Genomic DNA, 72,089 nt, shown 5'->3' with positions numbered 1-72,089 from the left:
GGTTGAACTTGCATGGTTGAATGCAGTACCTGTATTCAACCTGCAAGTGGAGCCAGAGTTCTCTAGAAGGTCTGGAGACCTTCTAGCAAACTTTTTCGTCTTTATTGTTTTTTTTCCCGGGCCGCCGCCATCTTGCTGATGGCGAAGATCACCGGCAGCTGCGGCTGTGACTGCTCTCCGGAGCGGTCACAGTCCATCCCAAGGTAAGTGTTTGGTGTCGCTGGATGCCTCCTGATCGAGGCATTCCAGCGACACCATTTAAGTTTAGGAGGCGATCGTTGATCGCCTCCTAAACGCTTTTAAAACGAGCGTCCGCCGCCGTACAAAATATGGCGGATGTTGACGCCCCGGGGAGGGGCCAGAGATGGCCCCTTTGTGCCGATCATGGCGTTGCTGAATGCCTCGAGGTCGAGGCATTACAGCAACGCCATTTCGGTGCAGAAAGCGAAAATTGATCGCTTTCTACACCCGTTTAAAGACGTGCCGGTCCTGGCACGTCAATTGTCGTTAACGACTTGAATTTCGGTGACGTGCCCGGACCGGCAATTGTCATCAAGGGGTTAAACAGCTTAATATAGGTAAGTAATATAGTGGCTACTGTATATTTTTCTTATTTATGGTTAATTGTCTTGTATGCACTTTGATTTGTAGTGTGTGCTTCTCTAAACCATAGAAATTTGTTTAGAACTGTTAAACATTTATGTCACAAAAATGTTATCCTGGGAATATAAATTCTTACCGTAAAATATACATTCCAGGAAAATACAATGGACAATCTATATAACTTTCAACATTTCCGATGTCCAAATCTATCTTTTGATCCATTGAATACAGAATATTGCCTGAAATGTTGGATCTGGAAAAGTGATTGATCTATTTAATTACTTGGTAATATTGTGGTGTGTGCACTAGAGTAAGGAAGAGGATAAGATCAAAAAGATTTCAAATCTAAAAAATGTAATACATTTAGATATACATATAAACATAGGAACGAAAAATAAGAGGAGAAAGTGGGAGAGGCAGAACATGAAAAGCAGGAAAAGAAAATTAAAAAACATCCCAAAAAACCTCAAAAATATAATGTCTAACTTTGTGATATAAATATATATATATTGTGACAAACCCTGTAGCATTAGGGCCATACATGTCACATTTAGGGGTCCTAAGCACAGTCCTCTATGGCAATCAGAGTCGGTAACACCAGCTTGTTGCAAAACAGCGCTTTATTTTAACTCAAAACCCAAAACCAAATCATAAAAAGAAAACCTAGCTCCCAATTGGAGCCCTCTCTTACTAACTATGCTGGTCCAGACTGACCAGCCTAATTACCCACTAACTCGACCTCCCCGTCAGACCCAGCTAAGCTAGGCTCTGGAAAACCTCCCCCAGACAGCACACCAAAGGTCCAGGCAGGTATTGCCCTCACTTGGCTTAGGGATGGTCTTCTTGAGGGCTTCTATTTGCCCTGGGAGCGCAGGGAACTTCCTCTTCCTCCAACAGTATCTCTGAATATCAGGCTTCCCATAGGAATCCCGGACCGGATCCTGCAGACGTCTAGCCTCCTGGAAAAGCCGGCATGGAATTTACACAGAATGGGGGAACGGAGCATTGGCCCACCCTGCTCTCCAATTGCTCCACCCCAGGGACCCATATGTATAATCTGCATAGCCGCTGTACACAGATGCCATGCCAATCAACTCCCTGGGGTTCACAGTCTCACAATATATATATATACCCCAAAAAGATTTCAACATTTGACACTTTTATGTACACATGCAGTCATTTCATTTGACTACTTTATATACACATATGATCATTTATTTAATAAAAATATAGATATACTACTTACAACCACTTTCTCGCGACACTGTATGGTGACCCACCTTCGTATAGACAACGTTGGCATTTAGACTTGAACAAAGACTATCCGACCGAGGCGTGGGACAAGGCGGCGTCCACCATACATAAACTTACAGCTTGAACGCTAGTGAAAGAAAGGCTCTACAAGGTCGTAGCGCATTGGTATCTCTCCCCGCTGCGCCTGTCCCATATCTTTCAGTCTGCTGATAAAACCTGCTTCAGAGGATGTGGCATGCCCGGTACTTACCTACATGCGTGGTGGTCCTGTGCACCTATCCAATCGCTCTGGCGGGACTCCTTCCACCAGCTTTCCCAACTTTCCACCAGCTGGGGCTTACGATCAATGGAACTCGGGAGGTCGCCTTGTTGGTGATGGACGCCGCAGAATCATCAATCCATAATCACAGTCTCATTCATCACATCTGCGCGATGATTAAGCTAACGATTGCAAGGAAATGGAAGGGGAATCCGCCTACCTCAGCCGAAGTGCGGTCTGCTGTATGGGACCTCATTGTTATGGAACAACTTACGGCCAAATTAAAAGACGAGATGCCCAAATTTACAGCAGTATGAGAACCATGGCTCGCTGTGCACACGGATATTACCGTCAAGTCGACCCTGCTCCATCTTTAAATAGCCACATCTCCCACTGGCGCTGCCATCTCCTTCCCTTTTCTTCCTTTCTCTTTTCGTCTCCCACTTACGGATCTCTCTCCCCTCTTTCTCTGGCTTACTTTTTTTTTTCCTTTCTCGCATAACATAAAACGAAAAACCTTTGTGAGGCTCGACACTCCTTATTCCATGAATGGATTGCTTTATTCACATTATCAATACTGTTAAAATGATGTTCGTACACCCACAACATTGTGGCGTTTTGCTATGTTTACTACTGTGTTCTTATACGCATTGCTGTGTTGCTACATTATTGTGATGTCCATTTGTAACTTGATTCTGTATCTATGTATGCTCTGACCCGCTTCACGGAGGCTAATAAAAACTGATTTAAAAAAAAAATATATATATAGATGTACTATGCCATTCATAATATATTATGTCCACTCTTTTGTTTGTTAGGTTGTAAGTATAAATATAATTTTGTAGTGGGAATGTTGTATGTGGTTATTAAGCACATATCGTTACAATTCAGTCTCTACAATTTATGTTTTAGTTGATGTGTATCCTACTCTGTCACTTTCTATTCCTCCACTTTCATGACCTGCTTAAACCAGAGCATTTTTTCCTGAAAAAATTCTGAAAATGAACATGGCCAGGCTTTACCTGTTAAACAATCACCATGGAATTATACAATACATTCTAGGGCCAAACAACTTAAACTCATCAATATCTGCAGAACACACATATCAAGACTACAAAGTCCTGTGATATTTGTAAATGCTGACCACTGCTTTTCAGTGAAGACCTGCCATTCTTGCTTTTAAATGGTTTAAATTAGGGAGCATATTTACTAGAATGTACTAGCACAAACTCAGTTTTTCATGATTGACATGCCTGGTCGTTCTCAATCAGCCCATTAATTCTGGTCTGACAACCAGTTGTGTAACGCAGTTACCCAATGGATATAATAGTTTAGTATGCATTTATTAATCTGATTAAAACACAATTTTACATCAGATGGGGCACTATAGAGCCTGCTTTTACAGCTCTGTATACATATAGATAATTGAATTAGGCGCTTACAATTTCTTAGTACTTTAGGCAAAATGCATTTTTTAAAGATAATGTCCCATATTACATAATTGGGAAAGTGGTGTTTTATCATCAAAATGGATACTTTATATCAGTTTAGCCCTAGGCATTATGTAAACTCTAACAGATAATGGTTATTGTTTTAGCTGAAACACTTGCACTGAAAATGAATGTAGATTTCTCATTTTCTAATTTCAATGCTTCTCATGGTAGCAAAAGGTGTCTTCAGTACAGTGATGCATTCTTGCCTAGACTGACTAGGCCAAGACCTAAAACGGCAGGTCCAAGGAGCGACAGTCCTCCTGCTGCCAAACAGGGGTCAGATAGCCCTCTTGGGCAATCAGGTCCCCAGTACTCCGCTGCTCAATGGGTCGGTTACAGGGGTGATCCTTGATCTCCTCTGAAAATTAATTAAATAAGTATCTTGCAAATTTTTGGCAATGTGACAATGCCAGGAGTTGCTGCAAATGGGGCAAAAGTGGTAGCACAATGTTTGCAGGCACTCAGGTATCAACCTGCCTGAGTGGACTGACAAGGCTTTCATTTGAGATAACAATGGAAGTGTCAGCTATGATTCTATATCCATAGCTCTCAGGGTGGCATCATCAGAAATTATCTTATTTTAGTATGACTTGATTAGTAAAGCACAAGGTAGAGGACTGCATTGGGAGGTGGGTCTTGCGGGCGCAGGCGTTCTTGCTGGTGTTGCGGGCAGGTGTGGGCGCTCAGGCACTGTACCTGCGGGTCCCGGTAATCCCGCGCCGTCCCGTAAGGCTGCCTTCGTGCTGCTCCCTTACAGTGTCTCCTCTCTTTCTCCGCCCAGGAACAAAACAGAGTCACGTGATGTGAAGTCACTTCCACAGATTGGTTTACGCAAAAACATTTTTTTTTTTGCATTCCTGGCTACATTCGATGCAGCTACACGGTTTTTTTTATGTAATTAATTATTGTTAACCTCCCTTGTTGGTGCAAAGTGAAGGCTCCCAATCAGCTGTGTCTGCCGCTATATACTCAGCCTGTTTCATCAATTAGTACAGCAGGTGAATGAGGCCATTGTTCAGTGGTAAGCCTGTACTGGAGTACGGTATCTGCAGCTGCCAAAAATATATGGAATGGAGCAAGAGGACCAACCCTTCTCTCCTAATGTTCCACCCCAAGCACTAACTAATAAATGAAAATGTACGTTTTCATACTCTAGGCCAATAATTCTGCAATATTCTTGGTGCTACATATTTGCCTTTCCATACATTTCCTGGGATTCATAATATCCATAGCATTTAATAATTGCCCCCCCCTACTTTTGTCCCTGTACATCATTGCTGATGATGCCACTGGAAATGAGCCTGCTAAGACAAAGTGCCAAGCACCATAAAAATATGCATGCGGGTTATTGCCATAATCTGATAATGCAGCTGAATATACTGTATTGGCTCGAATATAGGCTGCACTTTTCCCCCCCACTTTAAGTCTTTAAAGTGGGGGTGCGACCTATATTTGGGGTCTAGCGCCCGACGCCCGGGACATGCAGTTCCGGGCGCCGGGCAGGCAGCAGGGTTAGGATACAGATCCAGTTACAAGCAAAGAAGGACAGTATATTCATTACTATTGCAAGGGGGAGCACTGTGTTTGTTTGTGTTGTGTTCAGTGTAAAGTTTTGTTGAAAAAAACAAAAAAAAGGGGTAAGGGCTATTTCAGGTGTGTTGCTAATTAAGTAACCTTCTCTGTGAGTTCTGTTTGGCTTTTGCAGTTGCATTTAGCTTGGACACACAAGCGAATCCTGAGCTGGGGAGAATCTCCAAAGTGACATCTCTAAGTGAGGAGTTACAAGCAAAGAAGGAGTTATAAAGCAAGAAGGAGGGTAAAGTATAAATCCTTGTGATTCCATATATTTATATATATATATATATTTCACCTTACTGTCTGTTTTTGCCAGTTATTTGAGGTATCCCCATTGCCAAGATGTCCTCCATGTTTGACAATGTGGTCAAGTGTACATCTTGCTCAATGTATGCAATCCTTGATCAGTGCTTCGAGGGTGCATATTGCTGTGCGAGATGTGTGCGGGTTGCTCATTTGGAAGCACAAATCCTGAGTCTAGAGGAGCAACTGGCAACACTGAGATCTATTGACAATTTGGAGAGGAGTCTGCTGCTCACTGAGCAAGCTCTCTCGGGGGTAGAGGTGGGGGAGGATAGCGGGATGGAGGTACAGGACAGTCAGGCAGCTAGCTGGGTTACAGTTAGAAGGCGGGGTAGGGGGAAAAGCGCCAGGGAGGCTAGTCCTGATCTAGCACACCCCAACAAGTTTGCCCGGTTGGCAGATGAGGGGGATGTTAGTTCAGAGTTAGCAGTACTGCAGCAAGTCACTGCCTCTGACCACCAGAGGGGTGTCTGCTCCAGTAAGGAGGGAAGGAGGAGTGCAGTGGAGGCCAGGTGCTGGTAGTGGGGGACTCAATTATTAGGGGGACAGACAGGGCGATCTGTCACAAAGACCGGGATCGCCGAACAGTGCTTAAGGCAAGGACCTCCAAGGTAGTATTTTCTGAAATATTACCTGTACCACGTGCCACACCAGAGAGGCAGAGGGAGATTAGGGAGCTAAACAAGTGGCTCAGAAGCTGGTGTAGGAAGGAGGGGTTTGGGTTCATGGAAAACTGGGCCGACTTCTCTGTCGGATACAGGCTCTACGGTAGGGACGGGCTGCACCTCAATGGGGAGGGTGCAGCTGTGCTCGGGGAGAAGATGGCCAGAAGGGTGGAGGAGTGTTTAAACTAGGGAAAGGGGGGAGGGAAACTACAATATAGAAGGGGAAGATAGTGTAGATAGAGAGCTGGGGCTTATAAATGTACCTGGGGGTGGAGCGGAGGGAGGGGTTAGAATAGTCAATAGGGATAGGCTTCATAGGGAAAAAACCCATACACCTCTAAATTGTATGCTTACTAATGCCAGAAGTCTGACCAATAAAACTGACGAACTGGAGTTAATAATGTCTGAAGAAAATTATGACATAGTGGGTATAACAGAGACATGGTTGGATGATAGTTATGACTGGGCGGTTAACATACAGGGTTATAGTCTATTCAGGAAGGATCGAAAAAATTGAAAAGGGGGAGGAGTTTGCCTTTATGTAAAGTCAAGCCTAAAGGCCACACTGCGGGAGAATATATGTGAGGGAAATGATAATGTGGAGTCATTATGGGTAGAAATATATGGAAAGAAAAATAATAAAATACTGATCGGGGTTTGCTATAAGCCACCAAATATAATGGAAGCAGCAGAAGATCAATTATTAAAGCAAATAAACAAGGCAGCAAATCACAATGAGGTGGTTATTATGGGGGACTTTAACTATCCCGACATAAACTGGGAAACCAAGACCTGTGAATCTCATAAAGGAAACCGGTTTCTGACTATAAGTAAGGATAATTATCTGTCCCAAATGGTACAGGACCCGACCAGAGGGGGCACTCTACTGGACTTAATATTAACCAACAGACCTGACAGAGTAACTAATGTGCAGGTCAGGGGGCATCTAGGAAATAGTGATCACAATATAATACATTATAACTTGTCCTTCAATAAGGGAACTCTTAGAGGAGCCGCAAGAACTATGAACTTTAGGAAGGCAAAGTTTGATCAACTAAGAGAAGCCCTTAACACTGTAGATTTTTAAGAATATCTTAAATTCTCACTGTGAAAGGTACATACCGTATGGGAATAAAAGAGTCAGGAACAAGAGAAAACCAATGTGGATAAATAAAAATGTAAAGGGGGCAATAAGTGGCAAAAAAGGCATTTAAGCTACTAAAACAGGAAGGCAGTGAGGAAGCACTAAAAAGCTATCAGGAAAAAAATAAAATATGTAAAAATCAGATAAAAGCAGCAAATGTGGAGACAGAAAGACTCATTGCCAAATAGAGTAAAACAAACCCCAAAATGTTCTTTAACTATATAAATAGTAAAAAGGTTAAAAATGAAAGTGTTGGCCCCTTAAAAAGTAATGAGGGGGAAGTTATAGACAGGGATCAGGAAAAAGCTAATCTATTAAATATATTCTTCTCTGCTGTATTCACAGAGGAAAATGAAATGCCAGGTAATATACAGCAGGATGAGATAAATGCCCCAGTACATGTCGCCTGTCTAACCCAGGAAGAAGTGCAGTGCCGCCTAAAAAAAATCAAAATAGACAAATCACCAGGTCCAGATGGCATTCACCTCCGCGTTCTAAGGGAGTTAAGTAATGTAATAGACAGACCCCTATTTCTAATATTCAAGGACTCTATAGTGACAGGGTCTGTTCCCCAGGACTGTCGCATAGCAAATGTTGTGCCAATATTCAAAAAGGGGACAAAAAGTGACCCGGGGAATTATAGGCCTGTTAGTTTAACTTCTGTTGTATGTAAACTGTTTGAGGGTTTCCTAAGAGATGCTATTTTGGAGTATCTCAATGAAAATAAATGTATGACTCCATATCAGCATGGGTTTACAAGGGATCGGTCCTGTCAAACTAACCTGATCAGCTTTTATGAGGAGGTGAGCTCAAGACTGGATCGGGGTGAATCGCTGGATGTCGTATATCTTGATTTTTCCAAAGCATTTGATACGGTGCCACATAAAAGGCTGGTACATAAAATGAGAATGCTTGGCCTGGAGGAAAGAAGGTTTCTACACCAGCACAGACGGGGTTCTTTACAGTAAGAGCGGTGAGATTATGGAACTCTCTGCCAGAGGAAGTGGTAATGGTAAACTCAATAAAAGAGTTCAAAAGGAGCCTGGACGTGTTTCTTGAAAGCAATAATATTACAAGTTATGGATATTAGATTAATAGGGACAGAACGTTGATCCAGGGATTTATTCTGATTGCCATATTTGGAGTCGGGAAGGAATTTTCCCCCTGGTATGGGGCAATTGGCATCTGCTTCATAAGGGTTTTTTTGCCTTCCTCTGGATCAACACAGTAGGGACACAATATGTATATAGGTTGAACTTGATGGACTTTGGTCTTTTTTCAACCTTATGAACTATGTTACTATGTTACTATGGCAGCCCACGGATGACCCTGCTCTACAAAGAGAGAGGGGTCATCTAGGTTAATTATGAAAAAACACAAATTATTAATAAATAAAAAAATCATAATTATTACCTGATGAATTGTCGGTGACATTTTAAGTCGCTGATTATTGATCGGTCTCCCTGATTGATGTCAGTGGCCTAAACCTGTCACTTACAAGTAATCTGATCAAAAAATGCATGAACCATGCATGTGAGGCCTTGTTGGACTCATGGGATGTTGGTGAACAAAATGTGGTGTTTTCTTCCACTGTTGCACTTATGGTGTGCAAGAAATTCAGTGCAACATTGAAATGTATGCGTTAAAAACGCAATAAAATAATTTCCCTGTGAAGTTTAGCAGACATCAGTGAAGAAATGGCTGGCTGAAAACTGTCAAAACTACCCTAGTTAAACACCTTGACTCATCTACTGTTCATAAATATATACTTTTATGGGGTAATTTACAGTGGGGGGCTTCCAAAATGTCCCAAATGGGATATGGGCCCAGGAAACCAATTTCTGAAAATTCCAAATTTGAAAACTAAAATGCGCATGTTCCAGTTTTGCCCTCATAGCTTCCTCAAAAAATGCATGAACCATGCATGTGAGGCCTTGTTGGAACCGGGGGATGTTGGTGAACACAATTTGGCAGCAATTGGCGATAAAATCCCTGTTTGAAAAGTATCAAAATGACCCTAGTTGTACACCTTGACTTATCTACTGTTCATAAACATATAATTTTGGGGGGGTAATCAGTATCTGTGACAACTATTGCAGTTATTAGACTACCATGCCAAATTTGAAAAAAATTACATTTCAAAAACGTGATGCATGCCTTTCAATATTTGCCCTATACTGGTCAAAATAGATAAAAATCCTGGCCATGTTGGGTGGTTTCCAAATCAGGACAACTTAATGAATATATTTGGGATAATTTTTTCCCATTGGTTCAATGTGTGTACAATTTGTATGTATACAAAACTGTAAAAAAATGCATTTTTTTTCATTTTTTCCCCACTTTTTCCAGTTTATTTCAAACAAAACAATGTACTACCCAGCTTAATATGGTTTCAAATGAAAGCCCTACTTGTGCTGAAAAAAACAATATATGATTTGTGTGGGTGCACCAATTGATGAGAGAAATTACAGTTGAAGAAAGACATGGCAAAAACACAAAAACGGCTCCGGTCCTTTAGCGACACCCTAGTTCAGGGGCGTCCAACATGTGAGCTCGGCAGCCAGGATCACATCATCACAAGCCCTGCCGCTTACTTGTGGGAAGGTCTATTCTCTGCTCCAGTCCTGCCTCCTCTGTGGGGAGAACAAGGGAGGCCGCGCCCCCTGCTGAAGTCTGTGAGCGGCATGGAGAGCTGTAGTAGGTAAGGGGGTGGGGGAGGTTGTTTGAATGAGTATGCCTGTGAGGGAATGAATGAGTATATGAATGAATGAGTGTGTGTGTGATAGCATGGATGTGTAAGTGCTGGAACCTAGGCATGATGGGACTGTGATTGCATATAGCAATCACACTCCTATCATGCTAAGTCAGCCAGTACATGCTGAAACCTGGCTAGCTGCCCCCCTTGTGTATTGATGATGCCAGCAGTATGGGGTCTGCACTTACAGCCACTCTGTACCAGCATGTACTGGCTGACTTGGCATGATAGGAGTGTGATTGCTAACAGCAATCTGCTAACAGCAATCACAGTCCCATTATGCCTAGGTTCCAGCATTTACTGGTTGCCTGGGTATGAAAAGAGTCTGTTTGCTGTTACAATGCCCAACCAACCAGTACATGCTGGAATCTGGGTATGCCTGAGATTGCTGTTAACAATCATAATATATAGTTTTTTTGTACAATTTTGGTGTGCAACTTACTTTTATTAAAAGTATGTGGGGGGGGTGAACCCTGAATTTTCGGTTTTGGTCCAGAATTTTCATTTAGGTGCATCCCTAGGATAAATAGAACTATTTCATTTTAACTTATCCAGAATCCTGAATTTGTAGTCATAAAACTTTCTAGGCCCAGAAATCAGTGAGAGGAAAAGTAAAGGTTTTGTGTCATTTACTTTATTTTAAGCTGCATATCTTATTAAAGGCCATATTTTCACACAGTGAAAAATGAGTGCGGCCCGTGCACATATACAATTCTGATGAAGTGGCCCACTGCAGAAAAAACTTGGACACCCCTGCCCTAGTTTAAAAATCCCGGTCCTGAAGGGGTTAAAAAAGCACCTAACTTTTAGGGTGCAGCCTATATTCGGGTGCGGCCTATATTCGGGTGCGGCCTATATCCGAGCCAATACAGTATTTCATCTATATAGTGTTTAAAAAAATCAAGGCAAATATATATCGTGGGATATTTTGTGTCAGCTCGTTTCCTGGGTTATCATAGAAAAAACCATGTGTTTTTTCCCCTCATTTTTTAAATATATTATTCATTGTAAATGTTGGACTATACATCGAAAAGTGGTACTTGTTAAAAATAATGTATAGTTTAAAAGGTGACTTGTGTTATGATAAAAATGTCAAATATACTCCAGATTTGTGGGTACAAAATATCCTTAATATAGAAAAGTTTAATAATATATTAGTGTTTTTTCTAAAATCTCTTTAAAATCAGTTGTCAGTTGGTGAGGTAAAGTGTTTTATTTAGCCATATCAGACACAATGAAGTCCTAGTATAATTTATTTAAGTAATGGTATTATTATATGAAACCAATGCTGTGCCTGCAGCGCTTACATTTATGTGAACAAATGTAGCTTTAAATGCCTTTAATTTACTATAATCTTTGTAAAGTATTTTTGTTCAGTTCCCAGCAGACTAAACAAAGAAGCATTTTACCTCAACACATGCCTGATAACCATGAAAACATCAATGGATAGGTAAAGAAAGTCTGTTTAAAAGTCTACAATTGGGATTAAGGCGTATTTAAACCATATTAGTGGTAAAACGTGACGGTGAAAATTCTGTAAATCTGCAGTTAGCATTTGTTGTAAACCAAATGGTGGGCAAAATAATAAGTATTCTGAAATGCAAGCAGCAATAGTGAGGAGAGTGGGGGGAATTAAATGCTGCCATATTTATAAGCCTAATGTGACACTAACAGAAGAGCAACAAAAAACCACCAGTGCCATTTCAACGCATGGGCACACTGGGCAGTTGCCCAACAGTGTGATTCACAAAGAAGCCCTAGAACAGTAGCATATCTATAGGGGGGGGCAAGTGGTGAGGAAGCCACGAGCGGTGGGGGTGTCAGAGCCAGACCGGGATACCGGGAGATTTCCCGATAGGCTGTCTCCCCTGGGCCGGTCTTTAGGGCCAAGCTGAGGCAGGTGTGAGATTGTGAGCATTCATTGCTCAGGAGGCTTTCTGGGACACCAGAGTGTTGCTTTAAAGATGAACTTATTCATTCAACAAAATAGAGCAGGATCAGCATGTTGACACTGTAAACTCAGCAGTCAAGCAAAAGCAAAATAAAGAAGGTTATAGGAAACGCTAGCACAACTGTCCACAAACCAGCTCATCTGTTAACAAGTCTGCTGGATGTAAGTAGTGTAGCTGTACATACTCCATAGAAAGAACGATGTCCTGCATATGGAAAACTGTATAGATCATGGGATGGATTATGCATGTTAAGTCAAAATCACTCAGAAAGCAAGTTGCAAGTGGAGAAAAGTTCTGATCAAGGCGATGCAGACCTGCTTAGCACTAGCGCAATTTATTCAAAAAAATTAATTGGTTCTGTAAAATGTAAAAGCTTGAAATTGAATAATAACGATCAACCCTACTATTAAGGCTCTGAGCATTGAGTCTGAAAGACAGTATGAGGCTAGCTCACCTTGTCAGCCTATTTTTCCAAACAGAATGTGGCATATATGAGCATACACATAAACCTGAATTTGAGATTATTGAAGCCAATCTGAAACCACTGTTTCTGGGTCAAAATATGAGCACCTACGGCAGATAAAGTTCAAGGTTCCTAAGGAAGTACACAACATATGACCTCTTTATACAGCAGTTATACAACTGCAGATGATCAATGCGTATGATGGAGTATTCAATGGACCTATGGTATCAGGTTTTAGGACCAGTTTATTTTGAACAGGACCTAAGCATTCTATGAGTATAACGCATTCCACACAATGCGCCAGTAGCCATTAAGTCAGAGATCAAAGCACAGCTTAATAGGTATAAAGCAGATGGCCATTTTGCACCTGTAACAGGTTGAATTATTAATATTGTGCTTGTGAAGAATCCTGAAAAGCTAAGAATTTTCATTGATACAGTTTCTGGGTCAAGCCCTGAAAAGATTGCACTGCATCATGCCAACACTTGCAGATGTTAAGATACAGACATTTAATCTTGTTGATGCATGAGATGCATTTCTACAATTCAAACCAGACCACAAAATCAGTTACATGACCACATTCTGTAAACCATGGGGTAGCAAGAGATAGTTCAGACTGACTTTTGGAGTCTCTGTGACAACAAAAAATGTGACAAAAAAAGCAACATGAAGTTTTAGCTGGATCCCACAGTACTGAGCTAGTAGGTGATTATATTTTCATAATTGGCTGTGATAATACAGATTACTTAACAGAGATTCACAATTGTGTTTGCCTGCCATCCTTTCCATAAATATCACTGACTGGCAACAAATCCCCGTTTGCCGTGTTAAAAAAACTATTTTATGTGCAGTCAAGCGACTGCAGAGCATGATGCTTACATTGCAACATTACAACCTCAGTGTTGTTTACAAGCTGGGACCTGAGATAAGTGACAGACTAAGCAGAGCTGCACGAGCAGATGTGGTCATCCAGTGCAGACCACGCAGTCTGTTGGCTGCAGCAGGACTTATATGATATTGCACAGGTCAATCAAAAAGTGACAGACCAGTGCTTACATCAGCTCATACACATTCAGCACGTTCAGTACTACATTCATTCTCATTTCCTAGGTAAAGTCACCTCACTTCATCTAGGACATGGTAGGTTTATTAAGTCTACAATGAGAAAGCATCTAGTATTACAAAACCTGTAAAGAGCGTGTTTCTCCCTGTATTGCCATCCATTTTATGTAATTAAGTCTTTTTAGAATATGAAACTTTTGTCTTTAAACAACTACATTTGTGAGTTCATTAAAACACAACATGAATTATGAGAACTCTGGGGATAGAAAAAGGGATATTTTGGTCCAAAGAGGGAATATACAGTATATGTCCTAAAAAGAGACAATTGGAAGTTTATATATAGGCATATATAAATGTGAGACTAAATATGGCATGTGTATCATCTTCGCAGGTATGTCTCATTCAGATTTGCATGTGAACTAACACATAGTATATAAATACATTTTAAGGTTAAAAATGTATAGATCCATCAAGTAAAACCATATCCCTAATTACATTGATCCTGAAGATGTGAATTGATAAACAGATTAATCTATATACAAAACCTGCAATAACATAATGGATGACATATCCAATCAAATATAGAGATGTCAAGCATTTTGCTTATGTGCTTAGCTTAAGAATTTGGTATGGTACATTTTGTCCATGGAGTGAGGCAGATAACAGCTCTTTTATGTAAGAAGGTGTTACAAAGCAGCTGCGGGTAACTCCAGCAATCAGTGACTTTTGCATGGAAAACAAATCTTCACATTCAAGTATATATGACCTAGAAAGCCATTTCACAAGAACACTGTTGAAAATTAGGTAAGAAGTTATGCAGTCAAGTAGCCCTGTGAAAGTTAAAAGAAAAAAGTTGCCATGGTAACAGTAAAAAAACAAACGGATTAAGATTGCAAACTGATGGTGACATGTCCTAGGCAAGGCCTGCTAACTTCCAACACCAAGTGTAAAACCAAGTGGCCCCATCAGCCCATTGCCTCCCCCTGGTTACATAAACACTGGCACACATTTACATTTACACTTTCACACACTCACCCTAACACACAGTATTACACACACCCTTACACATGCACATTCATGCTCATACACATACACATTTATGATCACACACACCCATACTTGCACATTCATATTCACACACACTTACACATATATATTCGTGTTCACATACACATTGCTGCTCACACACACACATTTAAGCATACACATACATGCTCATACCCACACATTTACACATATAAATTCATGCCCCCCACAAATTAATGCTCACACATACATATTCATGCTCAAACACATATAAACATTCATAATCACACACACTTACACATACAAGTTCATGCTCATACACACCCACATACACACAGACATTTATGCTCACACACTTGTTTACTTTGTTAAATCCTTTTATACATTTCAATGATTCTATCCAAAAAAGGGGGGGGGTCTAATTTGGTTAATAGGGATGTTTAAGTTATGTGAACAACTTTTGCATGATAATAAATCTCACTTTTTAATTTGTGCGGGAAACATCAATAAATAACTGGAATATACAGTATGCCTCAATTGTTATTTACTCAACAAGGAAAGAGTGAAAGGAAATATTAATAGATCAGGTTCCTGGTATAATTCATGATTAAAACATGTTTAAATTCAGGTGACAGCCTTCCAAATGAAAAAAAAAAAAGAGAGAAAGCATTAACACTACAACAGGTTCAAACTCTATAACCATGGTTAGGTTTCTGTAAGTCATTTATCTTCAGTGGTATTTAAAGTCTCTAAAGCAGGCGGAGCATACACCTAAAATGATGCCTGCACTTAACCCTTATTTGAGCTATCACAATACAAACAGAAGGAAGATGTTTGATGCTTGTACCTTAAATGATATAGTGGTTTCATTCAGTACAGTATAAGAGCTAAAATAAAATGTACCAGGCTTTATCTAGAACACTTTTATTGACCTGAAATAACTGTATGTTGTGACTCAGTTTGTCTCTATTAAGGCTATATTTTGGCTTGTCCCTTTTGGAAGTAAATTTTATTGCATTTTCATAGTCTAGTTCAGGGGTGTCCAAGTTTTTTCTGCAGTCGGCCACTTCATCAGAATTGTATATGTGCGAGGGCCGCACTCATTTTTCACTGTGAGAAAATATGGCCTTTAATAAAATATGCAGATTAAAATAAAGTAAATGACACAAAACGTTTACTTTTCCTCTCACTGATTTCTGGGATTTCTGGGCCTACAAATTCAAGATTCTGGATAAGTAAAAATAAAATAGTTCTATTTATTTTAGGGATGCACTAAAATGAAAATTCTGGACCAAAACCAAAAATTCAGGGTTCACTTAGCCGAAACTGAAAGTGACCCCCTCACACACTTTTAATAAAAGTAAGTTACAAACCACAATTGTACAAAAAAATTATATATTATGATTGTTAACAGCAATCTCAGGCATACCCAGATTCCAGCATGTACTGGTTGGCTGGGCATTGTATTTTTTGTCCAATTTTAGTGTTTTTATTAAAAGTAACACAACAATATGACTTGGCATGATAGGAGTGTGATTGCTAACAGCAAACACACTCTTTTTATACCCAGGCAACCAACGAATGCTGGAACCTAGGCATGATGGGACTGTGGTTGCTGTTAGCAGATTGCTGTTAGCAATCACACTCCTATCATCCCAAGTCAGCCAATACATGCTGGTACAGGGTGGCTGTAAGTGCAGACCCCATTCTGCTGGCAGCATCAATACACAAGGGGGGCAGCTAGCCAGGTTTCAGCATGTACTGGTTGACTTGGCATGATAGGAGTGTGATTGCTAACAGCAAACACACTCTTTTTATACCCAGGCAACCAATAAATGCTGGAACCTAGGCATGATGGGACTGTGATTGCTGTTAGCAGATTGCTGTTAGCTGTTAGCAATCACAATCCTATCATCCCAAGTCAGCCAATACGTGCTGGTACAGGGTGGCTGTAAGTGCAGACCCCATACTGCTGGCAGCATCAATACACAAGGGGGGCAGCTAGCCAGGTTTCAGCATGTACTGGCTGACTTGGCATGATAGGAGTGTGATTGCTAACCGCAATCACAGTCCCATCATGCCTAGGTTCCAGCACTTACACATCCATGCTATCACACACACATAAATTCATTCATTCACAGATTCATTCCCTCAATCAGACATACTCATTCACACAACCTCCCCCACCCCCTTACCTGCTCTACAGCTCTCGATGCCGCTCACAGACTTCAGCAGGGGGCGCGGCCTCCCTCGTTCTCCCCACAGAGGAGGCAGGACTGGAGCAGAGAATGGACCCTCCCACAAGTAAGCAGCAGGGCTCTTGTGATCCTGGCTGCTGATCTCACCTCGAGGTTCAGCGGGCCACATTTGGCCCGCGGGCCGCATGTTGGACACCCCTGGTCTAGTTGTTTACAGACATATAGAACACAAGGCATATTCTCAATACTCAGATCAGCTGATTAGTAGCTTACCTATGCTGCCAATTTATGCAAAAAGTGTGTATGGACACAAACCAGATTTATATTCAATAGAGATGATCCATACTTCGCTCGTCACCATACCTGGGAACACTCCGGATTTCACGCAGAAACTCTAGAAGATGCGCTGCTTTTCCAGGTCGACACAAGACACACTCCGTTGCAGCATTCCGGCAGCATCCAGCAAGAGAGCCATGCTGCTAAGACCGCTTCTGACCGCGTGCACACACCTTGCCGCCCAGTGGCAGCAGTGCCTCAGCTCTTCGTCCCGTCCGTTTTAAGACATGACGTTCAAGGGGGCGGGCTCACAGAAGAGTTACTCCTGACAGGGAGAGGATCATCACATTGGAGGACAGCAGGGAAAAAAACCCACAAAAATGTAAGTATTACCGAAAAATAGTTAGAGGTTATAGGAAAGTGGACTCATATTCAAGGGAGAGGGGAAGAGGAGAAATTTCCTTGGGACAAAAATAAGTAATACAAAAGGGGGGTGGCTGGGTTGTGGTATTACAAAATCAATAGGGGGGCTGGGGGAAATAAACATGGCAGTGGGGCATCAATAGACAAGAGGATGGTTGGGCATCACATTAGCCAATACAAAAAGGGTGGAGGCATCAATACACAAGGGAGGGGGTTGGCTGGGGCATCATATAAATTAATATATAAGAGTGTGGGGGCATAAATGCACAACAGGGGCAATACACAAGGTTGGAGGGGCACATCAATACTAAAGGGGGTCTGGGGCATCAATACACAAGGGGCAAAAATACAAAAGGGGCAGTTAATGACAAAGCAGTGTAGAAAAAAATGTTCTATGCTTTAGTGTGGCAGAGCCTGTCCTGGTGTGTGTGTTTTGGTGTGGGTGTGGCAGAGCCTGTCCTGGTGTGTGTGTTTGGGTGTGGGTGTGAAAGAGCCTGTCCTGGTGTGGTGTTTGGGTGTTGTACGGAAAAGCCTGTCCTGGTGTGTGTGTGTGTGTGTGTGTGTGTGTGTTTGGGTGTCGGTGTGGCAGAGCCTGTCCTGGTGTGTGTGTTTGGGTGTCGGTGTGGCGGAGCCTGTCCTGTTGTGTGTGTTTTGGTGGCAGTGTGGCAGTGTGTCCTGGTGTGTATTTGGTCATCTGTTTCCTGGCACTTTACTTTCTGTAGGAATAAATAGAACTATTTGATTTTTACTAATCCAGAGATAAAACACCCTCCTGAATTTGTAGTCACTTCAGAGGACAAAACATTCTAGGCCCAGAACTCAGTGAGAGGAAAAGTGAAGGTTTTGTGTTTTTTACTCTATTTCTATCTGCATATTTTATTAAAAAGGATCAGCAACAGCAAATTGTGGCTTCGGGTGTATCATGACTTTTTTTTAACTGTACTGATTACTCCCAATCCCATCACATAAGTACCCATTGTACAGCGCTACGGAATTTGATGGCGCTATATAAAACAATAAAATAATAATAATTGTATCTACATCTGCCTAGCACTGATGTCATCTTTATCCAGTACACATTGATGCCGAGTAGTTAACATTCTGTCTATTCCCAGGTACTTATCTGGGCCTTTTAACACTTTTGATTCCTGGGATTTTGATAATAATGTGGTATTCTGTTGTCGTAAGGGAACAATTTAATATAGTTTTTGAAATAATGATTTTTAGCTATTTGGATGGTAAATAGTGTGGCTCAGATAGGCGAGTGTAAGGCGTGTGGCGTGTGGGTACAAAAGCTCAACCACGCAATACAATACATGGGGCTGGTGCCCAAATATTTCCAGGACTGCTTTTCATTCCCAGTCTGGCCCTGTTATAATGGTTTCATTCATAAAAAGTATGTACCAGTCTATAGCAAGTGTATTTCCCCATACCATAGCATTTGCCCTTTTCATCCCATCTATACACACATTTTTATTTATATATATATATATATTTTGCACCCCAATTTAGTGCTATTTAGTAGTAAAACTCTACATCTTTAACCTCCAGTCTATTTTCTAATCTCCCCAAGCATTATATCCCCTTTTGTCTTTGTCACACTGTATCATTCTATATTTTAAAGAACTGGCTAAAAATTGCCAGATTTTACTAATTTATGACGTAAAGTCATGATTTATAAAGACACGGAGGCGAGCATTATGCTTATCTCTTTTCTTTATTTCCCTCAGCAGCAAAGAAAGAGAAAAAATGTTAACAAATGACAAAATATAAACACACAAACACCAATCAGAAGTATACATATATATATCCAATGAGGGACTTCCATGGATACCCCTCCTCTTCCTATATATACTTCTGTATCCCAAGCCTCTTCCTCTTTTCTTTGAACGGAACCGAAGAGCAGGGAACCAGACAAACAAGAACTGGAAACTCCGAAGAATCGAAGAAAACCGTCACACCAACCACAGAATGGACGGAAAAAAGTAAACCAACCAGGAACCGGATAGCCAGAAGACCTCAAGCTGAAAGAGAACAGAAACCGAGAGAAGTGAATCACAGGCAACAAATAAAAGAACACACATCCATGGTCAGTGACGAAAAAAAAAAATATATATAAACATAAACAATACTAACACGACAGAACCATTGTGATAAATAATATAATACAGCGCACAATAAAAAACAAACAAATCAAGGTATGGGTGGGAAATACAAATACAACAGAAGGAAAAAACAGCGAATCAGGGCGGGAATAATGCTCGCCTCCGTGTCTTTATAAATCATGACTTTACGTCATAAATTAGTAAAATCTGGCAATTTATAAAGACACGGAGGCTCCCATTATGCTAGTTCAAAGCTGGTCGATGACTGCCGCAGAAAAATGAGTCAAAGGCTTGAAATAAAATTCCCGAAACGTAGACTCCCTGGACTAATCCGCCGACTTGAGGAGATCCTCCAACCGACAACCCAGAAAGGCAACCTTAGATGCCATGGCCCCCCTAACAGAATGAGGGCCAAAAATGGAAGTATCAACACCTGCAGCTTCCAACAACCATTTGACCCACCGTGCCAAAGTGGTAGTCGTCACCGGCAAATGAGGCCTACGAAAGGACAAAAATAGTTCGGGACGTGAACCGTCCCTAAAAAGAGCAGTCCTCTCCTCATATGCCTTAAGACATGCCACAGGGCACAACTGAGGCTGAAGAGGAAAAGAGGGATAAAAGACAGAAAGAAGAGACGTTTTGGTCCGTCTGGAAATGTCGAACTTAACACCCTCCGGGGTAAAGGACCGGGATGAAATCAGGAATCCCAGGAATTCCATAGATTGGGAGGGAAGAAGATCTGACTTCTCCCAATTGAGCAGAAAACCCAGGTTCTGCAGGAGGGACGTGGTCCATGACAGGTGAAGGTTCAGGGTACGAACGTCTTGCGACATAATGAGCAAATCGTCTAAATAAATAATTAGCCGCACGCCGTTTTTTCGCAACCTGCCCACCACCGGCTTCAGAAGCTTGGTGAAACACCAGGGTGCCGACGAGAGGCCGAATGGCAGGCTCGTGAACTTCCACTTCTGTGACTCCCAGCGAAACTGAAGGAAGTCCTGATGCTCCGCAGCTATGGGGACCGTCAGATAGGCGTCCTGGAGATCGAGCTTGACCATCCAATCGCCCACCTGCAACAAGTCTCTCAGACAGTGAATGCCCTCCATCTTGAAATGCTGGTAGGACACAAAGGCATTCAACGGGCGAAGGTTGATAACGGGACGAACACCGCCGCCCTTTTTGGCCACCAAAAACAGGTTGCTCAGGAACCCCGGCGAGGCGTCGGGGATAGGGCATATAGCCCCTTTTGTAAACAGAGCCTGAACTTCCTTGGAGACCAGAGATCTGTCTGTCTCCGAAAACCGAATCTCCCCGGGTACCACGTATTGGACCGGGGTCTGGATAAAGTCGATGTGATAGCCCCACACTGTATCCAGAACCCAGGGATCCGCTGTCAGGGATTTCCAGACCGCGAAGCAGAAGCGCAGTCTGCCGCCGACCTGAGACGTGGGAGGTAAAGAGGTTAGTTGTGTACTTACCATAAGGCCGCTTGCCTTGGTAGGATCCTCGAGCTCCTCTGTTTTGCCAGGGCCGTTGACGCTGGGGGAAGAATGGAGTAGGCGCCGGCTTGTGCTCCTGGAAGTGGGATCTTGAGAGACCGGGGCCTCGAGGACCGTGGTATGGCCCCCTGGAACTACGGCCCGGTAGACGGCCCCTCTGTCTACTGGCCCCGCCAAAAACCTTGCCCCGGAACACTTTGCGCATATTAGACTGCGCCTTGTCTAGAGCCGTAAACGTATGGACGAACGAACCCAGATCCTTGACAAAATTGTCACCAAAAAGTAGACCTTTTGCCTGTGGACCAGGCTCAGACACTGCCATATTGACTAGTTTCGGCTCAATCTTGAGCAAAATCGCCTTGCGCCTCTCCGAAGCCACCGCTGTATTGGCGTTGCCAACGAGGCAAATAATGCGCTGCAGCCATCCACGCAGCTCCATAAGATCCACCGGGGTATTGTCAGAGAGAGCAGACTCTACTACCTCAAAGGCCTTAGTAGCCGGGCCCAAGATATCCAGGATCTTATCCTGACAATTCCTAAGGGAAAATTCCAGACCCTTCTTAGACTTCCAGCCCGACTTGCTCAAAAATTGGGCGATCTTGGGATCAACCTCAGGAGTGGCACAGGCGTCATCTGGCACAGATGGCCTAGGGCATTCAGCCCGCAGCTTATTTCTAGCCGCTTTATCCAAAGGTTTTCGAACCCTGGAGGCCACATATTGGGCAACGTCGGGATCAGTTAGTCCCCCATCCTCAGGAGCAGCATCCTCACAAGAGGAGGCTTCGGCCTGGTCCGAACAAACAGATGCCTCCTCAGAAGTCGACTCAGAGTCTGACGAATCGGAAAAAGACTTTGCCTTTTTCCACTTACGCATCGATTTTGCCCGATGGTGGGCTCTCTTACGTGGTGCAACCACGTCCTCAGTGACAGGGCGTACCTTGTCCGTCTTGCTAATTTTGGAGGGCAAAGGCGCAATATGGCGAGATTTAGCGGAGGCCTTACGCCCGGATAGAACCTCTGAAGTGCCATGTCCAGCAAGGTCAGGATTAGGTAGCATGGCAGCACGGCTTTAAAAGCAGAGGCAATTGATTGAGTGATGTTGGAGGACATAATACCCATGGCAGATTGTAGTGCCTGATTGACTGATTTGGACATAGTAGCATCAAGCAAAGTGTGGAATTCCTCAGAGGTAAGGGCATCCCCCTGAGAATCATGTGGGCCTGAACCCTCAGCATGAGAGCCAGCAACATGCTGGCTAGAAACCATTGGCAGTTCAGCCGAGGACATGGACTTGTTGGGGAACATGACCCGAGGAAAACTAGCCCAGTAGGGTGAAAAACGGAGAAAACCCCGAGCAAATTACCGAAAAATGGCGAGGAAATAGAACAGCCGAGCACTGGAGACAACAACTGCGCGGCAGTGAGTGAGAAAATGGCCGCCGCAAACCTAAACGGCCGACGTAACGCCTGGTAAGGGAGGAAAAAGGGTACTTACCCAAAACAAAGATGGCCGCCGCGCGTCCGGCGAGAATCGCGCATGCGCGAAAACCTAAAAGAACAGGCCGCAGATGCCGAGGCAGAGCGGCAGACAAAGGAGAAACGCCGAGCGGTGACGGTAAAAGGTAAGAAAAACGCACACGGAAAACGGGGAAAAGCCATACAATAAGGCAGGACAGCCTCCCCGAACGGAGGGGAGAGGGGGGGGGGTGAACCGGAGAACACCACAGCAAACAAAGCGACCAAACACCACAAATAACACAAGTAAATGGGAGTACTTATCTCTGAGGGAGCAGCAAAGAAAAGAGGAAGAGGCTTGGGATACAGAAGTATATATAGGAAGAGGAGGGGTATCCATGGAAGTCCCTCATTTTTTTCGCCTACTTCCAAGGTAACCCCCACAAAAGCAGCTTCCACCTACAGATTTCACTATGCATTTAAATACACTACAACATCTGTATCACATACGTCAATGAAGGTTTTTCCTTGAAGATTTTTCACATATAGAAAGTGATCCTGTTTTCTACCAGCTCAAGGATTTCCGCCATGCCAGCGTTAACCTAGCTTGAGGTTTTGTAGGACAGTATTCTCAAATATTCAAATGTTCTCCTGTCGTTCTCATATATGCATTTGCTACCTGGTGGAGATGATATGGTCAATTGCAGAATGAGAGGGGCTAATTTGATTCTATAGGAATGTGATGTGAAGATTTCCTCTTTTGAACCTGGACTCCAACTAGTGCCCTATTCAAGGTGTGAAATGTTACAAATGAGTTGCTTTTAAGTCTAGCTTCAATGTAAAGTAATCCACCATATGCCTGGATCCCCTCATACATAGTGGATTCTTTTGATATGCTAAGTGACCATATGGCTAGCATAATTTATGCTGTTTGGAAGGGATTGTGAAGCCTGTGGTACTGAGTAATAAGAAGCTAGCATGGCAAATCTATGGACCTCAGAAAATGGACAAAAAATTATAAATGTGAAAATGATCTCTGTGGTGAGCACAGGAAAGAAAAGAAAATCTACATTCTCTGTTTGGACTGGTATTGTTAGACAACACACAGGGGGTAGGGCACTTATGGTTTCTATAGGTACACCATCCCTACTCTTCCCTATACCACCTCTGGGCCGGCATATACAGATGAACTGAGAAGGTATAAATCTAATGAAAAAAATGTCTAGTGTGCTTACTAGGGGCCAAAATCTAATTTTGAATAAGTTGCTATATTTCCTTGTCAGAGCCCTACAGACAGAAAAACTGTTACATTAACCTCCAAGTAAGTAGCTAGGTTTTCTGTTAATTTCCTTTTTATTGTCATCAGTTTGGTGTAAATAATCTGTTTATCATCTGTTTTTGTATGCACTGTAACTATTTTTTGTTTATAATAAATATTCCTTTAATAAGTTCTGCCTTTGTCTGGTAAAGACTCATGTTACCCGATTAGACTAATTTACTGGTAATTTAAAATTGCATTGATATCGTCGACTAGATTGTAAACTTGCTTCTCCTATGCACCAGTTTGTTAATGTATGTGTTAGGCTAGGTTTCCACTTGGGTTTTTGTCCTGCGTTTTTTTTCTTGATGAAAAACGCCAAGAAAACTGCCACTGCATTTTCCTGCGTTTTGGCGTTTTTTTCTGGAGTTTTTTCTGGCGTTTTAGCCTTTCTGTGGAAATTGCTTTTTTTGACCTTAGGCAGTTTTTCCAGCCTTTACACGTTAGACGTTTCACCCAGCTAAAAGGGTTTAGGATAAATGGCAAGTATCTGCCCCCTGATGTCATTTACTTGGTAGAGTTCTACTTAAACACCCCGGCGGACCCTTTTGTCACTTTTCTGTGGTTTGTAAGGAGTGCTTTATTCCGAATGTCTGCTCCTCTAGGAAGATTGGCCCCAAATGATGGTGCAAATTGTTTGCTGTTGCTTTTGGCACGCAGGATCCAGTTGATGCGTCGCGTATGTTTGTTTGTAATGGCATGTTTGTTCCAAATGGTGTAGAATTCAATATGAACTTTGTTTTGTGTGAAACTGTTTGTTTCCAGCCTATTTCTCGTAGGACACACAGATACTGGGTCCATCCTCTGCATTGTAACTGTGGAAAAAACGCCATAAAAAACGCCAAGGCAATAAACCCACATGGCTTTTTCATGGCGTTTTTTCTCTCCCATAGACTTCTATTGGAGAAAAACGCCAAGATTTCCTTGCAAAAAACGCCAGAGTGTCAACATGCTGCGATTTTGAAAAACTGCCACAGAGCCCAAAAAAAGCAGAAAAACGCCAAAGAGGACTGAAAAAACGCCGAACAAAAAACGCCAAGTGGATATGGCATTCTGCGATTTCCTATTGAAGAAGAGCTAACATCTGGCTGCAACGTTTTTTCACTAAAAAAACGCCAGGTGGCGCTATTGGCGTTTTTATGGGCGGTTTTAGCAAAAAAAAAAACAAGTGGAAACCTAGCCTTACTGTATCTAAATTGTTCTTCTGACTGTAACAGCACTGCGGAATCTGCCAGAGCTTTATAAATTAATGTAATGTAATGTGTTAAAGCATTTTGTGGATTTTAGTCTAATTTGTGGGACCAAGGCGCACCCCATTTTTAAAATTGTCTTGGTGGTAGCAGCCTTATGATATTAATTATATCAGTGCAATTAAGTGTGGATGGTATTAAGGGGCATTTATATAATTGTTTCTGGTCTATGCCAGGCAGAATTTGAACCCTTTCACCACCAGAGCCAAGTCATGTGCATGCTTGGAGTAGGGTGCCCAAGTGACAGTCTGAGTAGTAGAAATTGCTCCTCTTAAGTTTCTGTTTCTGTGTTTAGCATGCCAACATACACTCAGTTGATGTATTGGCAAGGTGTAGCAAAACATTTTTGTAATGTAAATATGGATTACATCATGCAAGTGAACAATGGGCCATACTGAATCCTATAGGATCCCAAACCCTTCTGCCTGCTGGCATGGGCGGAAGAGCCAATGGGTATATTAGACAAACATGTTGACACTAAGATGCTTATGTGGAAATTAATGGTATAATTATGAGTGTTTCAGGAAGAAATGTGTTTCTTGAACTTTTGAACCTAATATATTGAAGTAATTTCAAAATGAGCAACTACTGTCTTGACTGAGGTTGTCTGTTACTGAACCACAATTCTTTTAGAGAATTATTACCTTAGACATCCTTCACCAGCTTCTCCATGCCTCAAAAATCGAATGTCTCACATAACCACAACTCACACACCTAACACAGAGGTCTTTTCTCCCAACATTAAAGAAAATCTCCCATTAAATGTCCCAAATAAACAATAATAATAAACAATAATTATCCAAACTATGTTTCAAGGGAAGTTACTTGGGAAAACCACTGAACTTTCCAAACATAATTTATCTCTGCTGCTATAACCTTGGAATGCTTGCTTTTGTGTTCTGTCAGAATTTGTTTACACGCTCGCATTATATGTAGAAGATGTGAGCTTCCAAGGTATGCTGGCCTGAAGGTCTTAAAGACCATATAAATCATCAGACCTAGCAAACCTACAGCATGGTCCTGAGTGTTGGAAGAACATGGTACAAAGTGGGCAACAATTTCCACACTCACAGATCTAAAAGCTTTGAAAACAGATCCAAAGAGTTTTCAATTACACGGGTCTGATATTTGGCCATTATTAATCCAGTGGCAGATGGTTGAACAAAGTCTTAATTATCTCATTTTCTCTTTTGGGTTAGCAATTGTGCTTTATATAGATAGATAGATTAGCCCATCTGCCTAGCTTTAAGGTATTGTGTACATAATAAATGCAAACATTCTTATTCTACTTTTACTTTTAAATTGTGATAATTTAGTACTAAAACAAACCTTCATTCTATTGTATTTTCACCTTAAGAGAACAATTAGTAAACAAATTGTAAATAAACAAGAACACTTAAACTAACACAATCTTGGGTGGATGGCTGTGTTCTTTCTTTGGTCTTACTTTCACACTGTAAAGGTATGTTAATGTGGTTTTTTTCTTATGCAAAGAAAACTCAGATGGAATTTTAGTATTAGCATTACTAAAAAATAAACGTGAAATTCATGAATATGGCTAAAACTTTTCTCCAACATTTAATGGCTATAGTAGACGATTTGCAAAATAATAGCTACTTTTCTTGCCCAAATCAGACATCTGAATTTGAGAAACATGATCACCATGGAGTCTATTACTTGTTTGTTGGAGCTCTGTTCAATTTAGTTGGTAAAAATGTTTATGCGTACATGTTTAAACATTCAGCCTTTTACATATACTGTTTATACTTACAAACTCAGTTATATTAGTTACTGTATTTCTTATAACTGAACCTATTAAATATGGGCAGATGCTACAATCAGGGACTGGATCCACTAAGTGTTCTTTGGGTTTGAAAAAACATGTTTCCAAAATCTAACACTTAAAACCTCGCCTAAGATTTATGCCATACAGAAAGGGATCTTAACTTAATTTCTACTGAATATGCATGATTATTCCAGCACATTATGTTATCTCGTCTCCTTTGCTAAATTGCCGGTTTTTGTTGATCCAGGAAGCACGGGTGCAAATGAGGAGTAGGGAGTAAACCGCAGGACAGAAAATTGATAAATAATGTTGTTGTTTGTGAAATTACTTATACTAAAAGCTGTGTATTGTGCAATTGTACTGTATATGCATGTACTGTACATGTATATGTTTGAATGCATAAGGGAAATGTGCTTATATATATATATTCGTATGTATCAACATGGGTAAATGGACCTTTGGTAACAGATGGGGGGATGTATTCAAAAAACTGTGGCATGCTAAAGTTCTCTTTAAAGAAGTGCCTTGTCTCCGTTTGCTGATTGGAAAATCTGTCAGGTAGATCTACAAAGCAGAACAAGTAATATATAAATTACATTTAAATAATGGTATATTACTATAGTTGCTTTAATAAGCCACAACCAGTCAAATCATTCAGTTTGTTCATAAATATTGAGGGTTTATAGAGTCTTTATATATATAAACACACTATTGTTCATAGTACTTAATCTATGCTGGATTTCCCTGTCTTCAGACGAGATCCCCCTACCCTGATATCATATAATTCCTGTGTGTATTCCAGATTCCCAAAGTTTCCAAATTGCCCAGTAAAGGATTAGCCACGTTGTGTGGCCATCAATGACTAAGCTCCACGTAAACAGACCAAATGGGACATTACACCTAACTTCCAAGTTATAACAGCTGTCTTTGAAATGCGGGAAACACTGCTCTAATGGATAGAACACTCCATGTGTTATAGACCTTCCTAATGTCTCCTCTTTAGAGTCTTTATTTAAGTGCAAAGTCTATTATTATGAATGATTGTTTTATATAGTGCCATCATATTCCCCAGCACTGTAGAATGGCTGTATCACTCCAAAGAGTAGAACTCAACCTCATATGCTGTAGCAAACAGGGTTTAACATAAGACACTTATTTGCACGTTCTTCCTTGTATCATGGTCAGATCTTTACATGTAATGATTTATTCATTTATTTCAGTTGTGTAGTATATATGGTTTACTCTAATGAAAGTACCACAAACTCATTGAAGTGTTCGGCTTATTTCTGTATATGCTCGACCCGGGGAGACTTTACCAGTCTGGGGACCACACTCTTCTGCTACGAACGGGAAGCAAGTCCTAGACACAGTGTGTGAATAAATCTTACTTTGTTTATTATGCGTACGCGAGCTTCTTTTATAGTATATATGAGGAGGTGCACAGAAAGTGTGTACGTATACAGGTATATGTATACTGTATACAGGACAATCTTGACCTTTTCAAGGAGGGTTAGTGTAAAACATCACAAGGTATATGTCGCTAGACATTGGCTTTGTTTTTATACTACTTTTTTCAATAAATGTATTTTTATACCAACCGGCCTTCTGTGGGTTCATCAGTTGGAGTATGAATATGCATTAATTTTCTCACACTTTTCTCTTTATTATTGTGTTTTGTTCCTGAGGGCGCCACTTTTTTGCACCCTGCATCCAGTGCTCATGCCGCCATTATGGAACTTCGCTCAGGTGATGTGACCAATCATGCTGTGTTGTTACTTCCCATTTCCATGTTCAAGTTTATGTGGTTAGCTACAGACTTTTGCAAATTTAGCAAAACCTTTTCATTATGTTTAATTATTTTGGTGGAATTTCATATGCAAATTGCAACAAGGCTCATCGTTTTCTTAATGGCATCCAGTAATGAGAGTTAGACAAATGGCAAGGCCTAAAGCTATTTGCTCTTAGGTTAGAATTATTTTTCTTCTTACATGCTTGTCTCTTAAGCCTATTCCCATAGCAATATCTATCTCTCTCGTGCTCTCTCTCTCTCTCTCTCTCTATATATATAGAGAGAAAGAGAGACAGAGTTTCAGTATAACAATTTCAAGCATGCATAAACAAATGGTCTTACTTTGGTCTTAAATCATACAAATCATGTCAGGGTTGACATGCCACCGCTATGAGCAACGTCCAGGAACCTAAAGAATTTCAAAAGTAATAAATAAATACCATCAATACCAGGAGAGTAGAAAGCATGTAACCCAAACCCAAATGTTATTGTTTAGAACATTAGCTCATGTTAACAATGCATTTTCTATATATATTTTTATTGACATTTATTAGATAGAATGTGTTTTGGTGCTCAATGGCCAAAACATGTCCTTACTTTCAGGATTTCACAAAGTGAGAAAAATGAAACAATTAACTTCAAAATGAACATTGTGAGGTCCTACCCTCAACCTTATTCAATGCATAAGGGAAACATATGGTTGGAAGTACATACATAATAGAATATAGTCTGATTATAGGGCTTAATACAGCTTGCCATGTTGTTGCTTACGGGATATCAACATGTGGAACGTTAACTTTCATATATTTTCATATATGTACATATACATATATCTATACATATCATATTTCCCATGTCAGGAGGATTTCCCTCCTCTGCTGTGCATCCACCCGTTCCTGTGTATGTCTGGAGTTTTTTCATTATGCTCACTATTTTGCTCGCTCAAAGGGACTACAAAGGCTAATATTCTAGTAACCCTGGTCCAATTGGCACAATCATCCATCTATCATAGTTGCACTATTTTCCATCAACATTGCTCTTTATAGAAAATCACTTTTTTTATCATTTAGCATTGATGGGGCATTAACAGCCACCGCTACCCTGATATTTGGTAACAAACCTGTCTGCAAGCAGGTTACTACATTGTAGTTCAATGTATACCTTATCCCTGGATTTCTTCCCTTTTGTTTGATATACTACTTAGTGTGATTTTAGAAATAGTGGGAATTTAAATTGTGCCACTGGAATAGGGTAGCCTCTCCCTGATCCTGGATGTTTTTCTGTCTGGTTTTTTTTTTGGTACTGCCCTTTGTCCATTCTTTAGTGTCCTTCTTTTCATCTTTCTGTACACCTTGCTTTGAGGTCCTTTCTAGCTATGCTATGTGGTTTGGGGGGGTTAAAGTACCACTAAGAATCTCAATCTGAGTGCCTTGGAGCCACCAAATATGTGCACAGCATTACCGTGATAACAAAATAGGCATCGTTGCCCGAAATGCCACTTAAAAAATCAAATTCGTACTAAATAGCAAAATTAACTGAATTATTTCAGTCTGCATCACCTGAAAAAGCCAAAATGTAAACGTCAATGGAATAGTAACACAAATTGTTTTCTCTGTGCATTTCAGAATAAGCAGACTTCGGGAATTAAAAACAAGAACACATTTTTATCCAGCAGATACACAGCAAGAGCAGTTTTCTTAATGGGGGAGGGTTGCTTTAATATAATAGATACCAAGTCGTTGAATTCACTTTCCATTAAGATTCACCCATCATCCGTGATGACAGGTCTGCTTTTGATAAATGAAAAAGACCTTGCTGTATACATTAAGTTTGTGAAACGTCTAGCAAATATATAGATCATAGGATAAAAAAAGAAGTAATGTAATATGTACCAGCATGTACTCCAGAATACAGCACCATGACCTCACAGTGCAAGAATAGAGGACCCATTTACCGGTGTAGAAAGTGCCCTAGTTCTGCCCTCTCTGGATATAATCCAGTTTCTCAGCATATAGGTGATGGGAATGACATAATCTCAGAAAACAGTTATTGATACAAGGAAACTATATACCATCTGCATCAATGTTTTGTCAGCAGTGACAGGTATCCCTGTTGTGAGATGGCTTTACTGATTGGATTTTATGTATGCAGGTAAGCGAGAGACAATCCATTTATATGAACCAATATTGCAGGTTATTACTTTATATTATGGTGTGCTTGTACACTAGTATTTTATAGCAGTATAAAATATGTTAGTTTAAGTGCATACCAGTACTAGTGAATATTAGCAAAAAAATAATTATAGGAAACAAAACTAAAGCATATTTACCAATGTATCAAGACTTAACAAATGGTTTTGTGCATTAAATCTATCAATGTTCCTGTTCATTTTCTCTGCAGTGGAAAGACTACCTGAGACCCCCAAACTGACCTCATCCATAAATGGCAAGGGGCCGTACGTCATATCTGATCATCTCTGCATGGAGAAATTGGCTCAGTTGCCAAGGCAATAGACCGTGACTTAGGATTTCTTCCAGTAGCTCAATGACCTGCTTAGTATGACCTTGAAGAATTCATTATCTACCCAACCAAGAAATTCTGTTTTATGGTTGCCATACTAAGTGATGGAATATACTTGCGTATCTGTGAGATGTTTTAGATACACATAAATATTGTCACTGCTCATTAACTGGTGATCAAGCTTTCCTTCTTATACAAATACACAATGCTGGGGTCTTTATGGAAGGGCAAACAATGAAGATTGCATGCACGGCTGTCTCATTTCAGTGTGTTGATGTACTGTACATGTATTACATTTTCCCAGTATTCATTATTTAATAAACTGGTTCCCTGCACCCAGAGACATGGGAGAGTTTACTTATGAATTACACTATCTAACTTACAAAATGTAACGAAGGGATTTCAATAAATTGCAGTAAATATATGTCCTACAAAAACGACATTCTAGACATCTGTCTACTATCCTGTGTTACCTTCCCTTCCCCCTCCTCACTCTTTGAATGATTTGAACCATTTGGCAACTCAAGCAAATGTTAGCATCAGTTCATGTGTGGGCTTGCATTTTCGTCCATTTTGTGTTTTTTTTTTATTTCATTTTTGGTTTGCGTTTCTATAGTTTACAAATGTATGAATTGAGTCATATATTGTGCTTTTTAGTTAAATATATTTTTTTAATCCGCTGAAAATTTTCACATCACATAATAAAATAAGAGAATTCAAAAAAAAACAAATTTTACCTTTTTTTTCTTTCAATTTTTTTTTCTGCTGACCGATATTTTGGGTAGCAGATTATTTCTTTGCACGTACAGTGGCTTTAATATTTTTGTTTAGTGTAGGGACAGGAGAGGATATTCTTTTTATCTACTAATGATGGTAGTTTAGGAGATAGTTATATTTGGAATATATATCATGAATTATCTTGTTGAATCAACCCTTAGATGTTCTGGTGTTGATCCATATGAGAGTGTAGCTCTTACTAGTTCCTATCTAACCAGAAAATGGGTCAGTATCAAGGGATTAGAAAAATAATAACAAAATATTATGGCCATTTTCATATCTAACACAACTAGGGGTGAGTGGAATTAACTGCTGTTATCTCTTAGTGACTCCTCCACAGAGCACCTCTTCAGATGATGCAGAATAGCTGCAGACCCAGCATTTAGGATGCAGCGCAGGTAACAAGGAAAAGACAAGGAGGGAGAAGGGGGCAGGCACGCGTGACGTCACGAAAGAATGGGCGTTTCCAAAGGTTTAATCATAGCACTTTTCTTCAATTCTAATGTAGCCAGCTCTGCGCCTGCCTTCCCTGCTGCCTACATGTGAGCTGCAGTGTTCCTTTACTCCCCCCCCCCGCCACCTTCTACAGAAACCCTCCTCCCTCTTTTGTGAGGTCTGCAGATAAGAGACAGAAGGGACAGAGCTGGCAGGCGATCCTTACTATTCTACTGCATCAGGAGGAGGTGAAAGCAGAAGAAACAAGAGACATCAGGGGCACTGCAGACAAGGGAGGGAGAAAGAAACCCATCATCTGCATTGGGCCACCAGGAAGACCGAGCTCTAACATAATAAGCTGTTTGAGTGTGTGCGTGAGACAGAGAAGTATGCTTTGCTGATGATCACAAACAGGGAAGAGGTTTATACAAGATCAGGAAGGATGCCTCTTTAAAACACTGCATGTGGGATTAAGGCACTGTGAGCGATGCAACCTCCCAGTTACAACAGACTGGTCCACTTTCTCCAGCGTTTATGAATCAGCCACAGCGCGTTTACTACAATTTTTCTTTTATTGGGAGGAGCTGACTAACCTGTGATTTCATATCAAGGTATTTAATGTCATCAAGGAATTATGGATGGTCTGTGATGATGTGAATGGTGCTGCGATGCCAGTCGTGATCTAAGTTTGCGGAGCACATTGCACTATTGTGGACCGCATTGTTGACATTGCTGAGGTCTGGTGCATTCATCTCAAGCGCTACAGTTACAGAATACCCTGCCCTAGGTGTTACTGGAACAGCTTTTAATTGCCAGAGTCCCTGTGAAAATGGCCACTCTGCTGCGGAAAATAGGACTGATTCGTCTTCACGACAGGGATACGGAAGACCCCAAGCATCACCACCATCACCGCAGCCAACAAGGATCACTGAAAAACAGCAAGGGGAAGAACAGCAGCAACAAGCAGTTGGGGGGCTCAGCCGGAGGATGTGGCGGTGGTGGTGGTGGGAGCAGCGGAGGGGGCAGCAGCGGATGCTGCAGCAGTAACACCACAACCGGCGAGGTGAGCCTCGGCCAGGCTGAGGTCAAGGGCAAAAAAACTGAACAGTGTCACAAGGATAAACATGGAACGCCTGGAGGAAGGGAGAAAAACAATGCCAAAGAGACTAGCACCCCGTCCATTACCAAGGAGTCTAAACAGCAAGGTGGCGGTGGCAATGGAGGTGCAGGGAACAAACAAGGTGGGAGCTCCACCTTGCAGCCACTGGTTCCCCCAAATAGGCAGCACTGTACGCAGGTCAGGAGCAGACGACTGATGAAGGAGCTTCAAGACATCCGCAAGCTGAGCGACCAATTCATGTCTGTAGAGCTGGTGGATGACAGCCTTTTCGACTGGAATGTCAAGCTACACCAGGTGGACAAGGACTCCACCCTCTGGCAGGACATGAAAGAGACCAACACAGAGTACATCTTACTTAATCTCACCTTCCCGGACAACTTCCCATTCTCCCCACCTTTCATGAGAGTGCTGAGCCCCAGGTTGGAGAATGGCTATGTGCTGGACGGTGGGGCCATCTGCATGGAGCTTCTCACCCCTAGGGGATGGTCCAGTGCCTACACTGTAGAGGCCGTCATGAGGCAGTTTGCAGCCAGCTTGGTCAAAGGCCAGGTAAGAGTTTACATGCCGTCTGTGTGTTTTGTCATATTCGTATGAGATGTTCTACATGCCTGCACTAAACTTTGGCTTGAATCTCTATTGTATGCTATGTTTTTTTTTACAGGCTCAAAAGTGGTAGCACAGATTCATTAGTTTAGCTCTTTTGTTGTGACGATTAATAATATTAAAAAAAATAACTAAAATAAGAAACTTTGGAACATTGATATGGAAGGGTGGCCCTATTTTTTATATATATTTTATAACATTAGTAATAAATACACATATTTATGTTTAAAATAATTTGCATGTTATGTATCCCATGTTAATAAATATGGTGCATTATGTTAATGCAATGATTTTGATTGATAACCTGCTGTGGATTGGCCACCTTTCTAACAAAAACAACCTTTATTTGACAGATAATAAACATTCATGAGAATTGCTGGAGAATTTCTCTTACAGATTGTAAATAACAGTGTTTCATATATAAAAAAAAAAAAAAAGAAAAACATGCCAGACACAGGGAGAGGTGTATGTAGAAGAGTAATTCTGGAGCAAAATGTCAACATTGTAGCAATTAGCTTTAACATTCCATTGGTTACTATGGTGACTGCTTGGGATATACTTTTCTAGAGGTCTTCTTTATACATATATTACAATTATAATATTGTGAACTTTAACTAAGAATACTGAGAATATTTAATGACATCTTGTTGTGTCTCAAGAATTTTAGATGTTATTATTCATCGTCACAAGTCAATTCACTATCTATCTATCTATCTATCTATCTATCAATCCATCCATTCACCCACCCATATAGAAGCATAGATGAGAAGCATTAGGCCCATCTGGTCTGCCCATTCTTCTTGCTGTAAAGACTCAAACCTTAATCGGTCCTTCAGCTCTTCTTAGATTCATATGTCTATCCCATACATACTGTATTAACCTCTACCACTTTCACAGAGGGGTTGTTCCACTTACAAAAGATCTCTCGGTAAAATAAAACTACCTAACATTACATCTCATCATCCAACCCTTTAAAAATCTAAATAAACTTTGATTTTATGTATTTAAATGTTTCTGTTACATCTCATTATTCATTCACATTTTGAGATCCCTTAGAGTTCCCTTAGAGTTTCCTTTCTCTGAATGCCGCTTTCTATATCCTTCTGGAGATGGATAACAACACAGAATTTGACTGAAGATAATACATATATACATATTTACATGCATAGTGTTGACATGTTGTCAGTTGTATGTTGAGTGTATGTGAAATCACAGCTGTAGGTGTAAATGCTTTTACATACATAAGTAAGCAGATCTCCATTACGGAACAGACGTATTAATATTAATGTCATGTAAATCAGTTCCACAGGTGTTTATTTATTTATTTAAATTGCCCTGTTTGACTGTTGGCAATGCTTGGAGTCTTTCCATTTGCAGTAATTATCTATTTCATTTTGGCTGTGATCCTGGTCCTCTGTTACACACACTGGCTCATTTTATCCCTATATCACTCTCACTCTGAGATCACGTTAAACATCTGAGCTCCAGCAGGTGTACCTTTCATAATTGGTATCATTAGCTAAATGGGCCAGAATAACCAAAGTTTCCATTTCAAGGTATTACTAAATTTGTGTGTAACCTTGCTAAAACATTAATCCAAGATGGGTTAAAATTATTTATATAAATGGTTGGCTTTAGTTTTTATTGCAAATTTGTTGCAGTTTTCCATAAATAAATCAAAGGGACGATGTGCCATACTTCTGAAGGCTAGAATGGTTTGGAATATGGTGCTGAATTTGGAAGTCTAATCAAAGATATCAGACATAAAATGTCCTGTGCCAGATCTGTAGCTTGGTTGACATTACAAACGGGCCTCATAGTGTTAAACTATTTTCATTTGGATAACAATGATAACAGGTAGAAATGCATCCTACCAAGTCACCCAAAAAAGCATAAACAATTACTAAATATCTGGCATCTGGTATGGTATAATTTTCACATATTATATATTTTAAAAAAATATTTTCATATAGGACAATTCATTTTGTATAATTGATTGTTGTTTTCATTTAGATATTAATTTTGAACTGGTGTAGATTATTTTTTTTAAATGAATTATACAGATACCTCCCAACTGGTTTTTAAATTCTAAAAACATCTGTCACACCATAACCTATATGGAGAAATAATTTTTACTCATAGAAAATAGTGTCCACATCAGTGGGTTGCAATTACCGTGAATAAAATATTTGCTATTACTATTTTTTATTGTTTTACAGTTGCAGTATTCTTTTATGAGTAGCATATGTGGCAAACAACATAAGTGGGCAAAACAATGACTATTACCAGTCTATCTCTAGGTCTATGGAGGGGGGGTAACTTATTACCATTTTTGAATGTGTTTGTATATAAGACTTTTTTAGTCATAAAAAAGCTGATGGTACAATAGTGAATGTATTATATAAAGCTAATTAGAACTAACTTGTTTTGGAATATGTCTTTAATGAGTATGTAGCACACGCTGAGTAGCAACTCAGTCCTGAATATTTAAAATCATTGTGTACAAATATAAGTCAAAAGATATGCAAGATAAATACAATAGTATGATATATATATATATATATATATATATATGAACTTGCAAGCACCACAGGCTAGTCATAGTCAATGGAGCATAATAATAGGGCTTTATAGAGTGAGGTTTAGGTTAAGCATAGCCCTAGGCCTCACCACCTACCTCCAGGGCCACCATCTTCTCAAAGGCATATGATGTAATGAATATACTATGGAGGCTATATGCCAGCTAGGCCAGTTACAAGGGAGATCTCCAACAGGGCGAATTGCCCCTGCTTTGTGGCACAGGGCCTCCTGTCACCTCTAGACCTGCTGCCTTAGGCCTAGGCCAAAATATGCCACTGGGCATATGTTGTGTTACTATTTTCTAAAATAGGTCTACAATTTTGTGTATATTTTAGCAACAGAGTAGTCCTAACAGTATGGTGCTTGGAACATATCTTAACTTTTCTCTCTAACTACCTTATTTCTTTGGTATTTTTCTAACGGTGCTATTAAACAAAGCTACCTGTAATTTTATTTTTTATCTCAATATAGAAACTATTAAGAGTTTCAGGTTGTATGACAGCAGCCTATCAGTGCCAGTTTTCATGTCATTTGACAACTAAGTATTTCTGGCAAAAATTAGGATTTTTTTGCTGCTGTATTTGTTCCTAGGGAGACACACAGTGGTGTCAGCCCCTGGGCCACTATAAGAGGGGCACACCACCCTAGTCTCTAGAGTGACCCAAATCCCTCTGTCCCTCCTCCTCAGATCTCCCTCTTTTCTAGGAGCTCGGAATGTTGGCTGAATATGAGTGTATCACAGATAAAAGTCACAATGATGTTTAGGTAAAACAGCAGTAATTGTAAACCTATAGTGCAGATATTTACAGAGGGTTTTTTCTGTCAGTTTTGGGCCAGTTTATCTTTATTATTATTTGTATTATTATTATTATTATCTTTTATTTATATAGCGCCAACAATCTACGCAGCACTTAATACAATACATATATTCTTTCCTTTCATATGTGAAAAGCAACAATAAATATGTATTTTGGTATATTTTGACCAATGCTGCATGCATGTAGATGAGATTTGAGAATCAAAGAGGTTATATATAAGAATGAGTTGTGATGTCAGAAGTTATCACCACTCTTGCCGCAAGGCAATTCAATTCACTGCCTTTTTTGAAAAAAATAAAATTTTTTTAGTCAATGTTCCTCCATTCAATGTAATATTTTGGCCTCTTAATTAAAAAAGACCTACAGCATGGATTCCACCACATTGGGATAGTCCTCATTGGGCATCATTGACATATTAAAGTTGTTGACATTGTAAGCCCATAATTAAAGGCACAGTCATGGCAGCTTGGTCCCTTTAATGGATAGTAACTACATGCAGATTGAAGGAGTTGAATACATGTCATGTATTTCCGCGGGAGAAGGTGAAGTAAATCTGGCTTTGACTATAATAAGGACATAAAGCAATTCATTTTCGATAAAAAGCTATTTACTTTCAGTTCTTTTCAATCACTATGTAGTAATGGGTTCAGGAACATATACTCAAAACATATTCCCAGAAAAACAAAATAGATACGTAATTACAGTAATTATTTTAAATATATATATAAGCCTGTTGATGCAGGGTAAGCTCTGACATATTTTGGCATTAAGGAACTTTCTTGTTGTGAACCAAATTTATACCTCTTTGTTAATTGTTCCTTTACGAAATTATGGTAACGGTATTTCTTACTGGATTGTATATCTTGTTTTTTTAGTATCTAACAAATCATTATCAGCTCTAACATAATAAGGTGTTTGGAAAATTCCAAAACTATGACTTTTAGCCTGCTATCTAAATTATGTAATTTGATGCAGATCACATTAAGAAGAAAATAATATATTCCCAGAATTTTGATTACCATAACAATTGCAAAACAATTATATATACAATGCATTAAGAATATACTGTATATATATATATATTATATATTATATATATATATATATATATATATATATATATAGTGATCATGTAAGAGAAAATGTATAGCCTGGGTTCATAGAATAATATAATCCATTGTATGTACGTAAGAAGGGGGTCATTAGCTTGTACAGCAAATACCAATTAATAAAAGAGTATTAATGAATTGACACAAAACTTTACTTATTTTTCCGTTATCAGTAATAAAGCTAATAAAACATGGCCAGCAGCTAGAATAGAGAATCCCAGCTGTTTTCTTAAAAACAAAAAAAGACAAAAGACATTGAAAAGTAACATAGTGCTATGTTATTTAGGCGCTATATTTAGAACATGAGTCAGTAGTGGCACATGTATTTGTATATACCAGTTAAATGTTAACCTATTCCATAATCAAAACACTGTTTAATTGTCTCAGCGCACCTTTGTAATACAAATTGTTTCAGATTATACTATTGTTATGTGTAGCACCTATATATGTATATACACACAGTGGAATATTTATAGTGCCGCAGTCCTAGGCCTGACTCGCTGTGGGCATCTCCCACAGCCGCCTTCATGACCTGCCTTTTAGTAAGGAATCACATTGTGGGTCCTGTGAATGAAGTGCAGCCTACGTAAATATGTACGTATGTGTATATATACATATGTCATCAGTAACCCAGCTGGCAGAGGCATTGCTGGAGGCTGGTTTAGGGGCAGGGACCATGATCTTGCAGGTATATGGTTTTATTGTTATGCAAGGAGGCCATGTTGGAGTTGTGATTGAGGTCTGTGCTGCATATTCATCCTCAATTTATTTTACTGCTCTATTGTTTGGCCAGGGCCGGTCCATAATTTCCTGCAAGAGCGGTACAGTGAGGCAGCTCAATGGGACAATGGGAGGTGTCTGTACGTGTGTATATGTATTTATGTATGTATGTATATATATATATATATATATATATAATATCCCATGACATAACTCAACCGTTCATATGTGTATATATGGAGGGAAATTCATATTAATACAGTTAAATATATTTATTTCTTTTTGGTTTTTAAATAGTCTATAAGTCAATAGTAAGTTTTGACAAAATAAGCAGAATTGGAATAGGGAAAATAGGATGGTTTCCGTCCACAGTATTCAACAGAGACTGCACTGCCTAAGATTATTAATGACCTCTAGAACAGCTAAAACAAAATGCCAATTCTCACTGGTTATTCTCTTGGACCTCTCAGCAGCCTTCGACACAGTCGACCACCCCCTTCTCCTACAAACCCTCCATGCTCATGGCATCCGTGACATGGCTCTTTCATGGCTTAAATCCTACCTTTCTAACCGTACTTTTAGTGTCTCATTTACTGGAACCTGCTCCTCTCCCTTACCGCTATCTACTGGTGTTCCTCAAGGCTCAGTTCTTGGGCCTCTGCTATTCTCCATCTACACTTCTTCCCTCGGAAAACATATTTCTTCCTTTGGTATCCAGTACCACCTATATGCAGATGACACCCTACTCTACATTTCTGCTCCTGACCTTTCCCCCTCTCTTCTAACTCGCCTCACTGACTGTCTATCAGGAATTGCATCATGGATGGCATCCCGTTACATAAAGCTCAACATCCCGCCATCTGCTCTGTCCACTTTTCCTGATATCTCTATTACTGTTGACAACTTCACTATCCAACCAACAGATCAGGTTCCCTGCCTTGGTGTCACCCTCGACTCTGCTCTCTCCTTCATCCCTCACCAAATCCTGCCGTCTCCACCTGGAAAACATCAATACAATACAACATCCAGTGCTCAAATCCCCAAAATCATCTCTAATAACAGCTAACATGCACGTGCTAATGTGGCCACGAGAAAATGTTCGTGGCTGAAGTTTCGCCACCAGAACCTAGCTCTTGCTGCATTTGTCATTGTCTAGAGTCCATGATCACTGGTTTTGGCTAGGAGTTGAATTGCACATCATTCATTTTCAACAATTATTAACGCTTTACGCAGGTCATAAAATCAAACCCAGTGACCATCTAAAAGATGCCTGATAAATTGCTGATGGATTACTTAAAAAAGGTACTGTTCTTTTCCTGCATGTGTGTCTTACAAGGGTGATCTCAGGTGTTGCAGACCGGTCCATATGAAATGTTGTCCTGTAGATGAATTTACAGAAGGGATTCTAGTTGTCGTTTCTAAATCCCACACACTGTGGGGCAGGACTTACATTTGCTGGTGAAGAACATGTGAAACGCAACAGACGTCCTAGGATCTACCCTTTATCTCGTAATTTTTGTTGTCTTTTCATCATTACTGAATCTGAATCTGCTTCAGCTGTCTCATGTGTATTTAACAGATATGTAATCTGGGATTTATGAATGTGTGATCCACTTTACCACACTGGGATTGACCTGAACCTGGCATTCACCTCAGTGCTAAATATACCACAATATCCATACGACACAGACTATACTGATTCTTATTCCAGCTACAATTGTATTGAAAATCTCATTTGGCCTGAAAGGGATTTCCTTAATTGTGTTGCATTATTATGAGTATAGTATCCAAGAGTTAAGCCTTTTTTACATAACTGCTTATAGGTTTAATATTAAGTTTAACATATATATGTGTATATATTTTTTTGTAAAATGGGGGAACTCAAGCTGAGTCCCAGTGTATCAATTTTATTTTACACATTTTATACACAGATTTTATTTTTGAAGTGATCCTTTCCTAGCTTGAAAATTATACCCTATTCTGTTCTGGCTTCTAAAGAGCTGTTTCCACATATATTAAAGTACTGTCTCTACACAACTAAGCATTTTTTTTGCACTCTACAGCTCTTGAACCTGTGACCATTATCACCACTAGAAAGGCTTTCAAAAGCCTGTTTTTTGATGGATTATAGGGGAAAAAGCACCAAACTGTTCCCCAGAGGTTAAAGGCAGTTGCACGTTGAATACAAAATTAACTCAATGTCCTTGCATTTCCTTTGTAGAACACACATGCAATATCATTATTTTATAGTAATGTTTTTCTCTATTCATATAGTAATATATTACAATTATTAGTGGTCATAGTATTCCAATAAATGTATTTGATGTCGCTCACTTGTTTTGTCCACAAGAATTTGCTTTCAATACTATGCCCTCATATTTTAGAGGTTGTGTGTAGTATGTTTTATAGAAAAGTTGTAGCACATTAACAGAAAGTAGCAAAAATTACATAGGACTCTCCAACAGTGATGTGTTCTGGCCTAGGCCAACAAGGGTGACAGGACCAGTGGGAGACAGTCCCCCTGTGGGAAAACCAGGAAGAAGATTACATTAAATATGCTGCAAGCTTTGAAAGCATGCAGTGCTGGGAAATTACATAATGTTTCAGCGCTCTATGGTGAGGATGGACATCAAGGAGAGGGCGGTTGGCAGGGCTGCCTAGGGCAATGCCAAAGGTAAATATGCTTCTGCTTTCCAAACTGCAGTGTCTCCCTAACTAATTTTTATTGTTGTAGCATTGGAAGAATATAGTTGGCAAAGCTGTAAGATACAACAAATCAAGAATCCATCAAATACATATTGGGATTCCGTCACACTATATAGCCATATATTACATAACCTGCCACTACATCAACATTCCCCAAGTTTGACGAGTCCTATCTAATTTTTTATGGCTATATTACTTACCAAGGAGCTGAATCCAAAAGAGACTGCCAAGCAATTTAAAGCCTTCTCTGGACACCATTAAAGTGGCACCTGTGTGGCAGTAGGGGCTGCTCAACCCTAAGGTTTGGTGAGAACCTGCAAATATGCACACCTTCTTTGGAGCTATAACAGCTTCCACTCTTCTGGAAAATCTTTCCACAAGATAATTTTTGAGGTCAGGCACTGACGTTAGAGGAGAAAGCCTTGCTCGCAATTTCCATCCCAGTTCATCCCAAATGTTTTTCAGTGGGGTTGAAGTCAGGGCTCTGTGGGAGCCAGTAAAGTTCTTCCACACCAGACTCATATAAACATATCTTTATGGCCTTTGTTTTTTACACTGGGACACAGTCAATAGAATGGGACTTCCTTAAACTGTTCCCACAAAGTTGGAAGCATAGCATTGTCTAAAATGTAGAATAGTAGTCAGCAAAACAGAACTATCCTCTAGGTCAGGGGCGTCCAGGTGCGGCCCGCGTGAGATCGGCATCCAGGATCACAAGAGCCCTGTGGGAGGGTCTATTGTACTGCGCAGAGGAAACGGAACCAATCACATGACTCTGCTGCAGTCCTGGCTCCTCTGTGCAGTACAAGAGAAGGCAGAGGGAGGCCACGCCCCCTGCTGAAGTCTGTGAGCGGCATCGAGGGATGCAGTGCAGGCAAGGGGGTGGGGAGGGTGTTTGAATGAGTATGTGTGATTGAGGGAATGAATCTGAATGAATGAATTTGTGTGTGTGTGATAGCATGGATGTGTAAGTGCTGGAACCTAGGCATGATTGGACTGTGATTGCTGTTAGCAATCACACTCCTATCATGCCAAGTCAGCCAGTACATGCTGAAACCTGGCTAGCTGCCCCCTTGTGTATTGATGCTGCCAGCAGTATGTGGTCTGCACTTACAGCCACCCTGTACCAGCATGTACTAGCTGGCTTGGGATGATAGGAGTGTGATTGCTAACCGCAATCACAGTCCCATCATGCCTAGGTTCCAGCATTTATGGGTTGCCTGGGTATTATAGCAGTGTGATTGCTGTTAGCAATCACACTCCTATCATGCCTAGTCATATTGTTGATTTTTTTTGTCCAATTGTGGTGTGTTACTTTTAATAAAAGTGTGGTTAACACACCAAAATTGGACAAAAAATACAATAACAACATTATTACATTTTTTTGTACAATTTTGGTGTGTAATTTACTTTTATTAAAAGTGTGGGATTTTTTAATATTTATAAAGGTGGGGGGTCGTTTTCGGCTAAGTGAATTTTCGGTTTTGGTCCAGAATTTTCATTTTGGTGTATCCCTAGAATAAATAGAACTATTTTATTTTTACTTATCCAGAATTCTGAATTTGTAGTCACAAAACTTTCTAGGCCCAGAATTCAATTAGAGGAAAAGTAAAGGTTTTGTGTCATTTACTTTATTTTAATCTTCATAAATTATTAAAGGCCATATTTTCTCACAGTGAAAAATGAGTGCGGCCCTCGCACGTATACAATTCTGATGAAGCGGCCCACTGCAGAAAAAACTTGGACACCCCTGCTCTAGGTCAACACAGCCAACATGTAACATATAACTTCCAGATGTCAGTTCAAATAGAGGTGGCTCATAGCATCAAATAAAGCCCATTGTTTTCAAACCCTTTTAGGGTTTCTGCAAAAGGAATTGTATGTTACTCATTTTTGGAGCAGCCATAGTAGTAGACAACTAAACATAGGTGTTCCCCTGATTACCTGGATTGGTTTACAGATATCATATCAAGCTTGCCTTTTTCTGCTACAAAGCTGTTATTAAAAGCAAGAAACGTACTCTTTCTTGGCTAGACATTTCCGTTTGCCCAAGGCATTGGTGTTAGTTTCTTGTGACAAGATCCTTCAACATCTAAAAAGTGACTCACAATTTGCTCTTGAGGTTTAAATGCATCGCATGACACTTTGTATGCTACATCTCGTCTTACCATCTGTGGATTTGTTCTCTGACTAATATTTTAAAACCTTTTTATCTCAGGCAAGCCATTTCTTAAATGACATTGTCCTAGAGTTCCAGTCAACGTGCATTTTTAAATGTACCAGTTTTCATCATGCAAAGTATCCAGAATAATCGACAATAATTGCATACAATTACATATTTTAGATGGTTGGAAAAAAGGTTACAAAGCATTAATTTTCTTATCTGAAAGAAGCATGCCTTTGTGTACTGTACAGGACTATGGAAAATGAGAAAAAAAATCATTGTTAGTGTAGCTGTTAGTTATGATTTCACAGTAGGTGCATATATTTAGCATTATTTAGTTTATTACCAAAAGTTTAGTAAATGGAAATATCTTATTTTCAAATCTGTATTTTACAGTATATTTTCAGGCCTGATCGCATTTTTATTGGAATATCCTCCTTCTTATCTCCTTTTCCTTTCTTAGTTTCCGCAGAGCTGAATGCTTAAGTGTCACAAAACAATACTAAACCTAATAATCAGATGGTATGAGCCATCTCTGTGATATTTGCAATAAAAAATAATTGTCACAAAATCAATTATTTTGTCTCATTTGACATCTCTTTCTCAGTCGATTGCTTAATTGATTTTTATAAAACTTGGAGGCACTGGATCAAAAGTTCTTGTGTTTCTTACACCTGAGATAAAATGACAAATCTACTTTGAAAATTAGAATTAATTCTGTACCATGTAGATGTTTTGAGTGCATGTAAGCATCTAAATAAATAATATATAAAACTTGCTCTCCCATTATGTTGGTGGTGGATAAGCTCATGCTCCTCTACTTCTGACAGTCATAGCCATGTCCAGTTCTACCATTTTCCTAATGAAATTATAAATTATTTTGTATCTGCCATAAAGTTTTCACTTATCGACATATTCAGGCTGAATAAATACAAATCTCATTAGAGTATATTCACTAAAGTGGGAATGGACAAGAGAGTTTGCAGAGGAGTTGCAGTTTCAACTTGCCCAGTACAATATGCATTATGGTGGGCAAGTTTCTCCTGCAAGAAGAGTAAGATGATCCTGAAATGGATAGTTCAGTCCGTGACTTTCAAGAAATCGAACTGATTTAATTATACATTATACAGAGCCATCCCAGCTCTTATTGCAGTGGAAAGTCACTAGGGTTGCTACTTAACCCCTTAAGGACAATGGGCAGTCCCTAAACCCATTGAAAACAATGCATTTTGATTTGTCATTAAGGAGTTAAAACATATATAATGAAGTTGTTTTGTTGAATCTGCAGCCCTTCTGCAAACTTTCTTATCAAATATAGCCCCAAATTTCTGTCAACCATTTTGGGAAAAACCAACAAATAATTCTTACAAAGTCTTGCAATCTCATATGTCATATTTTGATATTTTTGATACTCCTGACAACTGGCAAGTATAATTATTGGGGTTTATTTATTAAAGTAAGTTGGACGGAGACTTAAAATTCAAACCATGTACCTCTGTAACAGTTAAAGCATAGGAAAAAAGCACAAACGGTGTTCTTTTAATAAATTCATTTAATTACGCTTATGTGTAAACTGACGTTTGGTATTTAATACAATAATGTATGTCCCAGGTCGATCTATATTTTTTGTGTGTTTTTTTGTGTTTAATTCTCTCTCCACCATACAGCTTTTTCTTTGTGAGCTATTATTTTGTATGCCTCTTATTCACAACGTGGAATATCTCAGTCGGCTGTCGGAGAATTAAAAGGATAATCCAGGCTTTGTTAAGGTTAATGTAGTTGTACTTTACTGTACTTGGGGAAGAAAATATATGAGAAAGGAGGATTCCTCCTGAGCAGTGAACTGAGTGGAATTTATCCTCTTGGTCAGAGGCCTTGGTATATAATTTTAACCTGAACATGCATTTTTCTCAAGAAGACATGCACAGTGTTAAAAATTAATAACATAAAATTTGACAGCAGAAAATAACCATTCAGCCCATCCAGTCTGCCCATTTTCTTGCTGCAAAAATCTAAAATCTTATATACCCTCTTATATATCTGTATGCTAATCAAATGCATGTCTAATATGTCCTCACTGTATTTACTTCTACAACATCTTCTGGAAGGCTGTTCCAGGTATATACCATCCTCACAATTACAGTTTTATTCATACATAGGAGCAACTCAGTAACACTAACATAGACTGTGTGATAATTAAATGTAATTTTTATGCAATGTGTAGATTTAAGTGCATTCATCATTTTGTTATGTATATAGGTGGTTATGATTTCAACAAAAATGTGATGTAAAAGGTGTCTTTTATATCCGTAATATAGTACAGTATACTCAAAGAATACAAACAACTGCAGCTCTAAACAAGACAAAAAAAAATAGAATATTTTTAAACCATTATTATAATAATTTAACTTTAGTGGATAGCTACATTAGGAGAACAAAGTATGCAGTGATGATTCTCCTTGTATTTGGCTTTAATTAATAATAATAATAATTTTCCCAGTAAAACATTTACTTTGCTTTAAGCATCTAGCGTCAAAGTACAGACACCATCAATTCATTAGGTGCTAATATATCCGTCACATTTATAAACTAGCAGTATATTTTTTTACTATCATTATTTATTTCTTGTCATTTGGTCCCATCACTTTTCTTTCATATACCTCATAGGATAGACCTGTAAGGATAGTGGAGGGGTTAAACATAGGAATAATGGTATGCTAAAACAAATTAAAAACCTGGATCAAAAAAGCAAGGAAATACTCAAGCTACTGGATAGTGCGAACAAAGCATGTCCAGTCCAGAAGCTGGGACATAGACAGTTTATGACATAAATAACAGTACAAGGAGAGTCGAATATTTTCGGGGCTTAGCCCAGGCTAACCAAAAAAAATGTAATTAATATATTTCTAGAAATGGAAGGGTAAACTCTAAGCTGACGGTGATCTACTAATTGTCCCATTAATGAAGCCTATGGATCTTGTATTAGGTAGCTTAACTAGCAGTGATTGCTGCGTCTTGGTGTGGCTTGGTGTGGCTCCCGGCTGATGCTTCTACATGCTGCCTAAGCAATTATTTATTATCACGCAGTTAGTGGTAGGAATTCTGCCATAGTCTCATGTTCAATCACTGATGACCTTTGTTAGAAAGGCCAGTGCTTCACAAGTAGGACTAAAAAGCTGCAGATGAGAGAAAGCATGCGGAGCTGAGGGAATAAATTGCAATGGGTGATGGGTAAGTCCAAGTGTTGTTTTTTTCTTAGTGTTTTACCAAGATCCTGATTTTTCCAGTTTTGTGATACATTTTTAAGTAGCAACAAAAATAACTTAAGGTAACTGACAAATTGGAAACCATCATGTGCAATTTACTTAAATGTGTTTCAAGTGCCACTAGTCTGATTATTATGAAACAGGTTGACAAATAAATCATTCAGGATATTTATGTTTAACTAAATAAACTAAACTGTTCTACTTTTCGTGTGAAATACACTATACAGCACAGGTATTTCAGATTTGCTGTCTGGAACATTCAAATAGGTATCCTCTTAATGCTGCATTATCTCAGAATTGATGGAAAGGGAAGACTTCACCTGGAAAAGAATTCACCTGGCATTTATCTGGCATTTTTAGTTTAATTAGATGGAGTACGTAATTTTTAATGAAATTAAAAAAAATTATAAAAACCACACGTTCACTGCAGAAAATAAAGATGTAATAGAATATTTTCAAGGAAGACCATGTTTCAAAGAAAACCTTCAGATTGTACGTTGGTGGTTAATTTTAAAGAACAATTCTGGTGCTGGTTAAAAGCAACAACCCACTGAATGTTAAAACTTTGCAACAAAATTGCTCTTTACAAATGTGTCTGTCTAGAACATGATTCTTTCCGAACAGAAACACGCACGTAAAGCTTCTGTAACACAACTGAATGCATCACACTTTTGCCCACAATGATTACGTTTCCAATTGTTTCTAGATGTCAGCTGCTCAGAAAATACAAATATATCATAATTACTTACGACTTATCGTTCTATTAATTCTTGAATGAGAGAGCGGTTAGTAATCACGTAACAGATCACGTAAGCTACACTGATTGACGTACATTCTTTATTTTATCCTGAGCATTGCACTAGATATGTAACACTGTCAGTTTATTGCTAATGTTTTTTTTAACTGTTCCTACCTGAATATTTTTTTTACACAGTATGCTATTTTCTAGAAAGCAGGATGACATAAGGCTTCATACCCTCCTACATCCCTTGCCATCTGGATAGTTCAGTAAGAAAGAACAGTAACATTGATCTTGCATGAAAATGTGAAATGCAAGGTTACATAGCATTTAAGAGAAGACACATGCTGCTAGAAAGCGGTGTTCTATTTTACTTTACATAAAATACTTTTAAAGGTACAATGATTTTCAGTAGAAGTAGTATATTAATATTTTTTTGGTTCCAAATGGTGTTTGCCTCTTCCTAACGGGCAGTGGCCTCTGCTGCCCTTAAGCTTAAATATATTTTAGATGTCTCAGCATAGTCTGTCTTGTGTTTGTTAGCTGAAAGATGCACCAGGATACTTTAAACCGTTTGGAAATTTTGTGCAAGTTCCTGAACAAAAAATACAAAAATTATATCATGTTGAGTTTTTGTATAATTATGTAACTTTAAATTTTATGAGCGGGTGAGCCATTTTACTTTTTGTTTATTCTGTTTGGCTGGATGATGCACCCAGATCATTCAGTTTTGGGGTTGTGTGCACACTCCCTTATTGTTTATCTGGCTTCAACCAAGTGTGGGCCTGTTTTTTTTTTTTTTTTGGAAGGAATCTGATTTCTCATGGGTGGGGGGGGTTGCTTGAAAGCCCTTTGGGCCATCCAACCCCTGAATTCTGGTACATGATCAATTTTAAAACTCCAAAACACCAAAACTGCTTTTAATAAACCCCACTTTAAGCAGAGTGTATCTAGCAGATGAATCGCTGGTGGAAACATGCCAGTGGGAACCTTTGAGTATACCCAAAGGACACCTGCTGCGGGCCTGTTAGGTATGCCTGCAAATACTACATCTACTGCATCTGAGCAACATCTAGAAATCTGTGAGGAACTTAGTGATTGAATGGCCTGATGACTCACAGCCTACCCATCAGTAATATCATGTATAAACTGTGACCTAATTTTTACCAACAACACTACAAAAACATTCATTATGGTTTTAAAAAAAAAATAAAATGGTGGCACATAAGAATTATTGACAGAGAAGAATCACCATGACCTATTTTACTTGCAAACTGAGGAGAGCTATTAAAAATGTGTTGTTTTTCTAGGGCATCTGCTCATTCTGCTAGACAAAGAAAGTGAGATCTAAATCTGATTTATGTTCTTTTTTCTGCCTGTGTTCTAGCTTTTTGCTAAACCCTTCCTCTGCCTATGATTTCCCATGTGTGCAAGATTTATATTACCAGTGGCCATATGTACAAAGCTGCTTCTAGTTTCCTTTTTTTAACTGCTGCACCATTCTGTTATAAATGTTCTGCTGAATTTGCACAGTAGTGGTCTATTAAAGGCAACACTAAATTGCAAGTTTCGCTTTTATGTGCAATTCAGAAAATGTATGTTTTTTTACTAATATTGTATATAATATTATATTATATTTAAAAAAAAATATTTTTAAAATTTTACTTTACTTTAGGACAGATAAAGAACTCTTAAGGTTTGAAATTCCAGAAACCAAGAGCAGGTGACCAATGTAATAGAACATGTATCCATTTTTATTGCCTCGGCTGGTCCCAGCGGGCAGCAGCCCCTGTATAGCATAAACTGGGACAAATTGCCCATATGAGCAGTCAGGCTTTCAGTTGTGCAGAAAAGACCAGTTGGGGTGATCAGAGATATTTCTTGTAACTGGCCCATGCTCGGTACAAATACAGTGTATAGATGTCAACCAAAGACAGTCCCATTAGTATCTCTGTCCTCACAATAAGCTTGCCGCTGAGGCTGAACTGTGGGATGTGATGTTATGCACCAGCACAGATTGTGTTTGGTAACAGTAGGAGTAGACCCATTTTGAGGTAGGTACTAGGAGATGACCCTTTGTGTACCAAATACATATAGCATATGAGGTGGCACTCCCTATCACCCCCAAAGCCTGCTGCTTAATGTAGCTGCTGGTTACCATGGCAAAAAATCACTACAGGCTGTCTGATTGACCAATGGATCTATTGGTCAATCGGCTTTCCAGCATGCAGAAACAATTGCCTAATCCCTGCATACCAGCAAGATCTAGACACAGCAAGCCAGACAGAGACGGTGGTACAGCATGACTCCTATCATCATATACTGAGCTAGACACAGACACGGGTACAGCATAACTCCCATCATAATTTACTGAGCCAATTACTGATGGTGGTACACCATAACTCCCATCATTATACAGTGACACAGACAGTGGTACAGCATGACTCTTATCACATATACTGAGGTGGTATACGGTGGTACAATAATTCCCATAACTGTTTACTATATACTAAGCCAGACATTGAAAATAGTACAGGATAACTATAAAATGAACCAGGCAAATAGTTGTGCAGCATAGCTTAAAATATATACAGCAGCTGAGAACTATCCTACCTAAGCATATTGCTTAGCAAGTATCACAAAAGACTTTTGGCTGGCTGGGCCTCATGTGGTCTCACTCACACTCTCTCTCTCACTCTCTCTTCTGTCTTTTTTTCTTCATCCGCTTCTCCATGGTAACAGCTCTGTTGACCACACCGCAAAAGGGCAGACCCACTTTGCCGATTCTAGGCTGTCTACATGTTGTGCGCCATGGCTCTACAATTTTGCCAAAGTACTCAGAGAAGCCAGAGTATTGCAGATAGATTCACAGAGAAAGAGAAGAGTTTCTGCACCTCTATTTCTCTGTGAATTTGGCTTTTTGGGAGTACTAAAAAAACCCACCAACAGTGTTTCAGTTGGGGCACATCTGGGCCATGATATTGCTTGTTTGACAGCACTTTTAAGACTTGACATAGCGTCTCTGTACATTTTGCTGCATGAACTATAATTTTACAATTATGCTAAGTATTTCTCCTTACATTACTTCAGGGATGCATAATGTGTTTCTTTAGCTGTTGTTGAACAAGCAACACTCTTCTGGTATTTTATGAGATTATGTTTTATTGTGTTTTTACATCTTTACCATGTATGTAAAGAGAATTATTAGATTTTTTCCTTTTGTTTTCTGTTTTGCTTTTTTAATCCATCAAAATTACATCTTCCAGTACGGTGCATTTAATTTGGTTGTAAGCCTAGATACACAATGTAAACATTCATATGTTATAGCTATGTCTTTAAATGTGTGGTAGTGTGAGGTAGAATGCCCATGACATGTATCTACACATTTATCTTCTTTGTTTTTGGAAACTTTAGTAGATGAGAGCCCGTGTGCGAAATTGCTCATTAGTAATGCAAATGCATGGGATCAATAAAGTTATTAGTGAATTGTAAATTGTCTATAATAAGGCTCCCAAGAACCTAATACCCCATGAATAAACTAGGCATGCTACTATAGAGGCACATGATGTCCAGTATATAACTGCCCAGTTAAAGGATTGTATGTCGTCAGAAGCAACAACAAAAATAAATCAGCATAACAGAGGAAAGAACACAATATTATTAAAACAATAAATAGTCATAGAAATATTTTTTAATGTACAATACGTAGCCGAGTCAGGCTTACAGGATTTTTGTTTTAATTTGAATAGCGGCATGTTGGTGCCTGCTTCCAATGCTTGTGTAGCACAATGCACATGAACACTTAGATATTTTTCTTATCAAGTCTGTTTATTGAGCCTAATGCATAAAATGGTTAAGAAAAAATGCTAAACGTTTTAAATGAAGCAAATTATTACCTTCTTCAACTCTAAATGTAAAACATGACAAAGTTTCCCCATAACAAAGTTATAATTTATGAGCCTAGTCCCAGGCTCAAATAATACAAATGTGTAAAATGAGGCCTACCAAACAGTGTGAGCATGCTGCAAATACAGTTATAATTTATGTCAATGTAATGGCACTTTAATGCATATAATAACTGTATTCTCTTTAAATTGACATTTCCCGCCTTGCAAATACATGGAGGGAGTCAGAATACCCCCGTTCATTTGCCTCTTTCCCTGCCCCCCCAGCACCAAGTCACTATACTCCCCGCAAGAGGTCCAAGATGTCTAAAAGGCCGCACAAGCACATGTGCACTCCCATTGATTGCATGGAGAGCTTTCTCTCCATGAAATTGCCTAACTCTGGTGCAAAATGTCATATTGCAGAGGGTCGTGCATGTACATACAATGCATTCTTCGTTGTTGGCACTGTATAGGGAAGCTAGACTGTCCCTTAAAGGGTGTTTAGTGAGCTGCAAGTTACTTTAATGCTTGCATCAGCAAAAGGTTTCTAAACTCAGGGGTTGAATTGTGACCTTCAGTTTATTCTTAGCCCTTGTTTAATGACTTTTTCTGTGTATAGGTATTTTAATCCCAGTAAAGGAAAGACGCGTGGAATGTTCATTTTAGTTGTTTTTTGTGTAACATATTAGGAATGCCAGTATAATCTCGTGAAACATGTTGGTTATTAATCTCTGCAACATCATTTTACAGGATCTATAGTTAAAAAAAGTAGGCTTTAGTAGGAATAGGGGAGATGATACATATATAGAACTTTTGCTGGTAAACAAAAAAAAAGTTCATTACTTGGAGGTAAAAACAGAATGCAAATTAAAAATGATTTTTTTTTTGAGGGGAGGTTGATAAATTTCATATTTCAACATGAAAGCACCGCAGAATATGTTTGCTTGCAGACAGCGACGCTGTTGCCAGTACTTAATAGTGAGTGACCCAGACTAGCAAACGGAACCATATGTTGGCTATCAATTTGGTTCAGAAATGAGCATATCTGTATGTGCAGGGAAAGAAACCCGTTTGCCTGGCTTGCTGTCTCAGCTGATTAGTTATGAGGTAGCCGTAGCAAAAAATCTGCTGTTTCTTAGTAGACACATCTTCTGAAAATCCCAGTGGCATGTTAAAGTGCCTTTGGCCTTTGGCAGAGAAGCCAGTTATTTTTAAACTTGAATGGATTTGTTACTGAAGGAAGCATAGCTGACAGTAGGCCATTTGGTTTACACAACAGGTGTGTTATGGGAAATGTGAGTGAGGATCCGGAGTGTAGATCATATCTGACATTATGGAGAAGTTCCAAACCACTGCCCTCCATTTGGAGAATACTATACCATAAGAAGAGGTTTATTTGGGAATCTGACATATTCTTTTTAAATGGATACTTATTGTATAAAGTAAAGTCATTTATGCATGTACTTTATAATTATTTCTTGATTTATATAGAACCATCATATTTCACAGAGCTCTGCAAAGGGGCATGTAGTGCATTAAAGTGTTAATCCACATAAATATGTAACCTATTCTGGTAGTTTAACTTGTAATTCTCTCATTTTACTTTCTCATTTCTAAGAGCAGGACTGTTACGGCAACAATTTTTTTGAATACAGGTCTTCTCCCCTATTTTATGGTGGGGTGATGTTTTGCAAAAGGAGGATTCGACTTTCTGTTGGATCTTATAGCACCATAGCTTAGATGCTGTTGAGCCATTAGGAACATAATTGTTTCACAGAAGTAAATGTTTAGTTAGTTAGTATCACTTTAAGGTTGTGCTTATTAAAACATTTCATGCTTACGTCCCTTTATGCTGTGGGAAACCTTTCATTGCCTTCCATTATTTCCAAGAATCCTGCTGTGTGCATTACTCAAAGCTTTGCTACAAACAATGATTACATTTACATAAAATAATTTTGTTTTGTCTGATATCGAATAAGGAGATGCAGAAAATATGATTTAATTTGAACAACCCCTGTGCAGAAGAATAAAAAAAATTTGCTTTATTTCTGTATGTTAATAATACCGACAAAAAATCAATTGAGACTCAAAGGAAAACAATATAATCACTTTTAACTTTAGTTTTTAACTGTCAAATGAAGTTCAATAATTCCCACTGATTAAGTCATCGCCCACTCATATGGCACCTATATGTACAACTTGTAGAACATTTCACAGTGGTGTGTAGAAAAGGTTTTTATTTATTCATTTATTTTTTAAATAAATAGGATTGCATTTTTATTACAAAGATAAGGCTAAAAATAAGCTGGTGTGAGTTGGAAAAATGATGGGCCAAATGGACAGAGGTAATTTATCTGCCTCTCTGTTGTTGTTGGGTGCTACAGTGGCATTTTAATGATTCTCAACAATTTTCTTTCCATAGGGCCGCATATGCAGGAAAGCGGGCAAGTCTAAAAAGGCCTTCAGCCGCAGGGAGGCAGAAGCAACATTTAAGAGCTTGGTGAAGACTCATGAGAAGTATGGCTGGGTGACCCCACCAGTATCTGATGGCTGATGCAAGGAACCCCATCTAAAATAGACTTATAGGAAGGGGGATGGAAAATGTCACCAAGAAAAAAGAATAAATATGAATATATTAAAAAAAAAGATCACTATTCCATCTTCTTAGTGCTGTACTTCATCCATCCATCCGTCCTTTTCTACTTCAGCTTCAGTTTAAGAATGTGATTGACAAGAAGACTTAATTTATTTATGCCCAGATGTGTTTACAAAAAAATGAGACATGGACTGAAAACTGATTATGGAATGTCGTGTTACAATCATGTTTCCAGACTGATGAGCGATCATCTTCAGGTCACCGTAGAGCGGAGATTGAGATTGCTTCATTGTCCATTCTTGACGCATGGTTTTTCAGCTTCTTTCCATATCAGCAACGCCAAATGGCAGCACTTGAATTTCCATCTGCAGCCACTGTTTATTTAAATGTAATTGAAGCCGTTAATATTTAATAGGCAAGCAATGCATTGCAGGTACATGTTTGCTGTGCTGTTTATCTTTGTCTGTTTTCCTGGCAGGTCAACACAACTTTGTCTTTATGTGGAGCTGTGGTCCGCTGTGACTCAAAACCTAGACCTCATTTGTGTTTGATGTGATCTGTGTTGGAATATTGACGAAATATAACAGTGAAAAAAAATAACGAAGAGTAATAGTGTGGAGCTATTGTAAAATAAAAGTTCACTTAATGCTGGGTGAAGTTGGTTTTCATGCGTGGTGTAATGAGATGTCACTAAAACAATTTAGAGATCATTAAACACATTCTATGTAAGATACCTTATTTATTTATTTGGTCCATCGGCATGGTCGGGATAAAGCTGTCTCCAATTCTGGTTGAGACAGCTGTATGAAGAATGTTAATGTATTAATATATACGCAAATGACTTAATAAGCAAAGTAACTGAACTGACATGACCTTTGACATGACCTCATAGCCTCACAGCTCTACTAGAAAGCAGTTCATTTACATAACAGCTTTGGTTAATGGTATTGATAATAGGTTAGGGGTAAATCATCATTTAGAATATCCCTTTAAATCACCAACTGTAAAGATCATGAAACATTTTCATTTTTGGTGACACAACTCCGTTAAACCAACTCAATATGTAATGCCATTAGGGATTAGACAAAAAAACGTATTTTTAAGACATACAGTAACATTTCGCTTACTGATGTACATCATTATATATTTATTACATGTTAATTGCATAAAGACTACAGCTGTGGTAGAATCTAGCACCACAACTGCTTTCTATGGATCTGTTTTCTTCAATTAATATAGTGGAATGATTCCAGCTATAAGTCAATGAAGTGACCGTGGAGTTAACATTCCTGCCTGTATTCCCACCACACCCATGACTTCTAAATTTTATATCAGAATTGCATGCCCCCAAGAACAACATGAGTCACTGTACTTCAGTGAGTAAGTGCTGTTGTCAGAGGGGTCTTGTTGGGCTAAAAACGTAACATAATGGTTTGTGGTCAGTGAGCTGTAGTACATATATACCTGCTTATACCAGAGCCTTCACACTGTTGGGACCATCCAAATCCCTGTCCACTTATACTTGGGTTCAACCCCTCACAAAGTGATTCAGGGTGCCAACAGTAAACTTTAATTAAGACTACGTCTATTTTCTCTATATATCTTTCTCGTTGCCCAATCCAATCCCACCTAGAGGTAGAACCTACCCTGTCATTACCTGAATCCTTTGCTCTTGAAGCTCCAATGGGAGCGGGCTTCTTCTTTATTTCCAAACAAGATGGACCATTAAGACATTGTATCGATTACAGTGGACTTATCCAAATCACTGTCAAAAATAAATATCCTCCACCCCTCATACCAGAGTTGTTGGGTCGACTTTGTGATATTGCCTTGCAATTTGTGATTGTCTACTTGGACAATCTTTTGATTTAATCTTCTGATTGACATCGGGAGACACGTTTGTACCGTCCTTCAACACTCTCGCCAGATTCGCCTATATGCCAAGCTGGAAAAAAAAAACAGCTTTGAAGTTCCTTGTGTTTCTTTCCTGGGATTTACTATTTCAGCCTCTGGCTTTGAAATGGACCCAAAGAAATTATCTGCCATTTTGGAATGGCCTCAAAACCAAGCTCTAAAACCCCTTCAACACTATATAGGTTTCACCAATTACCATTGAATGTCCATTAAGAACTTTTCCAAGGTTATGTCTTTTGCCACAGCAGTCTTGATTCCACCTGATGTCTCTAGTGTGATTGTCACTCCAATTATTGTAGACTGCAACTACCTACCTGTCCCACCACAATCTGCCACCTAATGGCTCCTAGATAATGATGAGAGATGGAGTTGACAGCAGCTAGAAGAAAGGCAAAACAAAAAGCGCATTAGTCATGACCAAGGCATAAATTATATCTTTCACACAATACACTTTAGAATATTTAGTGTTCTATTTACACATGTAGTTTAATGTGGATCTAGAAAAACACCTTTTTTGTTGTATAAAGTAAGGCTGTGAGCTGAAGAATTTGTGTGTGTTAGAATTTAAATACTACCTGTAAAGAATTCCATGCAAGATGTACTATGCTGTTACAAGCTTCACGTAGAAAATGTTCCACAATGTGTGACAGCCTTTAAGTAAGGGTCAGCAATCTAATTTTTATGAAGATTCCTATTAAGGCAAATAACACTAAAATGTTTATTGTACGTGATGAGATAAAGCACTACACATGCAATAAGATTTTTTCAAATATACATTTACTGACATTGACATTTGAAGAGCATTGATTATCAAATCAATTAAGAGTTAGTTGATTGATCTGTGGTATGCATCACAGTTGGATGTGAAATTAGATGACACAGTAAAGAAGAAAATTGTACAAAAGAAGAAAATATTTGGCAACAGACAACAGGGGTTTGCGCCATATATAAATACAGTAAAGGACTTATATGTCAAAAGAAATAATAACACTCAAGCCATCCCGCTATTCATTAGTGATATGTATTCCATAAGCAGGATAGATACAACCATTAGAAAGCTATATAATGTGAAACAAAAATAGAGGGCTATAAGGAGGAAACATAAGAACATCACTTATTGGTGATTGATATATTCAAGAAATTCTTCAGGGAATAGCCTTCATTGTTTTATTATATGTGTTTGGCAACATCAATGATGACATTTTGAGAGGTTGGGGCTTAATATATGCATAGGACACAAAAGGGTTTGTTCATCTGCAAGATTCATTGTGAAAGGTGCTACACCAGTACCAAGATGCATCGCAACTAGTAACTTTTTTGTCTGTTAGGGGCACCTGGAATCATTCACCCATTAACTCTATATTTTTAGCGCTCACTGAACTGTTCTCAAGCAGCTGAACAGTAAATGTGCTTGTGTAGGGAAATAACTTCTTACATCCCTGATTAATGGACAGTCTCTAAAACGTATGATACATCCTGTGTTCTGCTTTCTCCTTGGGCCAAGAAGAATGCTGGAATGGACTTAATGAAATGCAGTTTGTGCCCCCAGAGTGCCAAAGGGTGGACAAGCATCGCATATAAAAGTTAACGTTTTTGGAATCCCACACAAAAAACATGCTGACATGATATGATGTGATGCACCTACACTTTTACAGACAAGGCACAATGTAATACCCTGGTGCAAACAATATATTAAATCCCCCACAGAGTGACTGACAGTATTTAAATTGATTTGGTAGCAGCTGCAACGTAAAATAAGCCTCTGATTTATTTTGTGGGCCCAAGTGTTTTGCACCTGCTATACCAATGATCATCTCTTGAAATTTGCATACCAGAGCTAGGTTTACAGATGATGTGCCCCAGTCACTGGACTGTGAAGACAACACTGAAAGTGTAATGTCACTTTTTTCTCCATGGTCTGCAGATACACAGAATTGCTATTGATGGGAAACAATATTTTGCAAACACACAACAAACAAAATATTTACATTCAATATCCAGTTTATGCACACGTTAACTTAAGCAGGTGAATTCCAGATTGGTTTTACATGTTTTATCGTAACAAACTGGCCCCTTTCATTTATGAATAAGTTAGTTATTTAATATACAGTATAAAATGTGTAACACAGCAGCGCTGTTTTAAACACTTATTATATGTTTTCCAAATTCAGTAAAGTAAATCAAATTTACTTCCATTGTCCATGGGAACCAAAGATATGACAAACTGCTTGCTTGGCTGCCTGCTGACACAATGAACGCCCGGCATGCACAGTTTTAAATACTGATGAAACGTTACACACTCATTATTGGTCTTCAATGATACCTTGACTGTAAGCCATATCTTCTCATCTGTCGTCCCCCAATTCACACATAAGTCATCATCAGTGACTGAAGTCCTCGCCTTGGGAGCTGCTGACTCCATGGCAAAGACAAAATTGTGTGCCATGCTGTATTATAATTCACTAGGCCCACTATATTGTAGCTATTTGTCAATATTCATATTTGCCACAGTTAATTTGCTTAACATTTCCCGTAAATTATCTAAATGTTAGTACACTGACTTCATCACTCAATACACCCAAGTAAAAAAGTCTCATTTTATAAAAATCCAGTAAACGGGCATTTTTTTGCTTTTCTGTGATATCACTCTCACTCCTTCCTCCGCCTCCTCTGTTCTCCTTGACTGATACTATACTATTTCTTTGTACTGTAACCAATTTTGTTTCTTGGCTTTCTTTCTTTAACTGCTTAATTTAAAAATTGTAAAAACTTACAGGACCGCTAACGTCCTGGTGCCAGATACCACAGCACACCTTAAGAGGTCTAGTGGAGTTCTTACCTCGATGAGTCGTTTTGGCTGCAAACGGGTGACCCACACAATATTAGGCAGGTGGTCATAATGTTATATTTCTGTTAGCGTTACTGAATTATCTACCTTTGTAGCTTTTTTAATCTTATTTGATTCATGGAGCCCATGGCAATATCACCTTAGGTCAAGCATAGTCTACTGTTAATTTCCCAAAGGAAATAAAATGACTTTCAAATGTGTCACCGCTATACATCAAATGGATAAATGGGTAAGAAGTGTCATATTTCTCATTGTCTGCCATCAAAGTTGACCTCTTTTGGTTTTCCTTCTTCAATAGAAATGAAGATCGTCTAACGCAGGAACAATTCATTTTTTAAGGATAAGACAATCAGAGCACAGGTGGATCAATCAAAATGATTCAACTAGGGATTGACCTATCGGGACAAAACAAAGATCTGTTTAACCTACAAAATGCCACAGGGCTGGATAACTAATCACCTCTGATGTATAATATTATCGATTGTAGTATATAGCTCACATCAGATGCATATGCTGAACATTTTATTGCTTTTGCAACTATTAAACATAAAAGATCCTCGGGAAAAAATGAATACAAATGCCAATATAGCGAATACACCTGTTTGTCAAATCACCATTCTCTTATTGTTAAGAAAATGCATCTCAGTGGGGAAAAGAAGGGTATTCTTTGGAGACCTTGAAGAAATATATTACAAAGCTAAAGGCCTAAAATGTATTGGATAATAATTTTTGCACGTAAAGGCAGGAGATTACACTGCTTCAGAGGGAGCAATTGCTAAAAATCAACAGTATCATGTATTTCTCATTAGGCTCTTGAATGAAAGCAAAAAACACTAGGAGTTTTCCACTTTGAGGTAATATTATTTGCTTTTGGCAAACTGTATGAATAACTGACTAAAACTTTCAACACATTAAAGTTATTATATGACATGTTATGCCAATACCTGGTTGGACTACCAGGAACTACCCCTCTTCTAGGGGGATGGAATTTGTGAAAGGTTGGGACTAACTGCACATAGGGGCCATGTTATCCCCAGACAATCTTTAGCACACCATACTCTAACACCCACTCACACACATACTAACATAATACACTAAAACACACTAACACCATACACTAACAGCATATGCTCACACACACACATGCTAAACCATACACTCAACGACTAGATTGAGTCGCACCAGTCTGTTATTGTATGTGTTATCTAAATTGTTCTTCTGACTGTAACTGCGCTGCGGAATCTGCTGGCGCTATTAAATAAATGTAATGTACACTTACACATTTGCTAACATACATTTATTCACATGCACACACGCTCTTCCACTATCATCTCTCTCACTCTCTCTACTCTCCTTACTTATCTCTGTCACCCCCTCTCCTATCTACAGCGCAGCTCATACAGCTCCCACTCTTACCTTGTGCTTCACTGCAGCTTGCATGCCTTACATGACTGAGCTAGAAACATCAGTTACTAGGGCACCTGGGTGCTGTGCACCCGCTTTAGCACTTCCCTGCATTACTGTGTTAACATACGTTAAATGAAAACCAAACGTTTTATGAGATACATTAACTAAAACAATAACCTAGAATACATTTAATCTAAGCCTTCAGATCATTGCTTTATACATTTTTGTTAATTTGTAGGACAAGAGTGGATAGGGAGTACATGCCAGATGTACTTGATTTTTTATTGGGCTTCACAAATATTGCCCTTTACAATGATGATTGCTACTAGCTCCCTACTGGATAAAGAAGCCTATTATTGTTTTTAACCATAGCATACTAAGCCCCAGGGCCGACCCAAGGCAAAATGCCGCCTGGGGCGAATTTTAAAATGCCGCCCCCCCCCCCTTTATCTACCCTTCCTCTCCCTCCGTCCCTGCCACCCCCCCCCTTGTACTTACCTTTCAGCAGTCCTGCGGCGAGTCTCCCTGTTCGGTCTCAGTGTCGGCTTGTAATGCTGAGCGCCGGAAATCTTCCGGCACTCAGCATTACAAGCCGGCACCGAGACCGAGCAGGGAGACTCGCCGCAGAGGAGAGAGAGAGGGGCGCTGAGCGGGTACTGACAGCTTGGTAAACGAAAACCACTCGGAGCCCCTTTCTCTCTCTTTCGCTTTAAAAAAAAAAGGGCTTGGGGCGGCAAAGTGCCGCCCCTTCAAAAGTGCCGTCTGGAGCGGTTGCCCCACTCGGCTCCATTGTCGGGCCAGCCCTGCTAAGCCCACATAACACAGTTATTTTAAGAACAGAGTAGTAAAATGCATAAATCTTTATGAAGCAATCATTAGGACTAATTTGGGTCTATTCACTAAAAAAGTGTGTTTTTCCTTTTGCATCAGGCTTAATTTTTTTTTCATTATCTTTTGCATGGCCCCTTTCCTTTGGTCCAAAAAGAGGATGATGGCTTTGTGGATCATCACTGGATGAGCCATGAAAAGGTAAGGAATCTTTACCACCACCCCTCAGGTTTGTACCCTCTGAGTGACGATCACTGGTTGTACAGTGTTTCAGTGTCCACCCTCATGCCCCCCAAAGGGAGCTTTGATGGACCTCAATGGAGTTTTATTACTTTTTAACCACCCTCATCCCAGTGAGCAGGTGCGAAAGAGGCATGGCCTGGAGTCAGTGCCTCTCCTAGGGTAATTTTAGATACCTGTCTCTGAGCATGGAAATTAGGGGGTATTTGGGCACTATACATACCAGGTTGATTCATTAACCCTGCCTCCACTGTACACAGAGTAGAAAAACAAGCCCTGCATCAATTTGCTTGCAGTAAAAGTCCAATAAAAATAAAAATTTTGTGACCAAACTGTTCTTTAATATTAATTAATTGATGTTTTGACCACACATTAAAAAATGAGACCATTATACATCTTTTTTAATTAATTTCATGGCTAAGAGCATTTAAAATAAAGGATCTGTATCTCATTCAATGAGCTATTTCCTTGTTCAGGAGTCTCAGCAGGTTTTTCTGGTATCAAATTACCAACTCATAGTAAGAGCTAATCTGCATGACAGCTTTGCGGCTTTCCTGGAGCAGTAGGAACTAGGCAGTCCTCACAAGAGAATATCGTACTCTGTGGACAAAGGATGTATGAAGTACAATACAAGCATAACACAATCATGCAATATGTTAGACTTTCATGGGTTTAATTGTAATCCAAAAATTAAACGCAGTTGTATTGTCTGAACATATATTTATACCTATTAAGCATGTGAAATTGACTTTTTAATCACATTACCATCGCCTACTTTTTATTAAAACAGAATATATATAATTAATGAAAAGCAAATTCATCCTTTATATATTTTATGACTATAAATAGAATTCCAAAGTCTCTAATACCACTGTTATATAACTAAGTAATGTCATATTGCTTTAGAATATGCCCCTTACAACTTACAAGGTTAATTTTTTTTTTATCATCAGAAAATCTGATTATATAGAAGCAAACATTTCAAATATCCCCTAATGCAGGGGCGTCCAACATGCGGCCCGTGGGACCTCGAGGTGCGGCCCCCGTGAGATCGGCAGCCAGGATCACAAGAGCCCTGCTGCTTACTTGTGGGAGGGTCTATTCTCTGCTCCAGTCCTGCCTCCTCTGTGGGGAGAACGAGGGAGGCCGCGCCCCCTGCTGAAGTCTGTGATCGGCATTGAGAGAGCTGTAGTGCAGGTAAGGGGGTGGGGTAGGGTGTTTGAATGAGTATGCCTGATTGAGGGAATGAATCTGTGAATGAATGAATTTGTGTGTGGTTATAGCATGGATGTGTAAGTGCTAGAACCTTGGCATGATGGGACTGTGATTGCAGTTAACAATTGACTCCTATCATGCCAAGTCAGCCATTACATGCTGAAACCTGGCTAGCTGCCCCCTTGTGTATTGATGCTGCCAGCAGTATGGGGTCTGCACTTACAGCGACCCTGTACCAGCATGTACCAACTGACTTGGGATGATAGGAGTGTGATTGCTAACAGCTAACAGCAATCATAGTCCCATCATGCCTAGGTTCCAGCATTTACTGATTTTTTTTTGTCCAAATGTGGTGTGTTACTTTTAATAAAAGCGTGGTTACACACTAAAATTGGACAAAAAATACAATGCCCAGCCAACCAGTACATGCTGGAATCTGGGTATGCCTGAGATTGCTGTTAACAATCATAATATATAATTGTTTTTACAATTTTGGTGTGTAACTTACTTTTATTAAAAGTGTGTGGGGGGTCATTTTCAGTTTCGGCTAAGTGAACCCTGAATTTTCGGTTTTGGTCCAGAATTTTCATTTTGGTGCATCGCTAAAATAAATAGAACTATTTTATTTTTACTTATCCAGAATCCTGAATTTGTAGTCACAAAACTTTCTAGGCCCAGAAATCAGTGAGAGGAAAAGTAAAGGTTTTGTGTCATTTACTTTATTTTAATCTACATATTTTATTAAAGGCCATATTTCTCACAGTGAAAAAAAAATGCGGCCCGCGCACGTATACAATTCTGATGAAGTGGCCCACTGCAGAAAAACTTGGACGCCCCTGCCCTAATGGGTAGACTAAATTAGGTTTTGAAATGGATATTGCACACGTTAGCTACAAGGCATATTACAATGACACATTAAAATTTCAGTATTAGTCACTCTTAGCTCTAATAAACACGAACAGATGCCTATCAAATGTCCTTGATGTGTTTGGAGAAAGAGGTTATAATTTAAGGACAGATAAGAGAACCATTCAATCCATCTAGTTTGCACATTTTTTTCCTACTGTAAAAACCTCACACTGTTATTAGTCCTTGGGCTTATCTTAAATTTAGGATAGCCATATGCCTATCCCATGCAGGCTATAAATTCCTTAACTGTATTAACATCTACCACATCTGCTGGGAGCAAGAACCCCTTCTTTGGATTAGGTGGTGTAATGGAGGCTCCCGCAGCATGGAATTGCGGGGGCTCCTGTCCAGAGGGGCTCAAATGCCAGTGCAACCCCACCAAACTGATACTCACCCTAGGTTGTGTATACTGCTGGGCGGGAGAGCCACCCTCCCTCTGTCCCCACAGGTTAAGTCTGAGTGCTTGGATATAATGCCATTTCCCACCGCTTAGTCTGTAAGTATGTAAGTATTAGACTTGCGCATTCGTCTTCGGGCGAACATGTAAACGAGCATGAAGAGGCCGTTTTTTTGTTGGTGCCGAAGACACGCCGAAGAGAATACAGTGCCGGCAAAACGTAGGAGAAGAATCGAAGATTCAAACAGGAGTGAGCTGATCCTCGTCTCTCCAATCAGCTCACTCTTGTGACGTCACGCTAAGGGTCTCGTCCAATGCCTGTGCTGCTGTTTTTTGAATTCTGAAAGCGCCTTTATAAGACCAGAGCTTGCCTGAGAGATCCATTCATTTTTCGCTGTGACTGCTTTGGCAACACTGCTGTGCTGCATCCGAGCGTTACAGAGAGATTGTTCTGTTCTGTGTGAGACTGGTAAGCCTCAGCCTGCCATTTCTCACAGTCTACTCTTCCTCACTTCAGTTCTACTGAATTAATAATATTTAATAATAATAATTTTATTAATTTAATATTTTTTTTCTTTAATTTGTCATCAACTGTGTAGTGCTGTTGAGTTGACAGTTCACTGGGGTGCCCTTGCCCTGGGCTGGCACTAGTGCCTACTGCCTGTCCTGCTTAAATAAAATAAGTAATAGAATTTATAAATAATTTTATAGAATATATTATTAATAATTGAATACATATAAAAGTATATATATATTTGTCAGTTATATATACTATAGTTAGTATAGTATTAGTAATAGTATACTAGTGTAGAGTGTACTGTAGACATTCAAGACATCCACTAGTGTCTAATCTAAAATCAGTAATATTAATAATTAATAATTAAATACATTATAAAATTATATATATATTTGTCAGTTATATATACTATAGTTAGTAATAGTATACTAGTGTAGAGTGTACTGTAGACATTCAAGACATCTACTAGTGTCTAATCTAAAATCATTATTATCAATAATTCTATAATTCTTTCTTATCTTAATAGTTAATTAAATTAGCTATAAATATAAATAATAATTACTACTAGCTTATAGTTCAGCTAATCTTATTAGTACTGGTGCTGCAGCTCTATAGTTTGTGCTTTGTTTTAGCAACAGCAAGAGACCAAGTCAATTTTTCTTAATTAATATTTCATTTTATTTCATTTGTTTTGCTCACCTCAGTCCATCAGTGAAGTGAACTTGTTGGGCTAGTGAGTGCAGCCGCATAATTGCTGTGTTCTTTTTTGATCAGCAAGCAGTGACATTAACTGTTTTGCAAAGATTTTCTCATTTATTTCACATTGTATTTTAATTTTATTAAAAGTACCCTTAGTGTTTTGCTCACCTCAGTCCATCATTGAAGTGAACTTGTTGGGCTAGTGAGTGCAGCCGCATAAGTGCTGTGTGTTTCAGCAAGCAGTGAAGCTAACTGTTTTGCTGTGACATTTTATTTTATTTCTAATTTCTTTTCAAGAAAAATTGACTGTGTGACGACAACAACTGTACTAAGCAAAGCTTCAAGCTAATAGCTGTAGTACTAAAATAATTCTAATCTTTAATCTTCTTAATCTATAATATATTATATAATATAATATAAATTCTAATTCATAATCTATAATATATATATAAGTAATTCTAATTCATAATCTATATTCTATCTATAATCCATAATATAAGTAATTCTAATCTATTAATAATATAATATTATATATAACTTAACCTCACTTTATCTTAGTGGGCTTGAGAGCGTCTGCCTAGAGTTAGACTAGAATACTAATATAGCTTTAGGTTTAGCATAGTAGTAGGATAGGCTCTTAGGCCCGTGTAAATTCAAAGTCTTTAATTTTTTTATCCCCCTTTTTATATTTTTATTTTTTAAAGTTTTTTTAAACACTACACTACACACACAACACAAAATTTGAAATGGATCCTCCTTTTGGGACTAAGGAGGGACAAGCTCCATCTACCACCACCAGCACCACCACCAGTTCTAAGATGCTGCCTTTGCGGCAGTCTAGTCGGCCAAGTAGGCCAAGCTCTCGCTTATCATTTGGGGAAGCATTGCTTGAAGGATCATCAAGTAAAGGAAAGGCACCAAAAGCAGGCAGTAGTAGTGCGGCTAAGCCCACAAGCTCTATGGTTTTTTACGGAAAGCCTAAAGCACCAGAAGCACGTTCAAAGTTAAAGGGTAGCACAACTAGTACTTCTACTAGCCCAGTGAGTAAAAAGAAGTGCCTTTTGCCCCAAGCAGCATCTTCCCCATCCACAAGCAGCATGCAAAGTACCAAGCAGAGCCAAATTAGCAGCAAGACTCAGAGGGGTCCCAAACCAAAGCGATCTCAATCCTTTGTAGGGAAAACCACCACCACCTCTACCGACTCTACCACCACTAGTGCTGCGCCTACTGTTCCCACCGGTACCGCCACGCCATCTCCTCCTAGTACCTCTAGCAAGCCACCAAGTCCTTACAATATTTTTGTAAAGACAGTTAGAGAGAGGGCTACACATAGTGGAACTCCACCTAGCGAGGTAGCAGAGGAGCCTGAGACTGAGAGGCCATGTGCAGAGTCTGTTCTTCCTGCTCGCACTACTACTAGTCACGAGTCTCACGACGATATCAGTCTTAGCTCCAGCCTAGCAGGAATTCCATTCGATCTGGCTAATGAAGAACTAGACTATGAGCCAGAGGAAGTAGAGGAGATGAGTGGTCAGGAATCAGATTCCTCAGGGAGCAGTGTCCAAATGACTACTGCACAATTTTTCCCTGAGCCTCCACCTTCCCCGCTATGATCATCACCATCACCATCACCACCACCAGCAGCAGCAAAACCTAGCAAATCTAGAGTTAAAGCAATTAGCAGTCCCACTATGGCCAGTACTGTTACCACCAGTCCCACCACCACTAGTTCTGCCTCTGTTCATCCACCCCGAGCAGTAGGAGCAGCACCCAAGGCACACTCCAAGGCTATGCGTGCCCCAATTTGGGAGCACTTTGAAAATGTTGAAGAAGGGCGCTATGGAAAGTGCAAACATTGTGGGACGCTAATAAGCAGAGGGAAAGTGTCTGGCCATTTTACCAGTGCTAGCATGAAGCATCACCTCAGCACTCAACACAACGCTGTGCTATTGGGGAAAGATGCAGAAGTAAAACTTAGTGCAGGCAGCATAGCTGGTGGCCGTGGAAAAACCCCAACAGCTGCTTCTGAGCCAATAGCAGCAGCAGCTAGTGCTGGCAGTCAGAGACCAAGGCAGGTGGGAGCACTGCATGTCCAGCCTACCCTGGAACAATTTGTGGCATTCCAATCCAAAAGGTCAATGCCCAAACAGCAGGCCAATAAAGTAACACAACTTATTGGTCAGTTCATTGCTGTTGGAGGGGCATCCTTCTCTATGATCGAAGGGGAGCCTTTCAAACAATTGATGGCGGCTGTGGCTCCACAATATACAGTTCCGTCACGTTCCCCTTTCAGCAGGAACATTGTCCCCTCATTGTATCGGTCCTGTGTTGCAGCAGTGAAAGAGGAGCTTTCCAAGGCTGCTGGTCAGTCTGTTCATTTCACAACAGATTTGTGGAGTGCACCTAGTGGGCAGCATGCCTTTCTTTCTTTGACAGCACACTGGTGGCAGCCCGGTGTGCCCAAGGAAGCTGCTGCAGCAGGCTACCGATCATTCCTTCTCCATGCAGAAGTGATGGATGAAAAGCACACTTCCCAAAATATTCTGCATGCGATGAGGAAAATGTTTAGCCTTTGGGTGGGAGCAGAGGCAGGCACCAATGTTGAAGTTGGTTTTGTGGTAACTGACAGAGGTGCCAATATGGTGAAAACGCTGCGAGATGGTCATATTGTTGGTGTGCACTGTGCAGCCCACATCATCCATCTTGTAGTGAAGGCAGCAATGTCAGAAGGAACTAATGTGGCAGCAGTAGTTCTGTCCCGCTGCAGAAAGATCGCTGGGCACTTTCACCATAGTGTTAAGGCTAGCCAACTTTTGAGGGAAGAGCAAGAGAGGTCAGGTCTTCCCGTACACTGCCTACGTCAGGATGTCAATACACAGTGGAACTCCACGTTAGACAAGCTGGAGAGGATTTTGGAGCAGCAGAGGGCAATCCATAATCTTGCCTCAGAGCACAATATTGGGATTACATCTCCATTGAAAAGGGAGGATTGGACAGTGATCGCCCAGCTAGTGGCAGTCCTTAAACCATTCAGGGATGCCACTGAAAATTTAAGCTCAAACACTGCCAGTCTGGCCCAGGTAATCCCAGTGTTCTCCCATCTAGGCAGCAAGATGGATGTGTTCCTTGAAAACCGTGAGGCTGTTCAAGGTGGCACTTTACATCCTGACGTAGCAGCCATAGTCAGGAAGCTGAAGGATCTGCTAAAAGTACACCTTCGCAAACGCATGGAAGAGAGTCCAGAAATGATGCTAGCGTGCCTTTGCGATCCAAGAATTAAGGGAACGCAAGCTTTGAAATTCAATGTTCTCTACCGGGAGCAATTGGTCAACAAGGTGCGTGACTGGCAGCGTAAAATGGGAATGCTGTCCGAGGAGGGAGAGGTGCAGGAGGAGGAAGAGATTATGTGGTCTGCTACTCCTAACAGCAGCATCAGCAGCAGTGCCACAAGCATCACAACAACACAGCTGAGTGGAGCAGCTGCGTTTTGGGAAGAGGCACTTGGGAGTATAGTTGGACCATCTGACAGAGCTAGCAGCAGAAATGAGAGTAGTGCTGCTGAAATGGTCAAACTTTACCTCTGTGAAGTTCCTTCTGCACCTAATGTTGATCCTCTTAGCTACTGGGATGAAAAGAAGAGTGTGTGGCCTGCACTCTCATGGGTTGCGCAGCAGCTTCTATCATGTCCACCAACCACTGTTCAAAGTGAGCGCGTCTTTTCTATGACTGGAAACATACAGCGCTCACGCATGGCACCTCATCTGATGGAGCAGATTGCCTTTCTTAAATTCAATCTGCCCAAGTTGGGTTACCCAGCTCTTAGCATGGAAAGTTAATTTTCTTTCTCTAATGTTTAAGGTAGTTTCTCCCCCTGGTTGCACGTGTTTGTGGTGTGGCAACGTCTGCTACCTCCGCCGGTGTTGCCAATTTACGCTAGGGCCTAGTGTCTGAGTTCTGGAAGTCCGCTCCCAAACGCCATGGACTGACAGACTTTGATGCTTTACCCTGGGGTGAAACAGGTGAGCGGGTCGTCAATTGCCCACTCATTTAACTTTCCCAATGCTGCTGCTGCTGGTTGTGGTGCCAGCGTCTCTTCTCTGCCAGTTCGCTTCCTGGCTAGTGTCATGCCTCAAATGTCCAAAATGTTTAAGGTAGTTTCTCCCCCTGGCTGCGTCTGTTTGCAGTGTAGCAACGTCTGCTACCTCCGCCGGTGTAGCCAATTTACGCTAGGGCCTAGTGTCTGAGCTCTGGAAGTCAGCTCCCAAACGCCTAGGACTGACAGTCTTTGGATGCTTTGCTCTGGGGTGGAACAGGTGAGCGGGTCGCCAATTGCCCACTCATTCGCCTTTCCCAATGCTGCTGCTGCTGGTGGTGGTGGTGCCAGCGTCTCTTCTCTGCCAGTTCGCTTCCTGGCTAGTGTCATGCCTCAAATGTCCAAAATGTTCAAGGTAGTTTCTCCCCCTGGCTGCGTCTGTTTGCGGTGTGGCAACGTCTGCTACCTCCGCCGGTGTAGCCAATTTACGTTAGGGCCTAGTGTCTGAGTTCTGGAAGTCCGCTCCCAAACGCCATGGACTGACAGACTTTCATGCTTTGCCCTGGGGTGAAACAAGTGAGCGGGTCATCAATTGCCCACTCATTCACCTTTCCCAATGCTGCTGCTGCTGCAGGTTGTGGTGCCAGCGTCTCTTCTCTGCCAGTTCCCTTCCTGGCTAGTGTCATGCCTCAAATGTCCCTAATGGTAAGGGTAGTTTCTCCCCCCTGGCTGCGTCTGTTTGCGGTGTGGCAACGCCTGCTACCTCCGCCGGTGTAGCCAATTTACGCTAGGGCCTTGTGTCTGAGCTCTGGAAGTCCGCTGCCAAACGTCTAGGACTGACAGTGTTTAGATGCTTTGCTCTGGGGTGAAACAGGTGAGCGGGTCGCCAATTGCCCACTCATTTGCCTTTCCGAATGCTGCTGCTGCTGCTGGTGGTGCCAGCGTCTCTTCTCTGCCAGTTCCCTTCCTGGCTAGTGTCATGCCCAAAATGTCCCTAATGGTAAGGGCAGTTTCTCCCTCCCCTGGCTGCGTCTGTTTGCGGTGTGGCAACGCCTGCTACCTCTGCCAGTGTAGCCAGCTTACGCTAGGGCCTTGTGTCTGAGTTCTGTAAGTCCGCTCCCAAACGCCAAGGACTGACAGTGTTTGGATGCTTTGCTCTGGGGTGGAACAGGTGAGCGGGTCGTCAATTGCCCACTCATTCGCCTTTCCCAATGCTGCTGCTGGTGGTGGTGGTGGTGCCAGCGTCTCTTCTCTGCCAGTTCGCTTCCTGGCTAGTGTCATGCCTCAAATGTCCAAAATGTTCAAGGTAGTTTCTCCCCCTGGCTGCGTCTGTTTGCGGTGTGGCAACGTCTGCTACCTCCGCCGGTGTAGCCAATTTACGTTAGGGCCTAGTGTCTGAGTTCTGGAAATCCGCTCCCAAACGCCATGGACTGACAGACTTTCATGCTTTGCCCTGGGGTGAAACAAGTGAGCGGGTCATCAATTGCCCACTCATTCACCTTTCCCAATGCTGCTGCTGCTGCTGGTTGTGGTGCCAGCATCTCTTCTCTGCCAGTTCGCTTCCTGGCTAGTGTCATGCCTCAAATGTCCAAAATGTTCAAGGTAGTTTCTCCCCCTGGTTGCACGTGTTTGCGGTGTGGCAACGCCTGCTACCTCCGCCGGTGTAGCCAATTTACGCTAGGGCCTTGTGTCTGAGCTCTGGAAGTCCGCTGCCAAACGTCTAGGACTGACAGTGTTTAGATGCCTTGCTCTGGGGTGAAACAGGTGAGCGGGTCGCCAAATGCCCACTCATTTGCCTTTCCCAATGCTGCTGCTGCTGGTGTTGGTGCCAGCGTCTTTTCAATGCCAGTTCCCTTCCTGGCTAGTGTCATGCCTCAAATGTCCCTAATGGTAAGGGCAGTTTCTCCCCCCTGGATGCGTCTGTTTGCGGTGTGGCAACGCCTGCTACCTCCGCCGGTGTAGCCAGCTTACGCTAGGGCCTTGTGTCTGAGTTCTGTAAGTCCGCTCCCAAACGCCAAGGACTGACAGTGTTTGGATGCTTTGCTCTGGGGTGGAACAGGTGAGCGGGTCGGCAATTGCCCACTCATTCGCCTTTCCCAATGCTGCTGCTGCTGGTGGTGCCAGCGTCTCTTCAATGCCAGTTTGCTTCCTGGCTAGAGTCATGCCCAAAATGTCCCTAATGGTAAGGGCAGTTTCTCGGCCCTGGCTGCGTCTGTTTGCAGTGTGGCAACGCCTGCTTCCTCCGCCGGTGTAGCCGGCTTACGCTAGGGCCTTGTGTCTGAGCTCTGGAAGTCCGCTGCCAAACGTCTAGAACTGACAGTTGTTTGGATGCTTTGCCCTGGGGTGAAACAGGTGAGTGGGTCGCCAATTGCCCACTCATTCGCCTTTTC

The 72,089-nt window shown here is 40.2% G+C and overlaps 1 protein-coding gene across 1 annotated transcript; it reads left to right on the top strand.

The window, feature by feature from the left end:
- The first annotated feature begins 33,654 nt into the window (after positions 1–33,654).
- Positions 33,655–54,650, top strand: LOC149302571 (ubiquitin-conjugating enzyme E2Q-like protein 1). The gene is made up of 2 exons (XM_089482341.1): positions 33,655–34,053; positions 54,519–54,650. Exons 1-2 carry the CDS (start codon positions 33,700–33,702, stop codon positions 54,648–54,650), a joined length of 486 nt encoding a protein of 161 aa, XP_089338467.1. The 5' UTR covers positions 33,655–33,699.
- The last annotated feature ends 17,439 nt before the right edge of the window (positions 54,651–72,089 follow it).

The sequence above is a fragment of the Sceloporus occidentalis genome, unplaced genomic scaffold (assembly GCF_023333645.1).
Source record: "Sceloporus occidentalis isolate IW3139 unplaced genomic scaffold, rSceOcc1.0.p SCAF_18, whole genome shotgun sequence".
Lineage (NCBI taxonomy): Eukaryota > Metazoa > Chordata > Lepidosauria > Squamata > Phrynosomatidae > Sceloporus > Sceloporus occidentalis.
Note: the sequence above shows the minus strand (reverse complement) of the source record. Positions and strands in the feature narration are given on the sequence as shown.

Bases quoted from the DNA above. Each gene is read 5' to 3' on its own strand.
- LOC149302571 (XM_089482341.1), top strand. From the start codon at position 33,700: ATGAAGGAGCTTCAAGACATCCGCAAGCTGAGCGACCAATTCATGTCT. The intron at 34,054-54,518 runs GTAAGAGTTTAC...TTCTTTCCATAG, and splicing joins CCAGCTTGGTCAAAGGCCAG to GGCCGCATATGCAGGAAAGC.